The sequence below is a fragment of the Ascaphus truei genome, chromosome 4 (genome assembly GCF_040206685.1).
Source record: "Ascaphus truei isolate aAscTru1 chromosome 4, aAscTru1.hap1, whole genome shotgun sequence".
In the NCBI taxonomy this organism is placed as follows: Eukaryota; Metazoa; Chordata; class Amphibia; order Anura; family Ascaphidae; genus Ascaphus; species Ascaphus truei.
This window is the reverse complement of record NC_134486.1, coordinates 404,647,004-404,716,406: the sequence shown is the minus strand read 5'-3', so window position 1 is coordinate 404,716,406 and position 69,403 is coordinate 404,647,004. Positions and strand designations below refer to the sequence as shown.

The following is a 69,403-nucleotide window of genomic DNA, read 5'->3' as shown; positions in this document are numbered from 1 at the left end:
TTCTTTCAGCGCCTCCACCTATGTAGGATTCTATGGAAGTGTAGAATGGCCCTACATAGGAACCCACTCAGAAACCACACACACAGTGATTATATAACTAATGACTTTACTAACAAATAATAATAACCTGTGTCCCTCTCACGAAGAGACACTAACAGCGACGTCTCGCAGGACGATTCCCCAACACTAGGTGATCCCACCCATTGTCCCAAGAACCCCACCCAATGTCCCGTACTCCTACAGATATAGTCAATGGGTAACTGCGCAGTCACTAAGAACCTCTAGGCCTGTTGGTGCACATATGATGGTATAATACCTGCCGAGCACTCCGCAACAATCTTCTCAAAGGGTCAGACGTGTGATGAATCCGTCTGATCCTCCAACCGAACTCCTTGCACGTGCGCAGACCGCCAGGGCGGTCTCCCTCTGGAATAGTCTCTGCGGACCCCCACGTGGGTCCGAACTGCTTTACAGGAACCGCAGCGTCCGCTGAGTCCCTAAGTAACACTTGGTACTAACGTGACAGGAACCCTAACCTAGGGCCTGTCCCTGTAGTACAGCAACCTGTAGTGGCTTGGGGAACTCCTATGGCCGGTAGGGGGTAATGACCTGTCCCACTCCCCTAACTACCCAAGTCCCTTCAGCCTCACTACTCTCTAACTAGTCCCAGCGCCTACAGCAGCAAGCTGTAGCTCACTGGAGGCTGCAGCCAACGTGCTGCGCAACAAGGTGCCTGCCTGTCAGACCTCACAGCACTGCCCGCTGTGACTCTGACAAGGCAGCACTCCAAACTAGGGGCCGCGTCCCTCTCTAGGACCTTCCTAAGCAGTTACCCACCCAACTAGTGGGGAGTTGGGGCCTACCTGGAGTGTAGGTACCTATATGGGGCAGAAGCTGCACTCGCTCCCCGCACCCTTCCTTCCCTACAGCTCCCTGACTCCAACTCTCTTAACTGCAGACTTCCAACTACTGGAGTGACAGGGTCCCTTACTCTAAGGCAGTCCCTGGCAACACTCCTATCATAGGGTAACTCAGAGCTATCTTGGACCAAGGGGGTTCTGGCCTAATACAGGGGAGTCCCTCTCTCCCGCACCCTACCTCCTTCCCTTGTCTGCTCCTTCCTCTGACTTTGCTCTGACTGACTACGCAGCTCTCTGCCCGCGAAATGTATCCAATCTATCCAGGGCAGTCCTATTGGCTCCTATGAGGCACCTGGTGCCTCCCTCGCTAAGCACTATGGGAATTGTAGTCCCGGGGCACTTACAATAACATTGGGGCCGCGTGCGTGCCTTCCCTCTGCCTACACTAACCCCTAATGGCCGCCACAACCTCTCACTAGCTATCCCTATTCTCGCGCGACTCTCCTGCTCCTTCCCTGCCCTCACGCAACTGTTCCCTGCCCTCGCGCGATCTTCTGCGCATGCGCGACAATCTCGGGCCGCCGGGGACTCACTGCGCATGCGCGACCCGGCGCAACATGGCGGCGCCCTATCCTCCCGGCTCCGAGAGCGCTGGGAGCCCTGAGACGCGCGTGCGGCCTTGGCAACCGGCCACATGCGTCCCCGGCAACCCCCGAGCCGGGACCTGACCGCCCTCACCCGCGCGATTGTCTTGCGGGGCCGCCTTGTGACTCGGCGGTACCCGCGATCGCGCACCAGGGGAGGGGGGTGCTGGAGTGCTGAAGTGCTGGGGAGACCTGGCTACACATATAATACGCCCCATAGTTACATAGTTACATAGTAGATGAGGTTGAAAAAAGACATACGTCCATCAAGTTCAACCTATGCTAAATTTAGACAACAGATACTTTTTCCTATATCTATACTTATTGATCCAGAGGAAGGCAAACAAAAAACCCCATTAAGGGGAAAAATTAATTCCTTCCTGACTCCAAGAATTGGCAATTGGATTAATCCCTGGATCAACATCCTTCCCATGTATACTTATTTGGTATATCCCTGTATACCTTTCCCATCTAAAAAGATGTCCAACCTTTTTTTGAACAAATGTATTGTATCTGCCATCACAGTCTCCACGGGTAATGAATCCCCATTTTAACTATCCTTACTGTAAAGAACCCTTTCCTTTGTTGCTGGTGAAATCTCCTTTCCTCCAACCTAAAGGGATGGCCCCGAGTCCTTTGTACTGCCCGTGGGATGAATAGTTCTTTTGAAAGCTCCTTGTACTGTCCCCAAATATATTTGTATATAGTTATCATATCCCCTCTTAGACGCCTCTTTTCTAATGTAAATAAATCTAATTTAGCTAGCCTCTCCTCATAAGTTAGATTGTCCATCACCTTTATTAATTTGGTGGCTCTTCTCTGCACTCTCTCTAGTTCCATAATGTATTTTCTTAGGATTGGTGCCCCAAATTGTACTCCATATTCAAGGTGTGGTCTTACTAATGCTTTATAAAGGGGCATAATTATGTTTACTTCCCTTCCATCCATTGCCCGTTTGATGCAAGATAAGTTCTTGTTTGCCTTTGCAGATACTGCATGACATTGGGCACTATTGCTAAGCCTGCTGTCTACAAGCACTCCTAAATCCTTCTCCATCAAGGATTCCCCCAATTTATCCCCATTTAATGTGTAAGTCGCCAGTTTATTCTTGCATCCCAAAAGCATAACCTTACATTTATCTGTATTAAACCTCACCTGCCATTTACCTGCCCAAGTTTCCAGTCTAACCAAGTCCTTCTGAAGAGAAATTACATCCTGCTCTGATTCTATTACCTTACACAATTTAGTATCATCAGCAAAGATGGAGACTTTGCTCTCGATCCCAACCTCAAGGTCATTAATAAAGAAGTTAAAAAGCAGGGGTCCCAGTACCCATCCCTGAGGTACTCCACTCACGACTTTAGCCCAACCTGAAAAAGTTCAATTTATGACATCCTTCTGTTTTCTATCCTTCAACCAGTTTTCAATCCAGGTGCATACATTATTATTGAGTCCAATTTGTTTTATTTTGCACACCAACCTCTTGTGTGGAACCATATCAAAAGCCTTTGCAAAATCTAAGTAGACCACATCAACTGCATTACCCTGTTCTAAATTCCTACTTACCTCCTCAAATAAACAAATAAGGTTAGTTTGGCATGATCTATCCTTCATAAATCCATGCTGACTATTACTAATAATTTTATTTTCCATTAGGTATTCCTGAATATTATTATTATTTTCCCTGCAAAAACATCATCCCAATGTATTACTTGTAGATTAGCCCTCATTTTATTAAAATCTGCTTTTCTAAAGTTCTATTTTCTATTACACACACACACACACACACACACACACACACACACACACACACACACACACACACACACACACCAGTCACTTATTGTAGAAACCTATTGCTTGACACATACTGTATACCTAATCTTTTCTCTCTACTGTCTCATTCTATTACTACAGCCATTACCAGCCTCAGAAAATAAAGGGATGCTTATTATTCTGACAATAGTTTCATCTTCATGTAGTCAGGGCTGGTTTCTGACTACCAGTCTGCCCGTCTATTGGCAGTAAGCCCTGGTAAACACAGGCATGCCAGGACTAATCCTGGGTTTTCCCTACCTCCAGTAGCTTCAGTGAGTCACAGGGGAGGCAGTGCAACTAGGCTTATGTGTCCAATCAGGGACTCAGCCCTGGTTCCTGTTTTTCCTGTACTTAAGGGACTGCACTACCAAATTAAGCAGTTTTGCCTCTACCCTTGAGAGAGGCTGGTCTACCCGAATAACTGTGCAGGCCTCTGCTAGTTTGTACTCCCTGCCTTAGGGGAGTGGAGTGGGAGGCTGTTCCTCTTGCTTCACCAGGGAGTAAGGGAAGAGATAGGACTGCTCCAGGCACCCTTGTCTTGGAGTGAAGGTCCAGGGTACATCCTGAGGATGAAGGCCCTAAGAACTTCCAGCTGCTGTGAATGCTGTAAGAACTGCAGTATGCTAATAAAGTGTGTTCCTGTTTTACTATACCTTCCTGCCTGAGACTGCAATCTATCAGGGAAAGGTAAAGAAGTTCTCCTGCCAGGATTGTCCCTCACATCCCTGGGGCCTGCAAGAGATGGAGGCGCTGTCACCATCAGTACAAATCAGTTATTACCCCAGAAGCCTGTTCTGACATCCCCTACCACCATGCGGGAAACCCAAATCTACTGTGAGCCAGCAGGTATACACCACACTCCAGGTAGCAGCAAATTCTCCCCGAGGGGGGGGGGGGGAATATGTGTTACCTTTATAAACACTACTACTAATGGGGAGATTTACTGTCAATAATTGTAAAAGCTATGGGCATTAAAATAAGTTTGTCACATAAGGTAGTAGTCTGTTTCTACAAACACACATACATACATTGGGCTCTCCATTCATTTTTATTCACACTGATACACATACACACTCTTTCTTCACTTGCTTTCAGTTACCCTTTGACACCTCTAGCCGTTAAACACATCCACACGGGGGAAGGAACAGCACAGATAACATTCCAAGAGACACTGTTTTTAAGTTATCCTTGCTTCATTCATTGTAACATCGCCGGAAGAAGAGATCAGTGTATCTCGAAAGCTCGCACAAATAAAAGCATTTCGTTAGCCACAGAACGGTATCATCTATTTATTTTTTGATTATATATATATATATATATATATATATAATCAAAAAATAAATAGATGATACCGTTCTGTGGCTAACGAAATGCTTTTATTTGATGAGGTACACGACATTGCTGGAAGAACAGGTGAACCTTCCTCTGATTTTGTATTCCCGATTCCTGTGTGGTATTTGTATTGTGTCCGCTGTGTAGAGCATTGCGCAGGTTTTGCATCTTGGGTCCTGGCATGGTTTTGTCCCGCATTCAGTTGTACTGCTGAATACTTTACTCCTCACCATAATATTCTTGAAATTATGGGGTTGTCTGTATGATAATAAGGGTGCTTCAGGGAAGACCTGTTGCAGTCTTGTATCTTCCTGGAGGATGGGTTGTAGTTTCCTGGCGATCTTGCGTAGGGCTCCTAGGTGTGGGTTATATGTGACCACCAAAGGTACCCTGTCGCTTGTCTCCTTCTGTTTGTATTCAAGGAGATCACTTCTTGGTATTCTGGTAACCTGTTCTTCCAGCAATGTCGTGTACCTCATCATGTGCATGAAATGCCCAGGGGGCTGCTACTACATAGGTGAGACAGGGCAGGGGCTAAACAAGAGAATGAACCTGCATCGCCACAGCATCACACGCGGTACAAGAGACAGTCCTGTTGGCGAACATTTCTCTGACTCTGGCCATAAGATGAACGATCTGAGGGTTGCCATACTCAAAGGTAATCTTAAAACCCCGAAAGAGAGACGGTTGCATGAATACAAATTTATGCAACTGTTCGGGACACTTAGCAGTGGCCTAAACAGAGATTGAAATTTTCTGAGTCATTACCGACACTAGTGAACTCTCGTCCCATGAGCGCTAAAGGCCATGTCTGTACATACTGTGCTATATGTATGCACACACAGCTGTCTCTCACACATACTAATACTCCTTGTTTTTCCACCCCTATACACCAATAGGGACCACTTAGTATCCACACACACTTTTAGTTGTGCTACAGACTCTCACATTTCCACACCCACCCACACCATTTATATCCACTCCCACTCCACACACACCTTGTGTAAAGCACTGTATATACTGTGGGCTCTCTATTCATTTTTATTCACACTGATACACATACACACTCTTTCTTCACTTGCTTTCAGTAACCTTTTGACACCTCTAGCCATAAAACACATCCACACCGGGGGAAGGAACAGCACAGATAACATTCCAAAAGACACTGTTTTTAAGTATACCTTTTGCTTCATTCATTGTAACATCGCCGGAAGAAGAGATCAGTGTCTCGAAAGCTTGCACAAATAAAAGCATTTCGTTAGCCACAGAACGGTATCATCTATTTATTTTTTGATTATTGAAGCTCGGCTAACACGGTACTGATACCTCTACATGTATATATATATATGAAAAAAAACAAAAAACAACATGCGCACTGATAGTGTAATATATTGAAAAATGTATATGGGACTGGTAAAGGTAAATTGCGCACTCACAAACGTAACAAGAACATGAGCAAGTATGAGTAATACTCAATCGGCAACAGTAGCAGGATATCAGCAAGGCAACCGTCTTGGGGCTCCACCATGGTATCACCGTTCGCATCGCCTCTGTATGCTGAGTACTTCCTCACTCCAGCCGAAGCCTCGCGAGAGTTGTGACGTCAGTGGGAGCTTTTAGATAGTCTCTGACTCCTCTCCGCTGGGAAGCTCTGTATCCATTGGACTCGATACACAATTATGCTCAGGATGTAATCCAAATGCCAGTACGCTTGTATATACGCACATAGGAACATATAAAAATCAATATGTGATATCAAAAATGATCTGAAACACACCCTACGCGTTTCGTCCTTAAGACTTCGTCAGGGGGTATATAAAAACATGGAACTGCAAACATATTATATACTTGTGATAACCAATCATAGCTAGACAAGACTAATTGCGTAATTGACAACATAAGAGTAGTTTCAGGTAATAACTACTTTCACTGCTGGTATTGAAATAAATAAATCAGAATAGAAATGATAATAATATACATAGATTCGGTAGTAGTCTGTTTCTACACACACACACACACACACACACACACACACACACACACACACACACACACACACACACACACACACACACACACACACACACACACACACACACACACACACACACACACACACACACACACACACACACACACAAAAGCACAAGCTCCATAGCACGTAACTGAGTAAAAAATAAGGTACATTTATTTAAAAAATCAGCAACCCATAAGAATGTGCACTTACAGGATTTTAAACAGAACCATTCGTGGGAGAGAAATCTCTATTGTGGTCATCTGCGGTGGTAGGGTGAGTCCAAGGTTTGCAGAGTGGATGCCTTTTTATCTTGCTGCCAATTTGGGATAGGAGTACATGGTGAACCTGGGCGGTTTACATCGACTCTGCAAACCTGGGACTCACCCTACCACCGCAGATGACCACAATAGAGATTTCTCTCCCACTAATGGTTCTGTTTAAAATCCTGTAAGTGCACATTCTTATGGGTTGCTGATTTTTTAAATAAATGTACCTTATTTTTTACTCAGTTACGATCTATGGAGCTTGCGCTTTTGTTTGTTTTTTGTTCATAGATTCCAAAAGTGGTTGGCTATACCACTCCCCTTAAAGCTGCAAAGACGCTCCCTGGATCTTCTATTGGGACTATATTTCTCTCTGGATTTTTTGGTTGAGTGGAACATTCATTTGGGATTTTTCCTTTTTTTTTTCACTATCACGTTATGGTTTGTAGATATTATTAGGTTAAATTGTGGTAATTTTAATTTATTTTAATATTTTAAATATGTTATTATAATTTATAATTTATTAGGGTTATTTCACATCCTCTTTAGCGCTACTTAATTTTTGTGTTGTCTTTATATATATATATATATATATATATATATATATATATATATATATATATATATATATTTACTACGTTGCCATTATACTTTACATAAGGACCAGGATCTCCACCATTGTGCCATTATAAGTTACAAAGGACCATGGTATTTACCACTGTGCTATTACATAAGGACCATGGCCTTTACCACTGTGCCATTATAGTTTACATTGAAATGAGAGCCCTCTAGGGGCTGAATAGGGCAGCTATAGGACTTTTGCTGCACATACTGTACAGTTAAATCTTCCCTAGAGAAAAGTAGCAGCTAAAGCTAATCAGCCTGCTCTGAATGAACTGAAAAAGGAAGTGGTTTCAAAGTCAGACTGAAGCTGCTATGCAGGGAGACTGTTTTCCCCAGAGAAGGGGGGAGATAGGAGTGCTCCCCAGCTGCGGTAGCTGGTTACAGAGGGACCTACAGAGGAGTTTCTGTGGGCTCAAGTGGGACCGAGTTCCCCTAAGAAGGAAAGGACGCAAGGCCTGTGCTGAAGCAGGGACGTCTGCTCCGGAGGACTTACAAACAGATAAGCAAACACCCTTTGTTATTGCCATGTGCAAAGACTGTGTAGAGTGTTGCATTTGCCAGGGCATGTTTTAGCTGGGAACCAGTATAGCTGGCCAGTGGTGTTTAGAGATGGCTGAAGAAAAGTCAGTTAGTTTCCCTAACGGGAATAGGATTTGATTTTATTATTTGGTTTTCTTAAAGGGACGGTGGGCGTGTTGTATGATTTAATCCCTGTGAATAAACCCCTGCATAGAAAATACAGTGTTTCCAGCCTTAAATTGGGACAAAAGAGACTGCAACGTGGTGTGGGCATCACTATATATATATATATATATATATATATATATATATATATATATATATATATATATATATATATATATATATATATATATATATATATATATATATATATATATATATATATATATATATATATATATATATGGTGATTGCTAATAAAATGAGAAAGGTTTCTCTCTTCAATTGCAGATTTCACTTTTGGAGAGTTATCCGTGGAAATTCGCGGATCAAAGGAACTGCCGGATTCGAGGCGGGTCCAAATTCACTGAAAAAAAATTGCCCATCTCTAGTCTTTACCACTATGCCATTATAACTTACATAAGGACCATGGTCTTTACCACTATGCCATTATAACTTACACAAGGACCATGGTCTTTACCACTATGCCATTATAACTTGCATAAGGACCATGGTCTTTACCACTATGCCATTATAACTTCCACAAGGACCATGGCTTTTAGCACTATTCCATTATAACTTCCATAAGGACCATGGTCTTTAGCACTATTCCATTATAACTTCCATAAGGACCATGGTCTTTAGCACTATTCCATTATAACGTCCATAAGGACCATGGTCTTTAGCACTATTCCATTATAACTTCCATAAGGACCATGGTCTTTAGCACTATTCCATTATAACTTCCATAAGGACCATGGTCTTTAGCACTATGCCAAAGAATTTGAGCATATGTCTGGAGCTGTAAAAGCACCTTTAAAGAAAGCCCATACCCGTAATATTTACCTGTAATATTTATGACAGCCCTATTGAAATGTGTCTGAGGGCAGCAAGAAAACGGTCTTACTAACCCTATTAGTTAATTATCTCTAGTGCAGATGGCTCCCCACTTTAATCCTCTTTGTGGTCATCCTAATCCATTTCAAAGTGACCATTTAGAAAAGATCAGATTCCTTTTTCATATGGATCAGCAAACGTACCCAACCAAGACATGGAAGCTTTGAATATTGACTGAATATGGAGAATATCCAGACGGAGATGAAATTCCGGTGAGCCTGGCTATGATTCCTGTCCCATTTCCATGCAGCCAACTGAAAGAAACAGATTTCTCTTCTTCAGTGAAACAAAAAAGTTAAGCAACTTTATGGAAGAAATCTCGCTTGGGTCTGGAATTCCTAATTCAGGACAACAACGCAAAGTATTTTGGTGGATTATTGGCTATATTAATATTTTACTTCTGCTACTATAAAACAGGTATGTATAATTCAATACATAGCACTATAAACTGCTGAATGCTACAGAATAATCCCTGGTTATACCCACTTAGTTACAGTATATTGTGTTTTTTAACCCTTGATCATGCTTTTGTCATAGGAAGAATATGTTTAACCTCTCTGCTGCCAGGGGCGCCTTCAATGCAATTCTAGTTTCTATCAACCTGGAACAGCTAAATAAATCTATTAACGCATCGTAGACCCTCCAGCAGTGAAGGGGCATAGAATAACTATTGTAACAGTTCTCCATGACACACAGCTCCTTAAAGGGAAAAGTGCTGTACAGTTTCAGTACGGGCTGTCGCTTCAAACACATGTAAACAACAGGGGATACAAATGAATGTCTCTCCTCTTATGAGCAACTCTGCCTGAACTTCAGTGCAAAAGAATATGAGGATAAACAGCTACAGTAGCGACGTGTATCAGATCTGATATACTAAAGTGTCATTCAAAGAGCTCTTATGAGTATCCCTGCACATATTCCTATATGTGTGTGCGTATATATATATATATATATATATATATATATATAGACCATACGATATCGGTTGCAACACGACATCAAGGCACAGCACGCAGGTAAGTAAATCATGAATTTTCTATATTTGATAGAAGACACAAAAATGTATATATATATATATATATATATATATATATATATATATATATATATATATATATATATATATGTATATATATATGTATGTATGTATATATGAATCTGTGTAAATGTGTGGTATGCAATTAGAGCATTAAAAGGAATTAAATCCTGGATTAGGATTTATTGACATTGCTTGCATATCTCTATCCTTTTATTCTGCATAGCAGGGTCAATCAGACTGAGAAAGGGGTTGAGTAATGACCCATCACACCCTAGTTACGTATTCCTGATGTGATTCAGACCCCATCCAACTTTGTATCACAAATGATGTCACCACTTGTCTGTGAGTTCACGTGTGACAGACTACACTGTATAATTGGCAGGATGATGATGATGATGATGATGATGATGATGATGATGATGATGATGATGATGATGATGATGATGATGATGATGAAGTCCAATACTTGAAATAGAAGTCAATTCCTAAATGTATAGGTTCTCAAGCCAATGAGCATTATCCTGTTACATAGCGTAAGGGACAAGGACGGGGGCCATGGGAATGCATTTCTAGGATCTCATTAAAGAAATCAACAGGCAATTCAGGCCATATAAAGGAGTGGATAGAAACAGCAGATTTAACAAGAACCACAGTGTTACTATTAGTAACTACATACTCTGGGATTCAGTTAAATGCCATTGACTTGTATAGCTGTTCCGCTTATCGGAGTTTAGTAAATTTCCCCCCTATGCAATATGCTGCGAAACCGTCTTCCTTGTGCTGGAGACCAATTCAGCTCCTTTCAAACGAATGGGCCAAAAATGCTCTCTAGCACAAAGAAAAGAACTCCACAGCATACTGAATAAGGGCTATAGTATATTCGGCTGAATAAAGTATTTGAAGGGGTAAGTAAAATAAAAACATGGGCAGTATCCCATGAATAACGACCTAAACATTCATTTCCATAGCCATCATTGAACAAACTGGCAGAATGAAACAATGCTGCTATTTCCCTGGAAGTCATGTCATTCTGTCAGAGAGATGTAAAATAACCTTGGAATATCTAACATTAGCTTTCAGTTTTCGCCTCAGTGAATTCTGCATTTCTGCTTTAACATTTTATGTGTTTTGGCTAAAGTCTTTTATTGTGGAAGTTAAACCAAGAAAAGGCTTTTGGACACAAAATGTGTTATGTCAAGACATCGTCATGATGCAAGGATTAAATAAAGCAGCAATGTGCACAGTTCCATTGCTGAGACAATTGTCCCTAATCTCTACCAGCAGTTGACCTGATTAACATGACAGTCTCCCACGGAGAGGGATAAAGACTAAAAGCATGACTCAATAGGATACTGCATCTACATGTAAGTTATTTCATAATGACCAGTAGTACTTAATACTGTAATAACTTTATTTCATATAGCGCTTTTATCCCAATGGGACTCAAAGCGCGTCACAATTACAGTACAGTGCACAGTACACAGCACACAGGAATGTTACAGACACCGTCCCTGCCCCGTAGAGCTTACAATCTATGCTTCTGGTGCCTGAAGCACAGGGAGGTAAAGTGCTTTGCCCAACTTCACAAGGTTCCGACACCGGGATTTGAACCATTTGGACTCACTGAGCCGCTCTTTCATTGGTAACCAAAGATATTTGGAGTGCACTGTGGCCTAGATACATTAAACGCTGTTAAACAGAAGTTATTATTTCAGCCGGTAATAATACAAATAAAATAAAGACCGTGCATTACCAAACGATGACTTTATTTATCAACATTTCCAACGGCAGAATAGCCGCGTGATATTATGGACAAATCCTGTTAAATGCGGCAGTAAAAATGGCGCTACGGTTAAATTGGCGATAAAATGTTGCGCGAGTTTCCCATGTGCTCACCTACAGATGTACTAAGGCTCGCTGTCTCCGGTGCTGCATTGAAAAAAGCCAAAGCCTGCGATGCCGGAGACAGTGTCTGCCACGATCGCGCTGCAGGGGGTTCAAACTTCCATATGAAACTCCCCCCAGTGTTAATCACCTGGTGCCGGGTCCGCCGCGGACGCGTGACCGCAGCTTGCCCAGCTGCCGTAGACAGTCTCCCTGGGTACAGCTGTACATAAACCCCCCATGTTTCCATCACACGCTGGCAGTGCTGTTGGGAGGGAGACCGGACACAATAGGACATAAGGAGTTGAAGGATTTATGAATCATTTTTTAGTGCTTTTTGCGTTAGCTGCTTGGGTTGCGTATTGTGCCTCGAATGAGCCACTTGTGCTGAAGCAGGGATATCCTGAAAACCAGCCCTTGAGGACTGGAGTTGGCCACCCCTGCCCTGTGCTCTTACCACCTCATCAAGGGGTGCGCAGATTAGGAGGACAAAGGGGAAGTGTGGGGGAAACCCCAGCCCCTGTAAGAGCGGAAGACGTTAATTTTTAACTATCATATTTCGGTTTATATAATGTTTTATATTTCTATATGTTGTGCTCAATAAGATTTTTTTAGAAGCACTTGATTGTTTTTATTTTTTTTGTAATTTATCATATATATTTATTTGAAATATAGGCATATAGCCCAATTAGCCATTTTAGGCTAATAGGGCGCTTAGCCATTCCTCAAGAGCAGGGGTCGGCAACCTGCAGCTCCCGAGTCGCATGCCGCTCTCCTACGTCCGCTCCCCAGCTGCTGCTTCTATCCCTGACTGCTGCCGGTAGCTGCGGTGCGGGGGAGGGGGGGGGGCGGCCGGTGCTGGTCGGGCCTCTTGTTGCCACCGGGCATCTCCACAGCTGCTGGCCCGCCACCTGCACTGTCCCACACCGGGCCTCTCTGATGCCGGCGCGCACCTACTTCCGGCGTGTGCTGACGTCACAGAGCGGCCTGACGTGGGACAGTGCAGGAGGCAGGCCAGCAGCTGGGGAGATGCCCGGCGGCAACAAGAGGCCCGACCAGAGCCGGCCAGGCCCGCTGCAGCCAAGAGCAGCACAGTGAGGGAGAGAGGCAGCAGCTAGGGAGCAGCAATTCAGGACATTGAGAAGAGAGGCAGGCCCAATGTAAGTGTGTATGTATGTGTGCGTGTGTATATTTGGGTGGGGGTAGTGTGTGTGTATTGGGGGGGGGGGGTAATGTACAGTATGTGTGTATTTGGAGGGCTATGGTGTGTGTGTATTTGGGGGGGTTGTGTGTGTGCGTATTGGGGGGTTGTGTTGGCATGTATTTGGGGGAGGTAGTATGTATGTATGGTGTATTTGAAAATTACACTGTTTTGCACGAAAAAACAATGAAAAAAAAACTAAATAAAGGGACTTATTATTGTGAGATGCATTTTATTCACCCGCATTTTATTCACCCACATTTTTTCTTTTCCCTAATTCTGATTAAAATAAGTGTGTATGTTAATGCTTATACAGTATATACCTATTAGTGTGTATAGTACAGTGTATGTATGTGTAGCCAGTTTCCCCCTGCCTGCCAAGCCCCCCCTCAACTTCCTGGCGATCGCGGGTGCCGCCGAGCCCAATGGCGGTCCCGTCGGCCGATCGGAAGTGTGGGGGCGGTCAGAGTCCTGCTCGGGGGTTGTCAGGGCCGCGATCGCGTCGTTAGGGCTCCCGGCGCTCCCGAAGCAGGGCGGCGAGGGCACCGCCAGCTTCTAAGTGTTTGCGCATGCGCAGTGCGGATCTTGGTGCGGTGGCCAGCCAGGGACATTGCGCATGCGCAGTGATAGCACGCGAACCCTAGCCTACCAGGGACAGGCTCTTGGAAGGGACTACAAGTCTCATGAGCCTCAGCTGCGCCCCACGTGATGCCAGGGAGCCAATAGGGCTGAAGTATTGCCCTGCAGGCAAGAAAAAGATACATTTTGCTGGTTTTGCAGCTACGCAGTCAGTCAAGACCAGGACAAGCTAGGGGAAGGAGGTGAGTGCAGGGGTGAGTGACCCACTGCATTAGGCCAGCAGCCCCCTAGGTCCCAGTTAGATCCTGAGACACTGTTTAGCTTGTGGTACTATAGAGACAGGCCCTAGATAGGGACACTGCCCCATTAGCTATTTGGATAGTCAGGGACACAGCGCTGAAGCCGTGCAGCCCTGCGAGGTGGGTTCTGGGCTCAGAACGCCACCAAAGACCCTGAGACTAAGGTGATATTATCCACGCTGGAATTCACCCAACGCGGTGTGGAGGACGACGTCGGATTGGGCGGAATCCCTGACGTAGTCTGCGGAACCCGGGGTGGGAGCCCCGGGCAGGTATCAATCTTCAAGTGCACCAACAATCCTACATTATACTCACACTGTACCGGTGGCTGCGCAGTCACACATATCATCTCACCTAAAGAGTGCGGGACATATTGTGTGGGGTTATTGGACATGGGGTGGGATCACCCGGTGTAGGTGGGAGCGTCCTGCGAGATGCAGTAGTTAGTGTCTCTTCCAGAGGGGGACACCTGTTATACATGAATACGTATTGCAACAGTAAAGTCATTGGTTATTTTACATACAGTGTGTTGAGTGAGATATATATTTGTTCTGCGAGGAACCACTCCTCCTCTGGCGGGAGCCATCGCAGGTGGAGGCATTGCACCACGAGATTGTGTTATATGTATGTACCCCAGGTTCCCCGTGGCTGAAGCTCAGCCCTCTTGTGAGCCAACAGGTAATGCACCACACCTATAGTAACACCGTATGTTTCTCAGCACCCACAGTATAATCTGCGATTGGGGGGGGGGGGGAAACCCGTTACATTTGGAGGCGCTGCTGAGATAAGTCCTGGGGTGCCCTACGCAGTAGTTAACGTAGTATCCTATCAGTCAGCATGTCTGAGCTCACGCCCAAACAAGTGGCTGACTGGGCCGAAAAACTGGGAGAGCTCCTGCGACACGTAGTCGCCGTAGACGGGGTACCTGACAATGTATCCATGTTTACTGTCTGCAGCACAATAAGCACATTACCTGGTCTGGCGGGCGCCTGCCTCATCAGCAAGCACTACAATATTGATCGGCAAGAGTACACTCTATTGCTGCCCACCGAACAAGCTATACCCCCTGATAGAGGCCCACGAGTAGTGTATCTACCAGAGACTTTACCGCAAGGGTGCCCTCTAATTTACCCTGGAACTGTTTCCAGTCACGTAACTTCCCTTACCAGACATGCAGGTTGGGAAGATAAAGAAATGGCCGCCAGTACTCCTATCAGATCAGACATATCTCTACCCCGAGTGACCTTCTCTTGCTAGGCAAGGGGCCACCAGCTGGGCCGGTAGCCCGCCAACATCACTGGTCCCTAACCGGTTAGTGAACAGCTTCACCCCAACCCCTAACAGTCAGGGAGCGGGGATCGCAAGTTCCTCAGATAGTGGCGGCTCCATGCTAGGAGTGACATTCCCGCAGCTTGTGGAAGCGATAACTACATCCGCCCAAGCTCAAAATTACAGGAAGTTGAAGGCGTTCTCAGGAATGGTTCCTGTACCCGCCGGTGAGGAAAGCATTGAGTCTTGGAAGGAACACACCCTCAAGGTGATCGATGAATGGCCCTGCTCTGAAACGGTCAGACGTCAGAGAATCCTGGAAAGCCTCCGACCCCCAGCAGCCACCATGGTCAGTGCACAGCGCGACCAAGATCCTGATCTCTCTGCTCATCAGATGGTAGACTTGTTAGTCCGGATCTATGGCAAAGATGAAGAGGAGAGTGAGCTGTGGTTCAAATATTACGGTCTGCGACAGAAGGAGAAGGAAGATCTGTCAGACTTCCTTCAATGAATCCAGCTGGTCCTGTGGAAATTGCGAACTTGCGGCCTCATCCTAGCTTCAGAGATGGATGAATACCGGCGCAAGCAGTTCCTCCGAGGGGCCATTCCCACTCATCACATAGTGATCATGACCAGGTGCTCACTAATGGAGGGGCCTCCCCCTACCTTTATGGACATTTTGGGGATCGTCAAAGGGCATGAAGCCTATACCAAGCTGCATACAGGCACCAAGGTCAAAGATCCCCCTGTGAGTGATAACCCGGGAGTCTCCACTCGCCGGATCAAGAAACCTGTCAAAGAGGAAGAGGAGTCACCCAAGTCGCCCTCAGCGAAAGGCTGGACTTCGGGGAGATCCTCTCCCACTTACCCAAGACGACGAGATCCTACAGATATCGTCTGCTATGGCTGTGGACAGAAAGGCCATTTCTCCAGAGAGGCCCTGATGGAGTCACCCAAGAAAAGAAACCGCCCAGTAAAGGAAGCCCGGCTAGGTCCATGATCTGTCGGATACAGACCACAGAAGCCAAGACATCCGAGGCCACCCCTGCGCCACCCGAAGCTCCTACTGACCTAAGCCCAGACGATGGAATTCCGTCCGGAGATGGGTACTGTCAGGTAGGCCCCTCTGCAATCATGCGTGTGGTAGTAGAAGGAGTCTATGCTTCTGCGTTACTGGACACCGGGTCCCAAGTGACCATAATCTACCGACCATTCTACGATCAACACCTTAAGCACTGTCCCCTGCGGTCGGCGGAACATATGAAGGTGAGGGGGTTGAGCAATGAAGATTACCCCATCGATGGGGTTGTGAGAATTCAACTGGAGATACTTCAATTGAATACCGGCAAGAAACATCCCATGCATGTGGAGGCAATGGTATGCCCGAAGCCTCAAGGATAGTGTCAGTACCCGGTCATCTTGGGAACGAATACGGATATAGTGCGAGCCGTAATCAGAGCCTACCTGAAGGAGACCAATGAATTACCACTGGCCAATCCACTCCTTGACCCTGAACTGAGAGAGGAGTGCAACAGAGTATATGTTTTAGAGCGTCACGGGGACCTCTACAATCGTCAACGCGGACTGAAGACCATTTTACCCGGGGGAGTGCAACGCATGGCCGTCTGGTGCTGTTATCCGAATCGAGATGAGACCGATCATCTGTTCTCTCTGGAGAGTTCCCCTGAGGAAGAAACCCAGAGAGGGTATAGGGTAATACCCGAAGTGAGAGAGTGGACGACCAGAATTCCTCGACGAACCTACGTGTATGTTCAAAATATCTCTCCATTTCCGATGGACATTGATGTAGGACAAAATCTGGGCAGCATATATCCCGTCAGCCCGGTAGAAATAGTGCCCCAGGTGAACACCGCTGCAGTGGGTGAGCAGTTAGTCGATCTGGACTTCAACTTCGGAGACTCGACGCTGCCAACTGAGTGGAAGGATCGACTGACGGTCAAGCTGAATGAGAGAAGGACGGTATTTTCCACCAGCGAGATGGATGTGGGCCGCAGTCGCAGTCGCAGCGCCCAACACACCATTAGGTTGAGTGACGCCACTCCGTTCCGTGAACGCTCTCGTCGCATCACTCCCAGGGATGTGGACGATGTAAGGAACGTCCTGAAGGAAATGGAGACCGCTGGGATATTGACGGAGTCTCGGAGTCCTTATGCATCACCCATAGTGGTGGTAAGGAAGAAGAATGGATCTGTAAGATTGTGCGTCGATTATCGAACTCTGAATAATCGTACGGTGCCCGATCAATACAACCTTCCTCGCATTGAAGAAATCCTGAATGCTCTAACCGGGAGCCAATGGTTTAGTGTGCTCGACTTGCGATCTGGGTACTACCAGGTACCTATGAGTGAAGAGGACCAGGAAAAGACAGCCTTCGTCTGCACCCTTGGCTTCTACCAATTTAATCGTATGCCCCAAGGTATATGTGGAGCTCCTGCTACCTTCCAGCGACTGATGGAGAAGACAATCGGGGACATGAACCCTCGGGAGTGTCTTGTCTACCTGGACGACATCATTGTCTTTGGGAAGACCCTGGAGGAGCACGAAGAGAGGCTGTTGAAGGTGATAGACCGTCTTGGAAAAGAAGGATTGAAGTTATCCCTCGACAAGTGTCGGTTTTGTCACACCTCGGTGACCTACGTGGGACACATCGTGTCTGCTCAAGGAATTGCTACTGATCCAGCCAAGGTGGAAGCGGTAGTGAACTGTCCGCGTCCCGAGAATGTCACGGAACTGCGATCATTCCTGGGGTTCTGTGGGTATTACCGTCGCTTCGTGGAAGGGTACTCTAGTCGAGCTAAACCCCTGAACAATCTGCTGAAGATATACTCCGAAGATACCGGAAGGAAGGCCACGTCGGCCCGTCAACCGTTTGGCGATAAATGGACGCCCGAGTGTGAACGGGCCTTCCTGAACTTGAAGAAAAGCCTGACTGAAGCACCAGTGCTTGCGTATGCTGATCCAGAACAACCATACGTTCTGCATGTGGATGCCAGTCTCAATGGACTGGGCGCTGTCCTGCATCAAAAGTACCCCGAGGGTCTTTGGCCTGTAGCCTACATCAGCCGCAGTCTGACACCCAGTGAACAGAAATACCCTGTACACAAGCTAGAGTTCCTGGCTCTCAAATGGGCGATCACAGAGAAACTTCATGATTACCTCTATGGTGTTACGTTTGAGGTAAGGACGGATAACAATCCCTTCACGTACATAAATACTTCCGCCAAGTTGGATGCAGCAGGGCACCGATGGCTGGCAACCCTATGTAACTACAGATTCTCTCTGAAGTACAAGCCGGGGCCTTTGAACATTGGAGCTGACGCTCTATCACGACGACCAGGATTAAGTGCTACTCCCGATGATGATGAATGGGAAGAGATCCCTGGGCCTGAGATGCGAGCAATGTGTAGCCTAGCCGCCGTCATCAATGATCAAGTGGCCTTCTCCGAATTAAGAGTTGCAGATTCGTTAGGATGCCAGTCGCAGGCTATTCCCGCCGCTTACTGCGATCCCAAGGGAATGAACATCACCCATGACAAAGTCATAAGATGGAAAGACTTAGTGGACTATCAAATAAGAGATCCGGTAATCGGCATCATTCGGCGAGCTGTGCAAAGAAAGAATCCAGCTCTACTGAAGAGTGCCCCCAGAGACCTGATCGCGTTGCTAATGCATGAGATGGACACGTTCGAGATAGACAATTGTTTGCTCTATAGGGTTGTCCCATATCACAATCACCCTGATAGGCGACAACTGGTTCTACCCCAAAACTTGAGATATATGGTGTTAAAGTCTCTACATGATGAACATGGGCACCTCGGTGTAGAGAAGACTTTTGGTTTAGTCCGAGACCGGTTCTTCTGGCCCAAGATGCGGGAAGCAGTGGAACAGCACTGCCGCCGTTGTTCATGGTGCGTCCAATGCAAGACGTTGCCTACCAGAGCAGCACCCATGGCCCATCTCAAGAGTTCTGGTCCAATGGACCTGGTGTGTATGGACTTTTTGTGTATTGAACCCGATACCCGCGGAATCTGTAACGTACTGGTCATCACGGACCATTACACCCGGTATGCTCAGGCCTTCCCCACAAAAGACCAGAAGGCCATCACAGTCGCAAAAATACTATGGGAGAAGTTCTTCGTTCATTACGGTCTTCCAAACCGACTACACTCCAACCAAGGGCGAGATTTTGAGAGCATCCGAAAATTACTCAAAATGCTGAACATCGCCAAATCCCGGACGACTCCGTACCACCCCGAAGGAGATGCTTTGCCTGAACGATTCAACAGAACCTTGTTGAACATACTCGGAACCCTGAAGGGTGCGCAGAAAACGGAATGGAGTCGACATGTAGAAGCGTTGGTACATGCGTACAATTGTACTCGCCATGAATCTACTGGATTCTCCCCATACTTCCTCATGTTTGGGCGGGAAGCAAGACTCCCAGTAGATGTGCGTCTTCGAGTATCAACGGATGGGATACACAATGCTACCCATTTCAAGTATGTGCAAAGGCTAAAGGACAGTTTGCAGCAAGCATATCAACAGGCTGAGGAGTCTACAGCTAAACTGAATGCTGGCAATAAGAGACGCTATGACAATAAAGTCAAGTATCGGGAGCTACGTCCTGGGGACGCTGTGTTGCTTCGTAATCTGGGAGTCCCCGGAAAACATAAACTGGTGGACCGGTGGAGAGACGGTGTATATGAAGTAGAGTCACAGATGCCCGGCCTCCCGGTCTATCGCATCAAAGACACTGACGGCCGGATAAAGATTTGGCATCGTAACCACCTTCTCCCCATTCCACAAGTAGGAGACGAAGAAGCAGAGATACTGGCCACACCGCTCAACGGTGAGTCCGACTTAGCAGAGATGGGTCAAGAGACAGTAAATAACGAAACCCGCTCTGAAACTCCTGAAGACCTTATGGAAGGACCCTCTCAAAGGGACTATTCCACAGAAGGGGCATCTCTCGGAGAAGCTACGGGTAAAGGGCCCTGTAGGCCAACGCCTACTAAGGTGGCACCAACAGGCCAGCCTTTGGATCCACAGAGCCCGTGCTTTGTGCCTAACAGAGACTGTTCAGAGACATTTCTCCCCTCAAGGGAAGAGGCTGAGCCTCAGGACTGTACTTAGTACTCCCCAGAGGGAGTTGCTGAAGAACAGCTCCGTAGGAGCCAAAGAGTCAGGTACCCTCCAAATCGGGTAACCTATGATCAAATTGGGGCACCCCATTATGAGGCTCAGCAGTGGTCTCGCAGCAGAATACAGTCTGTCATTGTGATGTTCACTGAGATGTGCAATCTGATCTAGAGATGATAAGTTTAGAGCGCATTGATTGTTACATTTTTATTATATAACGATGTTGTGCCATTTTCATTATATAACTTTTGTACATAGTTATAATGAGTTGTGTCCCAAGCGAGGACGTTGTTTTTTTTTTACCCGGGGGAGGATGTAGCCAGGTTCCCCCTGCCTGCCTAGCCCCCCCTCACCTTCCTGGCGATCGCGGGTGCCGCCGAGCCAAATGGCGGTCCCGTCGGCCGATCGGAAGTGTGGGGGCGGTCAGAGTCCTGCTCGGGGGTTGCCGGGGACGCGTGCGGCCGGTTGTCAGGGCCGCGATCGCGTCGTTAGGGCTCCCGGCGCTCCCGAAGCAGGGCGGCGAGGGCGCCGCCAGCTTCTAAGTGTTTTCGCATGCGCAGTGCGGATCTTGGTGCAGTGGCCAGCCAGGGACATTGCGCATGCGCAGTGATAGCGCGCGAACCCTAGCCTACCAGGGACAGGCTCTTGGAAGGGACTACAAGTCCCATGAGCCTCAGCTGCGCCCCACGTGATGCCAGGGAGCCAATAGGGCTGAAGTATTGCCCTGCAGGCAAGAAAAAGCTAAATTTTGCGGGTTTTGCAGCTACGCAGTCAGTCAGGACCAGGACAAGCTAGGGGAAGGAGGTGAGTGCAGGGGTGAGTGACCCACTGTATTAGGCCAGCAGCCCCCTAGATCCCAGTTAGATCCTGAAACACTGTTTAGCTTGTGGTGCTATAGGGACAGGCCCTAGATAGGGACACTGCCCCATTAGCTATTTGGATAGTCAGGGACACAGCGCTGATGCCGTGCAGCCCTGCGAGGTGGGTTCTGGGCTCAGAACGCCACCAAAGACCCTGAGACTAAGGTGATATTATCCACGCTGGAATTCACCCAACGCGGTGTGGAGGACGACGTCGGATCGGGCGGAATCCCTGATGTAGTCTGCGGAACCCGGGGTGGGAGCCCCGGGCAGGTATCAATCTTCAAGTGCACCAACAATCCTACATTATACTCACACGGTACCGGTGGCTGCGCAGTCACACATATCATCTCACCTCGGGACATATTATGTGGGGTTATTGGACATGGGGTGGGATCACCCGGTGTAGGTGGGAGCGTCCTGCGAGACGCAGTAGTTAGTGTCTCCTCCAGAGGGGGACATCTGTTATACATGAATACGTATTGCAACAGTAAAGTCATTGGTTATTTTACATACAGTGTGTTGAGTGAGATATATATTTGTTCTGCGAGGAACCACTCCTCCTCTGGCGGGAGCCATCGCAGGTGGAGGCGTTGCACCATGAGATTGTGTTATATGTATGTACCACAGGTACTCCGTGGCGGAAGCTCAGCCCTCCTGTGAGCCAACAGGTAATGCACCACACCTATAGTAACACCGTATGTTTCTCCGCACCCACTGTATAATCTGCGATTGGGGGGGGGGGGAAACCCGTTACATATGTGTTTGGGGGGTGTAATATTCATGCATGTGTTGCGTCCCTCAGGATATTTTGGACGAATACATTGTTTAGAAAATGGCTCTTCTTCCTTGAAAGGATGCAGACCCCTCCTCTAGAGAAGGGGTGCACAAACTTTTGCTCCTGCGCCCCCTGCCTCTTGTCCTCCGGTGCTCGCGCCCCCCCCCTTCACCCCACAGGGCGCGCTCCCCAGTTTGCATACCCCTGCTCTAGAGGGTGCAAGGGGAGGAGGATAGGGGGATGGGTAATTGAGGTGGGGGCATTGTAAGGAATCCCAACCCTCTCTATTAGCGCGTCTGAGATCAAATGCATTGTAAGGAATCCCAACCCTCTCTATTAGCGCGTCTGAGATCAGGTGCATTGTAAGGAATCCCAACCCTCTCTATTAGCGCTTCTGAGATCAGATGCATTGTAAGGAATCCCAACCCTCTCTATTAGCGTACCTGAGATCAGATGCATTGTAAATTCTTCTGCCCGTGGCAGCTGTTAAAGTCCTCACAATGCTCTCTATAGGTTACTTCTTGCGATATTTTTAATGCAGCATATGAAAATGAGAAATTAACGCTACATTAATTGTTCCCCTGTTATTTACTAAACTAGACACCTGCCGATATTTGGCTATCACTAGAAAGTTTTAGATTTTTAGAACCAAACCCATGTTGGCATTAGCCCTACCTTGTATATCTGTCATATATAATGGCCACTATATGCACTACATAGGACAGATAAGACTAGCTAACAGAATATGTGATAAAAATACATCATTTTAACAATGTATGATATAAGATATTAACCCCTTAAAAGCCGAGTCATTGTCAACCCATGACTTGCTGGCCTCTTGGCTACTGAGGAGTTAATATTTGCACATATGGATGTAATGGGGCAAACACAGGACCACATTTATCAAAGAGAAGTTATCCCATTCGAAGCAACTGGGTTTTTCTTTTTGATTAAACTGGTGCAATTTTCTTGCTCCAATTTTTTCCTGGTTTCGAAGCTCTGAGACTCTGATAGACGGACCTATTAATGACTGAATATAGTGATATGTTTAACGTACATTTTGCTGCTAAGCTGATTAATGTATCAAGGTAATTTGCATGAATTGTTGCTGCATTAACATGTTGTTCCCTAGCCTGGGATTGAAGGAGTGTCTATATTTATTTATAAAAATGTTTTACCGGGAAGTGATACATGGAATTACCTCTCGTTTTTAAGTATGTCCTGGGCACAGAGTTATGATAAACAATACATGGTTACATTAAATGAACAGGGTTATACGTTATTTTTAAAGACATTTTATGGGCAGTAAGAGATAATATATATTATAGGCGTATGTAACAGTTACAGACAAGATTAAAATGTGAGACAGCTGAAGCCTTGAAAGAACTTGGTGGATGTGAGAGTCTCCGGTAGACTGTTCCAGTTGTGGGGTGCACGGTAAGAGAAGGAGGAGCGACAATTCCTTGTTGAACCTTGGGACCCTGAACAGTCTTTTGGAGTCAGATCTCAGGTGATAAGTGCTGCGTGTGGTAGGGGCGAGGAGCTTGTTCAGATAGGGAGGAGCTTGCCCAGAAAGTATTTGAAGGTAAAACAGGGAAAATGAACTTTGCACCTGGACTCAAGTGATGGCCCATCTAGTTCTTGGTGCATTTCACAGTGATGTGTGTTGTAATTACATTGTAGGACAAAGCACCATATTATGTTGTAGAGGGCGTTTAGTTTGCCAAGGTGTGTTTGGGGTCCTGTACAGTGGCGTAGCTATCAAATGAAGGAGGCAAGGCACTGCGGATTTCTATTTAAGCTATTTATTGCCAGAGGATGGACGTTTCGACCTTAGAGGGTCTTTTTCAAAATGAATGGCATGCCCCCCCCCCCAACACTCAATCCAGCTCCCTCAATCCTCCCTTCCTTACATTAATTTCCCCTTCCGCCACACACATACAATTTCCTCACACACACATACAATTCCCACTCTACAATACAGTAACCCCCCCCTCCCCAATACACAAATTAGAATAACCACCTACACCCACACTACAATAACCTCCCCCCCCTCCCACCCCACACACAAGTGTGAAAAACACTGGTGTACAGTAAACTGCACAGTAACATATTCTCTTAATACAGATAACTATAGACAGCTGTGTAAAGAATGAAACAAACTATTTTTAAAATGCTGTAATAAAAAGATTATCATGCGTTACCTCGATTGCTTGCACTGAGGCACACACAGCACACTGACAGACACTGAGGCACACACAGCACACTGACAGACACTGAGGCACACACAGCACACTGACAGACACTGAGGCACACACAGCACACTGACAGACACTGAGGCACACACAGCACACTGACAGACACGGAGGCACACACAGCACACTGACAGACACTGAGGCCCACACAGCACACTGACAGACACTAAGGCACACACACAGCACACTGACAGACACCGAAGCACACACACAGCACACTGCCAGACACTGAAGCACACACACAGCACACTGACAGACACTGAGGCACACACAGCACACTGACAGACACTGAGGCACAGACAGCACACTGACAGACACTGAGGTACAGACAGCACACTGACAGACACTGAGGCCCACACAGCACACTGACAGACACTAAGGCACACACACAGCACACTGACAGACACCAAAGCACACACACAGCACACTGCCAGACACTGAAGCACACACACAGCACACTGACAGACACTGAGGCACACACACAGCACACATACAGGCACTGAGGAAATTAACACACAAATACACACAGCATACCTTCCCACAGCAGCACATGGTAAATTATTTCCCTGATGTCACGGAGATCAGGGGTGGGCAGAGTTCTGCATCTCTCCGCCTCAGTTCTGCTGCCTGCTCTCTCCCACCCCTCCTTGCCACTCACAGCTCTTGATCCAGCTTTGATGTTGTGCTGTGAGCACAGGAGTAGGCCTGCCGGCAAGCGGCTATTATGGGGACCGGAGGAGGAATGGGCCCTGACTTCTGTGGTGGTCGGCTAGATGGCTTGGCCAAATGCCCCGGCTCTTCCCCATGTCGACGGCCTTGAGCAGGCCCCCCCAAGAGCATGGGCCCCGGGCTTTGCCCAGGCTATAACTATGCCTCTGGTCCTGTACCATATACTATGTCCCCATAGTCTATAATTGGCATCTGTTGTGCAATGCGCTTTCTGACCAGCGGACTTAGGCAGGATTTGTTCTTATAAAGCACACCTAGTTTGGCATAGATTTTGCATGTCAGGGTATCAATGTGCAACCCAAATGTTAAATGGGAGCCAAACCATACACCCAGATATTTAAAACTAGTGACAGGAGCTAGGATGGTATTAGAGCTGGTTCTGATCTGTAGCTCTGTCATTGGCAGCTTTAGAAATGTAACCTTAGTCCCAAAATACCACTGTTACCGTCTTGTCAGTGTTAAAAAAAACAATTTTGGGGGAAAAATCCATTTTTCAAGTCTTGAAAAATCAGATTGCAGTACGTGTCCAAGGTCAGAGAGGCCAGGATTAGGGTGTGCATAATGTAATAGCATGTACAAAATTCTGTATCTCTGTCAATCCCTTTTTTTTACTGTTGTGTGCATAAAAAATCTTTCAGACCAGATATGCGTGGTAGTGGAAAACCAAAAATACGGATTGTCCAAATCTTAGTAGAATAAAATAAGTAATGATTGCTTTATTACAATTAACTGCATGGAAACCAAAGTGCTAAAATCTCACAGGCTTGGTCTGAACACTCAAAATAAAACAATAACACCTTTTATGTATCAGGCATAAGATATAGCAAAATAAGATAAATACATTGTGTTTGTGTTGAATATGACAAGATTGTTAATCAACTTCCATATTTAGCCTAAATGTTTTACTTCGCCGCAGATCTTTTTGAGCCCTAGAAAGTGGCAAAGAGTTTTATGGGTGGGGGAGCTTCTGATGTGTTGGGGAACATGCACTTAACTCTGTGTTTATGGATAATTTAATTATATAACGCCAGCAGTTTATGCAACGCTTGATAAAATGACAATAAAGAAAAAATTAAGTACAAACAAGGATAAAAGCAGTACTGTATACAACTGGGAACGGAAGGAAAAGTGAGGCCCTGTCCAGGGGTGGATTGCATGCAGACATCGTCCTGTGCGATTTCTTCGGCAGTTGCTCTCCTCGTCCTACGACACGGTGTCATGACATTGTGGTGTCATGTGATGTCCCGTTGTCATGGCGACGCATCGCCATGTGATGTTGTGGCGTCATTTCACATCGAGTCACCATAACAACATGACGCTGCAGGAGGACATGCCGCTCTGGAGAAGGTAAGAGTCACTTACAGCGGCCCTGTGCTGTCCCCCAGCAGCAGTGTAATGTTGTGGGGAAGAGCGATGGGCCTCTGTAATCGAGCCCCCCTTACACTGCCCCATTACTTCCCCAACCCCCCTCTCTCACACCCCCCCCCCCCCTCCCCAACAATCTTACCTTAGTGTGAGGAGGTCTCCTCAATGTTGCTCCGGTCCTTCGCCGGTCTAGAAACTCCTCAGCTACCTCCCCCGGACAAGCAGAAGCTGGACCCAACTTCCTGCGCCGACAGGGGTAGGGAGAGGATTGGTGACAGTGACCGACGGGCTGTTGAGTGAGCTGTTGGGGAGCAACCAGCTGCCGCCGCTGCTGGGGAGCTGCAGCACCGGCCCACCGGGGCAAGCCTTATAGGACAATCCACCCCTGGCCCTGTCCCAAAAGCTTACAATCTAATGGGTATATTGGGAGATCAACAGTATAGACACAGTAGCAGGGCCGCCGACAGGGGGGGAACGAAGGTAGAGGTGTCCCGGGGGGGAGGGGGGCCCAGCGGCGCAACTTGGGCCCACACTATGACCAGGCCCGGTTTCCGGTCCTGTCCTGGCCGGGTCTTGGCTCTCTCTTAGATGCAGGCCTCTATCACTGGCCCACGCCGACGGGACTCTGTGACATCAGCACGCTGGAAGTAGGCTTGGCCCAGCATCCGGCGCGCGACGGCATGGAGAGAGAACCAGCACACGCCAGATCTGATGTGGGACAGAGGCCTGCAGTGAGTGAGAGCTGGGGCCCGGTCGCTAGAGGACTGGCAACCGGGCTTGGCCAGAGGTCGGGCCCAACTTGCAGTGCTGGCCGGCCCGGCCCTCTGCAGACCATTCACTAGGTAAGTCTGTTTTTTAAAATATGTATTGGGGGAGTGGGGATCTTATTTATATGTATTGGGGGTTCTTGATAATATGTATTGGGGGTGCGGGGCTTTTTAAAATGTATTGGGTGAGTGGGGGGCTTTTTATAATGTATTGGGGTATTGGGGGGCTTTTTTAATATGTATTGGGGGAGTGGGGTTATATGTATTTTGTGGGGGGGGGATTGAGTGAGAGGAGAGAGGGAGAGGGAGGGAGTGAGGAATAAAGGGAGTAAGAGTGAGATGCAGGGGAGAGAAATACATGCGAGGCGGGAGGGGGGGTGATGGAGGAAGAGGGAGTGAGACAGAGGGGGAGAAATACATGGGAAGAGGGGGGGAAATAGAGGGCACTCGTGAGGTGTGAAATAGGGGGGGGGGGTCTCGCAATACCGCTGCGGCGGGGGCTGAGGGGGGACATAACTCTAGTCCTGGGCACCGGGAAATCTGTCTGCGGCCCTGCACTGTAGGGTGTTCAGTGGAATGGAGTGCAAGAGCCCAGGAAGCATGTCTGCAGGTGTATCCCGGGATCTTGGATAGAACCCAAGAGTGTCGGCATACAGAAGGTAAATGAACATGTCGTACCAGAAAGGACGTTCTGGGAGCTTCACAGCCTCAGTCTCAGCTCCATATCCTTAGTTATGGAATGAGCGCATATAATCGTACAAACACCATATTTCCAATCCTACAGCTTTATCTACAGTATAATTAAGTCATAAAGTCATAATTAAGTCATAAAGACCCATTTTTACTAAGCGCTATGACTTGAAAGGCCCATAAGGGGTCATCAGCAACAACAAGTGTTTAATGGAATAACTGCTTAGTTAATAGTAAAATTAGTTATTTGAAATCGAGCTTATTAAAAAACAAAACAAAGAAACTTTGGATATTGTTGAAGAACCGTCTCCTATTTGTTGGGATTTTGGTCTCCTTAATTCAAACACATTATCATTACTTGTACTAAAACTTTTGTAATGACAAAGTTAAAAAAACACATACACAAACTCCGTGCCCCACCCAAATTGGCTTGCAATTTTTTAGTTAAATTCTACATTTTTATCTTGTCTACTAACAAAGGAGTTATTTAGTCGAATCTTTTAATCAAAAAATTATTCAAGCCTGCTAACCCGTCAAGGTATAATACTTCTTTTAAGCAGGTACCTACACTAAATGCCTAATATTTCTTATTGTCCTGTGGACTGAAAGTAGTGAAATATGTGAAAGTGCCTACAGGGTTAAATTAATGAAGCATGATGCTATCTGTGATTCAATTAAAAACTGGCAAATGCCAAAAAACGAGGTTCCTGCAGCATTATGAAGGGTGCACAAGTTCCTTAGGGAAAAGTGATAATATACACACAGACAATTCTCTTGTTTACAGTACATCAGTCCTGGACACGCGTCACCTCTTTGGTAGAGAGTTTTATACTTATTTGATCATTGGATAATTGGCCAGGAGCTCAGAACCTGAAAGGAGGGGCCAGACACCTCCCACGAAACGATGTAACAAAACAGAATTAGGTGAGCTGAGACCTACCCCAATAACGGAATGTATCAGCCACACTATATCATTCGCTACCTTTCTGGAGTATGCAGCTAGGAATAGAATTGGCCTCACATTGGCCTGCTTGAGAAGAGCAGAAGCGTTCTCTGACTGTACCATGATGCTTTTCTTTGAGCCAACTGATCAGCTCATCTTCTTTTTATAGATGGGCCGCACTCTTAATGCACAGCCATAAGATATGAAGCTGTGATCTCATTAAGGATACAGCCAAGGAGCTCACAGACTTTATGCTCAAATGTATCGGGTGAAGCTGCACGAGAATCGAGGACGGTGCTTTGTAGGTGGAGATGCCTTTGCCAGGGCTCACATGAGAAGGATTCATTGTTTTTGTTGCGCATGAGCTGTCAGTACTATGGGTTCTAATTGCTAAGCATTGCTATGCCATAAAACACATTTAAATGAATGGGCCATCCCGGTGCAAGAAGGTGTTTCATGGCTTAGCATAGCTTAGTAAACATGGGCCTGTATCTAGAGGTAGTAAGCTCTAGGGCAGGGGTGCACACACTTCCCTGTGCGCGCCTCTGCCTTCTCTCCTCCGCTGCTCGCGCCCCCCTCCTTACCTTGTCTTTAGCATCAAATGATGCAGTGGGGTCACGTGACACCACATTGCCATGGCAACATGACATCACGTGACCCCGCGGCGTCAAACGACAACGCCATGGCTACGTGTTGCCAAAGGTAAGGGAAGTTGCAGAGGCCTCGCGCGATTCCCCGGCATTTCATTTAAATGCCCTGGTGAAGAGCGCGTGGCCCCTGCAACCGCCGCGTCCCCCCGTGGAAAATCTTGCGCCCCACAGTTTGCACCTCCCTGCCCTAGGGGATGAGACTGAAGGCTTGCAAATACAGGTGTAGTAAAGCTTTGTGCGTTCTTTACCACAGCCGCTCACAGTCATGTGACCGCGACGGTCGCAGCCCGGACGGATTGACACTGCGAGGGTTACATTCAGGAACCTGGAACCCCGACGCTGTCCCAGGCGCCTTGGACATTTGCTTTTTCGTCCGCACGCTGGGGACAATAAGTCTTGCTACATCTGTGCTATGGCTTCAAATTTGGGTTCATGCTGCATCCCTTTTCAATGTATCAATGTTCTTTTAGTTGGCAATTCCCTGTGTGCATCAGTGAGCAATGGAGGGGGCAGTTAGGAGGAGTTATTCTGTGTAATATTACAGTATAACGGGATGTATTAAAGTTCCCATATGTAGCTACCACCGTTTTCTTTCACTCTTACCTGGATTGGAAGAGGTTGGGAGAGATTGGCAGAGGTTGGGAGAGATTGGCAGAGGTTGGGAGAGATTGTAAGAGGTTGGGAGAGATTGTAAGAGGTTGGGAGAGATTGGCAGAGGTTGGGAGAGATTGGCAGAGGTTGGGAGAGATTGGAAGAGGTTGGGAGAGATTGGAAGAGGTTGGGAGAGATTGGCAGAGGTTGGGAGAGGTTGGCAGAGGTGGGGAGAGGTGGGGAGAGTTGGGGAGAGGTTGGGAGAGGTTGACTCACTTGGAACATGGCTTTTTCATTGGTTGGCCCCATGGCTATCTTTTTCAAACGTACCAGCCCTTGTAAATGTGAATTTCTCTGACATTGGGGATCTCCGGAGCTCGGGATACTAAGGCTCCGTTTCTTACATTTATGGGGGGAGTGGGTCGGTGCGTCAGCTTTAAATGTTCTTGCTCTGAGGTGGCAGTGTTAACCTCTTTGCCCAAGAAATCAGCGTCAAATTTAGGACACCAAGTGGCAGGTTTTATACATTCAACACGAGTACGAAGGGATTCAAGAAGACATTCTTGTAGCATGGAACATACAGTATTGCTTCATCTTGAGACATATCCCGAGGAAGTCAAATAATAATATAATATTAAATATATTTTGGGGGGGAAACATTATTGAGGTGATGGATCAACGTAGAGAATGTCGAAGAAGTCAGGACATGGAGTGATTTATAAGAGGAGAATTTGCAGTCTCTGCAAAAACATATGCGCAATAAATACTATTCTCCCCAGATGGTGTCTTGCGCACTGCTTAGATAATAAGGGCCTGAATGAAACATAATGATGTTGTTTAAGAAATAATTTTTGTCTGCCACTTCAACCGGGTGTAATGTAGTAAGGCAGTAAGTACACAACACCCTTATTTCTTAGGCTGCGGCCACGCTGCCGCTGAGCGCGCTCATGCTTGAGAGTGGTGACATCACCAACTCTCCAAGCATGAGCGCAGGGTGTCCTGCATAATTTTGCAAGCGGGAGGCGTGGATCGGGGCTATTTCTGTGCGTAATGGGTTCTGTGTGCATTTACAGCTGCTGAGCACGCTTCAAATTCAAATTTCGTTGTCTCCCCAAGCGCCGAGCTTGGGAGAGCGTACATGCCCGTGCACGAGCACGTGCGCACCACGTGAGCGTGGCCGTGCAGATTCACATTCACTGAAGTAAACGCGCCAAGCGCGCTCGGCGGCAGCGTGGACGCAGCGTTACTGTTAGGCAGCACGCCGATTTTATGAACTTACTCCACTTATTAAAAAATCTAGGGTTGGACCTGCGCACAATTAAATATATGTAAATCAGTATAAACGGGGAAAAAAGAGCTTGACAAAGAGGCCGGGCCCTGAAACGCTGGTTTCTGACTATAGCAATGTGTGTTCTTTGTATTCCTCTGGATGTGGAGACTTAACCAAACTATTTTTTGTCTGTAGCACTAACGAACACATCATTAAGCCGACGCAATGCGTAAGCAGCACATCTGAGTGTGTCCCCTGCTTTTATTTGTCACTTTCTTTCTGTTTCTGAATATGTGCTGGTTTTTTTCATTGATACGAATTAATTTACATATAGTTAATGGTGAGTGCAGGTCCAACCCTGCCGCGTTTGTATACATTGGTACCAGTGCCATGTCGGTACTGGACCTTGGCACTTATGAAATAATTGTAGGTGAGTGCAAGTTCTAAAATCTTTCTCACGCCACTTATTAGCCTTGATTGCTTCAATGGATTGAAAAAAAAAAATACATAGTTAAAAACCGAGAAACCCCCCTAAAAAGAGTAAACTAGACCTCTACTCTCTTGTAGAAAAAAAAATGCTAATTTATTTCAGGGACTGTGGGGAATACCTTTCAAGTCCAACATGGACCTTTCATCAAAGGAAAGGGGGTTTCCCTGTTTTTTCCTTTGTAATTGTGCTTATTGTGCTGGTCACACATACAGGTTGTTTACCTTCTGTGAGACTTCCCCCTGCTTCCCCCCCCCCAATTTTTTTCTTGTTCAAATTTATTGAAGCAGCCCCCTATAATGAAATATAAATAAACTGATGCTACGAAAAAAATAAAAAGTCTATGGGCAGACAGGTCTTATTTACTATGGGGTTTATTCTATATGCTCCAAATGCAGCAGATCACGCATCACGTTGGCTGGACACGGCTATCCGAGTTAATGGGACAGCTGGGCGATCGCCCGCTTCAGAGCGCTCTAATCAGTGTGCACCAAGCTGTGAAAGGCCTTCAAGTGGGGGCCATCAGCACTCAATAATGTCTACCTGTAGAGTGCTCGCTTGGAGCACCTAGTACAGCGCGGGTCCTGGCATCGACATTGCTGAGCCCTTCCACTTCTGTTTCCAGCGCCCGGGCGTCAGTTGCGTCATGTTATGTTGATCCAATGACACGGAAGGGCCGGCGGTTCGATGAAAATATTATCACAATAGGGCAGGCCTGCTGTAGGGCCTTCTGTGCTTATTGCATGGACCAGTCTTTTTTTTATAACACATTATATGAATCTTTACCCAGACGCTAAAGCATTAAATCCTACTCCTGTTGAATTTACACACACTCCATGATAGTTTAACTGCAAATACAGATGTAGTGCGTGACATTGTTCCCCAGTTAACATACTCAGCTTCAGCATACTATGTAATTCACAATTTTCGCATCATTTAATGGGATATACTGTATCGAATCCTATACCGGGGCCCATCAATAAAATGTTCTTACATGTGGAGCAGATGCAAACCTATAAAGACTGTTTTGCTGTCACTTTTATTGAGATTATTATATATGACAAGAACATATCCTGGGCTGCAGCGGTCGGCGCTTCGCCTCCGTTTCACTGCTTTCCGTTTTAAAACAGCGTTTTAGTTATAACGTACAGGAGTGCCGAGGTAACCGTATTTTTAAATGAACCCAACGCTAGGATGGCTCACCTTGCTATGCAAACTAATGCTGCCCTGAGTCACGGTAATCCTTGCTAAGCCGCGCATTTCTCTCTCTTTAAGGACACGAGCTACAAGGGTAGAAGAGGTGTTATTGCTGTAATGAACAGGGAGGTGTAATTAAAACAGGGTAACACATTCCAAATTACTCTATTAAAGGAGTAATCCAGCTGACATTTTTTTTTTTTTTTAAATATAGCATTGAAGCAGGGGGTCCCCGGAGCTGAACCCCATTAATTTCAGCTTCGGGGAACCCCTACTTCTGGAGATGCTTACCTCAGAAGTAGGTGCCGGCAGCTGGTCCGGCTCAGCAAGCAGGGCTTTAAAGTTTAACGTTCCTGCGTCACCTGGGCCAATAGGAAGCCGCACCGATGCATAATAATAATAATAATAATAGCATGTTCTTGTATAGCGCTGCTAGTTGTACGTAGCGCTGTACAGAGACATTTTGCAGGCACAGGCCCCTGCCCCGTGGAGCTTACAATCTATGTTTTTGATGTCTGAAGCACAGGGAGATAAAGTGACTTGCCCAAGGTCACAAGGAGGAGACACCGGGAATTGAACCAGCCTCCCCTGCTTCAGTGCCAGAGCCATTACTCATTGAGCCGCTCCTTCTCACATCACAGCTTCCTATTGGTCCGCAGGCCGGGAAGTATCTGAAGAGCGGACATATTGTGAATGGTAGCAGAGGAGATTCGGCTACCGGCACCTAATTAACAGGTAAGTATCTCCGGAAGCAGGGGGTCACCGGAGCTGAATTTAACGGGGTTCAGCTCCAGTGACCTGCATATATATATACCAGCGCGGGTCCCCGGCTATGGTACGCTTCCCCGCACTCCCCCTGGTTTAAGGGCAGATGCCGCGCGGTTAGCTAAGGCGGTGCGGCGAGACAGCTGGCAGCAGGAGGTGCAGGGAAACTCCGGTGGCTCTCCACTGGCTGGCGCCACCATTCGGGCGGGCACCGCCATGTTGGAGTTGACGCGCATGTGCGGACAAGTGCGGCGGCCATCTTGTGTGTGGCGAAATGGTCGCGCATGCGCAGCAGAGTGCCGGTAGTTGCGGCGGCCATCTTAGAGGTGGCAGACAAAGCGCAGGAGAAGGTAGAGAGGCAGGAAGGTCCTCTAGATGTTGCGCATGCTCAGGAAAGTGGCGCGGCGGCTATTAGGATAGCGCAGGCGCAGACAGGAAAAGGTAGGCAGCCATTAGAGAGGCGCCCATGCGGTCTCCATTGGCAAGAGCCTCCTTGGGAAGTACAGTTCGCAGGAGGCATAGCTACAGGCAGTCAGGTGCTTTAGCTTAGCCAATAGGGCTGAGGAATCCTCCTGTTTAGGGGAGGATCTAGTTAGATAGCCCTGAGTCACCAGTGAGTTGCTGCAGCTAGGGACAGACCCCAGATAGGGAGGCTGCCACCTTAGCTGAGCAGGATAGCTAAGTTGCAACAGTGTTGCTTTGCAGTGCAGCCAGAGAAGTTAGCTTTGGCTGTTTCAAGGAAGGCCCCTCAGTGTAAGAGGGGGGGGGGGGGGTTGCTTTCTATAGTATTCACAGTGTTATGTGAAATCACCGGTGCCAGTTGCACGCGGTGATCGTGGCCTGCGTCTGGACTCAGACAGGCTATACAGCAAAGAGACATTCTGTGGGTGAGACGCTCCACGAGGGAGACACCTCACACGGAGGTGGGACACCGCGGAGGCGGATTCCTGTTCCTGCGTCAGACCCGTTTAGAAGATCTTCACACCCGGGCGCGGACGTATGCCCGGGCAGGTATCTATAAGTGCACCAACCATACACACGTGGGCAGCGCTGCCACACATTTGGGGTGGGAACGGGCCAGGACACTGGGACGCTGGTGCCGAGCACCCAATTATTGTGGGCACTGTGTGGTGAGGTTACTTTGGGGGCGGAAAGGCCAAGGGCCTGTACAAGGGGATATCGGTGCTCCTTGCACCCAATGTATGTTATGTTATGTATAGAGCTGTTAGTAATCTGTATTGTGTTACTGTGATGTATTGGGCGACCTGCCCATTATATGGATGAGTGTTATAGACACCAACTATTACCCTTAGTAAATACCGTTGCATATACTTGGTGTGAGTGTTTACTTATGGTGTATTCCTGGGAGGGGCTATCCTACAAACTGTGTGGATCCCTTCTGGGTGGAGGCGCTGTTGCATCATCTACACACCCCAGGCTCCCAGTGGCGGAGGTTCAGGCCTCCTTTTTGCCAACAGGTAAAGAAGCAATACCGGTAGTTACAGAGTATACTCCGACCTCATTTAGGGGGGGGTGTGATAAAAGGGCCACACACACACACACACACACACACACATACAGTACACACACACACACACACACACACACATACAGTACACACACACACAGCAAAATTGCCAAAAAAAATCCGCCGCCTCTTTAAGTCTTATTCTGTAAGCTCCTTACACGGGAGCTTTTCCTCCGGAGGGCTGCACAATGAGTGATACCTGGGAAACAACACACAATGCGCTCATAGAATATATCAAATGTAAGAATATATTGCAAAATGACATTGAACGGAAGAAAAAAAGAGGACAGAGTAACATCTTACCAATCGAGCAGCGGCGGGCGGCCTGACACTTCTGTTTATCAATCCTTTTATCAGATACCACCCAGGAGGGGAGGGGGGGGGGGGTAGGCTGGCACCTCATTTTTTCATTACATTATTTTATCATCTATATTCTCTTTTTGTGGACGTTCCTCTCTGTACACACACCGGTAGTTCTTATTCTTTGAAACATGCAAATAAAACATATCAAAATTATTCCAAGGCTTTTATTTAATTCGTTTTGTCACTTGGCGCCGGTGGCGGATACTGTAGCGCAGGGGGCGGCCAATTCCGGTCCTCAAGGGCCACCAAAAGGTTAGGTTTAGAGGGTAGCCCTGCTTCAGCACAGGTGGTGTAGTCTTTGTCTGAGTCACTGATTGAGCCGCCTGTGCAGGGATATCCTGAAAACCTGACCTGTTGGCAGCCCTTGAGGACTGGAGTGGGCCACCCCTGCTGCAGGTTAAGCTGTTTAGGGGTAGACAAGCAAATGGCCCCACTCCTAAATTAGTCTTCCTCTTTCCTCCTCGCTCTCACCCTCTTCCACCTCTCTAACCAAAGCCCAAATCCGCCTTCCTCAGGGAGGGGAGATTTCTGGCTGGGACTTTCCGGGTAATCTGGCATTGTAATGAATAGCCTGGGAATATGTTATTTGGGGAGTTTGTCTCCCTTGCACACACCATTTGCATATCTCACACAATTGCACAGTTGGGGGTAGAAGAGGTAGGTAGAAGGGTTGTTGTGTGTATTTTTATTTATTGTGGGTAGAGGGACTGGGTGAAGGGGGTAGTAGCCCCAAGGATAGATGTTTAGGCCAACCGGGGTGTAGCAGGGGGTAGAGGGGTTAATCCGCTAAGGTAATGAAGGGGTTAATCCACCCGCAAAATGTATTTTTTTTTAATAGGTCTTCTCTCGCCGCCTTATCGGCAGCTTTTCACCACCTTGGCGCCAACTTTTCCTGGCGGGAGGATTTTGAGAGGAAATCGCCATTCTGGAGCCTCGATTAGCACGGATAACCTACTCGAGGCTCCTAGAATTGCAATAGTGTGAGAACCTGCCGATAATTGGCTTATCGCGGCTCGCCTGGCGATTTTTTTTTTTGGAGGCTTACTGAATAGCAGTAGGCCTTTTTGGCAAAAAGGCCTCGATAAGTGGCTTATCAAAGCTTGTAGCGTAGGCCCCGTTGTATTAAGTGTAAGGATGGAAACATGGAGGCAATGGTCATGGAGGCATGTCACAGTTTTGCTACTCGATGTTCCTATTGCAGCACTGGGCGGTTCGGCGGGATACCGTTCTACTGCTGGAGCGATGTTTTTTTTACAAATACTAAGAGTATGATGAGATTTACACAGCTATATACTAGATTTATAAGACATTAGCTATTATCTGGGGAACACATACAATGTACCAGACAATATCCTGGACTCTAATTTCTATATATGGACTATGTACTGTAACCATCTTTCTAAGGTGACAGGAGAGCTAAATTGTGCATTAACAAGACATGTTAAAAATACTGAAGAGCTACTTTATAGCCGCTGGCTGTACACTCTATTCACGACAAATGGAACTATATTAACTACAGTTAATGATATAATCACAGACAAATGATACATACACTGGATACAAGTGTTAGAAAAGTATCTAATGTTGCACTTAGAGAACTCTCTTTTCCAGTGAAAATTATACGTGATTACAATCTTTACTATACTATACTTTACTATAGGCTACAAGCCCAAAGTTCCCCTTTTTTGCCTAATTAAACTCCTCTAGCTGAGGGGTGACTTTTTTTCGCTATAGATCTATAGGGTCCAATGCTACTGCTAATGTTGATGCCAAATGCTAATGCTGCACTTTGAGAACTGCCTCCTTGTCAGTATCCTCTGTGCGTGTGACTGTTGCACGTTAAATAGAGGTTGTGAGGCTCTATTGTTGCAACCCAGCAAACGCCAACAGCTCAACAATGTCTCTCCGTCTACAGACTAACTTTTTCCAGTAAAATAACTTAGATACGATTTACTGTCCTCTCAGATATAGGTTATGAGAACAAGCATCCATCAACCACTAAATATAATATCTGTGGAAGGGTGGTGCAATTAGGCTAACTGATATAATCAGAGAATACCATCAACACCCTGATTATTAGCCAAGGTATTACTTCTTATAATAGAATCTTCTATATCTTGATCAGAGGCGATAGCCCGAAGAACTTCTATATGATATGCGTGGTAATTTCATATACCAGAGCAGCAATGGACATTATTACCCTGAGAACAACCCCCCCTGTAACGCTTTCGCTCACCACGAACAAGGCGGGACCCCGGTACTGAGGTGGGAAAGTATATGCTGAGCCACCCACAGCAGCGGAGGCACATCTGGAGAGTGGATAGTCAAGGTCGCCGGGTCGGGATTGGAGAAGATAGATAAGTCTTGATACTTGCTGGGGTCGGAGCCAGGAGGGTAGTCAGTGTCCGGGGTACCGTGGTCGAAGGTATGAGCCAGGAGGATAGTAGTTTGTTCGAGTGCCGTGGTCAGGGATAGAGATGTACGTAAGGTCAGAGGCAAGCCGGGGTCCGTATCCAGAGAAGGGTCCGCAGTCAAGCCGGGTCGGTATCCAGAGAAGGGTCCGCAGTCAAGCCGGGTCGGTATCCAGAGAGGACCCATGTACTTGTTTTTAAACCAATACATGTTGTTCTTCAAGTCCTGTCTCCACCCGTTCGTTTGGGAAGCTGTGCTCCGGTTTCTTCTCTATGGGACCCTCTCTATAAGCCGGGTCAGTACACAGGAGATCAGACGGCAAGACAAGGCAAGGCAAGGTACAACACAAACGGAGCAGGAACAGAGACGTGGAAACACAATGATCACACCATGAAGTATGCTCAGCCAAAGAATGAAGGGAACAGCTGAGCATAAGTAAAGGGATGTGACAATGAGACAGGGTGGTGGAGCGGAGGAGCGGCCTCTGCGGAGGCTGGGAGGCGCAGGAGACAGGTGGGAGTGATAATGAAGGTTGCCCCGTAGCTGGGGAGCGGTGCACGTGTTCGCGACGAGCGTGGCGGACGCCCGTCGCGAGCGGGGTGAGCTGCGTAGAAACATTGAAAGTTATCCGTGGGCGCGCGTGTCCTGTAAGAAGTGCGGAGGTTTGTGGAGCAGCAGGTAAGGAGGGAACAAACCGCGGAGGACGTGCTCCCCGATACCTTACACCCCCCCTTACCTTTAATTGTTTTCATCTAGTTGATATTATCACATTTATTTGATATATTTCTGCATTAAAGTAATTTGAATTTATACATCAACTTCACTGTCACTAACGGGCATCTAAGTGTGCAGCACACAAGATCATAGCCTAACTCCTCTTAGTGACATTAGCCTTGTGACTTTATACTGCAGCCTTAGTCAATAGAAGCAGACTCAATAAGTTGAGCAGAGGGTTACTTCTTCTGCTGCTTCCACTGTTTAAACTCACTAGTATCCCGACTGTTTCCATCGGGTGTCTCCCCAATCACCACCTTTCAGCCACCTTGCAGGCAAGTAAAGGGAGCTGCCAGTTTAACATGGTCTACTGCACATCAGTTCTGCCCTCTGCTCTGCCTGCCCTGCTACAGCTGTGAGAGCTCATTTGCATGTCATTACCCAGAATTCTTGGCTGCAGTGGAAGCATGGTTTGCTAAGCGATAATGGAGATACACAGGGTTGCAGATCTGTTTGAGACATGCAAATGTACAAATATGTGGTATTTGTATATACCGTACACTGTACAATGGAGAGTGTTTGTCACTTTTTTTTTACCCAACATACTGTTTTTAACATCTATATATAATGTATATGTTTGTATATATTCTTCTTCTTTGAAAACACTGGTTGGATACAGTAGGTTTAAGTATTTTAAACCCACTGGGGTCTATTCATTAAACTGCGAAAATTGCATATATTTGAAAGGAAACACAACTTGCAGTGTGTCCAGACCATGTGGAAATGGAATGTCAGGTTGCAATTTGGTTCCAGGCAGGTGCACAAATCAATGTGGTATGAAAGTGAAGCAATCTTGCAGAGTTTGGTGTTCACATGCTATTAAGCTACAAAACTGTATTTTAGAAATATTCAACCAGAGATTGATGGGGAGAGGCGAGAGGGAATACTTAACCAATTCAACTCAGTACAGGCATACCCCACATTAACGTACGCAATGGGACCGGAGCATGTATGTAAAGCGAAAATGTACTTAAAGTGAAGCACTCCCCTTTTCCCCACTTATCGATGCATGTACTGCTGCGGCCAAGTTTATTCGAGCATTTGCCCGTTCTTGGCCGCAGCAGTAGCCTGGCGCGCGCCCGAGTGTGACGGGCGCGCGCCGAAGCAGCGGAAGAGCGCCCTCCGATCGGGGCGCTCTCCCTACCGCTACCGGGTCCGCCGGGTCCCCCGGAACCCCCTGCCGCCGTCCCGCAGATCGCGGGACACCAGGGCTCCCTCGGGGAGCCCTGGACGCGCGTGCAGGGGGCGCAGGCTCCCGAAGACGCGTGACCGCGCGTCTATGACGCGCGGCACGCCGAGGGGCAGCCACAAGCAAGCCGGGAAATATCCCGGCTTGCGGTACCGACCACACTGCAATAAAGTGTGTCGGTACTGTACTGTATTGCAATCCTCCTATACGTGCATAACTCATGTAAATAATGCATGTGTAACAGGCTCTATAGTCTCCCCGCTTGCGCACAGCTTCGGTACAGATAGGGAGCCGGTATTGCTGTTCAGGACGTGCTGACAGGCGCATGCGTGAGCTGCCGTTTGCCTATTGAGCGAGATGTACTTACTCGCGAGTGTACTTAAAGTGAGTGTCCTTAAACCGGGGTATGCCTGTATGAGAATCAAATAGTTGCATTTCTATATATATTTCTGCATAAATAAGACATACTTTTGCATATATGTTTATTTATTTTTTTAAACATCGAATCAAACGTTAACTGGGTTAAGTATATTTGTGTTATATCGGGATAATATGTACCAAAGTACTCAAAGTTGTATCTTGGTTGACAAGTGTCTAGTAGCTTTTTTTTACCTCTGAAAGCTGCAGTTCAGGCTCCTGTTTTTTTTTTTTTTTTAGTTTTTTTTTTAACTTCAATAGTTTCATGTGGGCAATCTCTACTTACCTAAAGAACTGCATAGCTGCCGGGCAATTCGTTCTCCGTCTATTGATCGGCAAAGTTTGGCGACATCTTTAAATATGGGGAATGTAAATCGTTGCTATAGGAACAAGCATGCTTGTTAAAATAGAATACAAGAAAATTGGTCTTTCAAAGTTGTTTTTTTTTTTAAACAGAAAATGCTAAAAGTATTTTTTCTTACTACAGAACTGATTTATTAAAAAAAAAACACATGCAGGATATTGCCCGAACTGCAGCTTGAAGCGGATCTGATGCTAACCCTGGAGACTCCATTTAGGGGACATAAAAGGATCATTGGGGTCTATAGGCCGCTTCATGTAAATGTTCATGTCATTCATGAATGAGATCATTGCATTACTTATTTCAATCCACGCTTCAATCCCTGAGTAAATTGTTCTTAGATTACTTTTACGTCTATTAAAAGGTATGTGAAGAAGAGGCCAAAATTCTATTCTAATTAATCATTTCATTCTCTTTATTGGTTGAAAATTAAACGCAATAACCCGCACACTTTCTCTGCTCTGATTCCAGTCCCGTCTAAACGCGCAGAATGAATCCCGCTCCCGTAGAGGGCTATGCTGCTGCTCCCGCCAGTCCCGAGCATCCTCTTCTTCCTGTCGCTCGATCCCATGCAGTCACTCACGCGTCCCCGGCCAAGAAGATCACTTTCTTTAAGAGCGGAGATCCTCAGTTCAGCGGAGTCAAGATGGCCATCAACCGGCGTAGTTTTAAGAGTTTCAGCGCTCTCATGGATGACCTTTCCCACCGGGTCCCGTTACCGTTTGGGGTTAGGACAATCACCACGCCTCGGGGGACGCACGGTATTAACCGACTGGAACAGCTGGAAGATGGAGGGCATTACGTTTGTTCGGATAAGAAATATGCGCACCCCATTGGCGTCGGTGGAACTGGGCGCAAGGTGGGCCAACCGAGGGCGAGCCACCCAGTCGGTGCTAGAAAACCAAGCCAGCAGGAGGAGGCGTATCCCGCCGCTCACTTCCAACAGGTTCCAAAGACGCGGAAGAAAATCACTCTTGTGAAAAACGGAGACCCGACTCTTAGGCGTCCGGTTATTCTAAACCGGAGGAACGCACGCAACTTTAAGACGTTTCTTGAGGATGCATCAGATCTCTTGCAGTTTACGGTGAAGAGACTGTATACTGTAGATGGGAGGAGGGTAAGTGTGCAATGTCTGATGTATCTTGTACCTCTCACACATTCTGTCCTCCTGGCTGTTTTGGGAAAAATAAGCTACATTCTTCTAATTTTAACCCATTTTTCTGCCACAAGGGCATCTGGCAGTCACGGGGTTAAGAGTTTGGATTTACCAATGGATAACAAGCTACTCCAATTACAAAGTGATTAATGAAGAAGCTTTAATTGGGTTGTTGTTTCTCACATTAAGTTTAAAGGCAGGCTACACCCAAAATAAGATAATCTGTAATCTGAATGTTATCATGAAAGGTAATAACTACGTGTACTTTTAAAGTCAAGACAGGTTTAAGTATAAAAAAAATACCAAAGTTAAATCATATTGTGTAATAGACTGCAGGGGGGTTAACGCTGCTAAATCTGGGCTGCTAACGTAGGAGTGGCTCAGTGAGACACTGACTGGCACTGAGTTTGAACCTGGAGGAACCTGATTCAATTCCCGGTGTCTCCTCCTTGTGACCTTGGGCAAGTCACTTTATCTCCCTGTGCCTCAGGCACCAAAAACATAGATTGTAAGCTCCACGGGGCAGGGACCTGTGCCTGCAAAATGTCTCTGTAAAGCGCCACGTAAAACTAGCAGCGCTATACAAGAACATGCTATTATTATAATTATGTTACCTAAATAGGTAACGCCCGTTAGTTTTCCTCAGTTTAATGGGTATAAACAAAGCTAAATATATGCAAAAACAATGGCTGTTAGTGATCTCGTTAACATAGGCTTAACGCCATGTTAAGTTAGCAATGCCTTGGGTTCGCTTCAAATAACATGGTGTTAAGCCTGGCTTACCAAAATTTGGCGTTACTTCCACACAGGCCTCAAATAGGTGTTAAGGGGATAAAAAAAAAGCGAAGCCAAGAGAGGAAAAGAATCCGGTAAATAACAATATGATAGTTAAATCAGACCGAGCTGTGGTCTTACACTTACCCGGACCCCGTTAAAGACTTATTTCAGGGTCTGGGTGTGAGTAACGCCACCTTTAGCTCTGACCTAACTAACATAACGTTAAATCCCTAAATCCCTAAATTAGCACTAGCATTCGTTATAATAACGCAAGGGCTCGTTACTCCTGAAAACAGTACTTAACGCATCGTTAGTGGGCTTTGAAGATTCCCATTAGCACTTAAGTCACTAGCGGAGCTCTGTGGATCTACCCCACAGTGTGCTGCCATGTTCCGTGTTCTGCATCTCTCTGCCGTACAACTGTCACCCACCTAGTCACTCACTCGCCCACCCACCCAGGCACTCACTCACCCACTCACCCACCCAGTCAGTCACTCACCCACCCAGGCAGTCATTCACCCAGGCAGTCAAGGGCACCCAACCAGGCAGTCACCCACTCAGGCAGTCACCCACCCAGGCAGTCACTCACACACACTCACCCACCCATGACTGACTGCCTGTCTGGGTGACTGACTGACTGAGTGGGTGCCTTGTGGGAAGGTGGGTGGGTGACTGACTGACTGGGTGGGTGACTGACTCTCTTGACTAACTGCCTGGGTGGGTGGGTGACTGACTGCCTGGGTGGGTGACTGACTGCCTGGGTATGTGACTGAGTGGGTGGGTGACTGAGTGGGTGGGTTACTGAGTGGGTGGGTGACTGAGTGTGTGAGGGACTGGGTGGGTGAGTGACTGGGTGGGTGAGTGACTGAGTAACTGGGTGAATGAGTGACTAAGTGAGTGGGTGAGTGAGTGACTGGGTGGGTGACTAGTGACTGGGTGGGTGACTGACTGGGTGGGTGGTTGGGTGACTGAGTGACTGAGGGGGTGACTGCCTGGGTGGGGGACTGAGTGACTGAGTAGGTGGGTGATTGAGTGGGTGAGTGTGTGGGTGACTGGTTGGGTGGATGACACTTGACTGAGTGGGTGAGTGACTGGGTGGGTGAGTGACTGAATGACTGGGTGGGTGAGTGACTGAGTAACTGGGTCAATGAGTGACTAAGTGACTGGGTGGGTGGGTGAGTGAGTGACTGGTTGGGTGACTTGGTGGGTGGGTGACTAATGACTGGGTGGGTGGGTGACTGAGTGACTGGGTGGGTGACTGAGTGACTTGATGGGTGGGTGACTGAGTGGCTGGGTGGGTGACTGGGTGGGTGGGTGACTGAGTGACTGGGTGGGTGACTGAGTGACTGGGTGGGTGACTGAGTGACTGGGTGGCTGACTGAGTGACTGGGTGGGTGGGTGACAGAGTGGGCAAGTGACTGAGTTTGAGTGAGTGACTTTGACTGAGTGACTGGGAGGGTGATTGAGTGACTGGTTGGGTGGCTAGACTGATTGACTAGGTGGGTGGGTGACTGAGTGTCTGGGTGGTGGGTGACTGACTGAGTGACTGTGTGGGTGACTGAGTGACTGGGTGAATGACTGGGTAGTTGGGTGACTGAGTGGGTGAATGAGTGGGTGGGTGACTGAGAGGGTGAGTGTGTTGGTGACTGAGTGATTGTGTGGGTGACTGAGTGGGTGAGTGACTGGGTGGGTGAGTGACTGAGTAACTGGGTGTATGGGTGACTAAGTGACTGGGTGTGTGAGTGAGTGGGTGGGTGGGTGATTAGAGACTGGGTGGGTGGGTGACTGAGTGACTTTGACTGAGTGACTGGGTGGTTGGGTGACTGAGTGACTGGGTTGGTGACTGAGTGACTGGGTTGGTGAGTGGGTGGGTGACTGAGTGACTGGGTGGGTGGGTGACTGAGTGACTGGGTGGTTGATTGAGTGAGTGGGTGAGTGGCTGACTGAGTGACTGGGTGGGTGACTGGGTGAGTGGCTGACTGAGTGACTGAGTTGGGTGACAGAGTGACAAGGTGGTTGGGTGACTGAGTGGGTGGGTGACTGAGTGGGTGGGTGACTGAATGGGTGGGTGACTGACACTTGACTGAGTGAGTGGGTGGGTGACTGAGTGGGTGAGTGAGTGACTGGTTGGGTGGGTGACTGAGTGACTTGACTGAGTGACTAGGTGGTTAATTGAGTGACTGGGTGGGTGACTGAGTGACTGGGTGGGTGACTGAGTGACTGGGTGGGTGGGTGACTGGGTGGGTGTGACTGGGCCCTCATGAGTGACTCACGGGGCCCGGGATGCCAACACCAGCAGACCCCCCCTGTTGGGGGCCCCACACCCACCCCCTGTACCCCCAACAACCCACAAATATTGAGAGATATTATACACCAATAAACTTATCACTGCTTTGTGAATAGCTGTTACTGGCAAAAATAGACGCTTTTGCCTTTGTTTGTGGAGGGGGGTTGGATGTTAGAGGTATATCGAGCAGGCTTCCTTGAATAGGTCAGTTTTCCGGGAGTTTTTAAACATCTGAAAGCTGGGGGAGAGTCTGATGGTGCTGTACATGAAGGGGAATTCCAGAGAGAGATAGGGCAGCAGGGGAGAAGTCTGGCAGGCAGGAGTGAGAGGAGGTAATAAGATGGGAGGAAAGGTGGGTGTCATGGGCAGAATGTAGGAGGCGTTTATGTATTTGTGGATAAGGGCTCAGATGTAAGGGGGGGGGAGAGGGCAGTGTTATTGGGATCTTTGTAAATCATTACTAAAGTTGTATATTTTATTCTAGAGGTTGTGTGAAGCCAGTGTAGGGATATGCGTGGAACAGTGGAAGTGGAGCAGTGAGTGAGGTAGATGAGTCTAGCTGCAGCATTTGGCTGGATTAGAGTTGAGAGAGGATGGACAAGGGGAATGCCGGCTAAAAGAAGGTTGCAATAATCGAGACGGGGTATGATGTGTGATATTAGGATATTAGTTGCTTCGTGTCTGAGAAAAGGATGTATCTTGGCGATATTTCGGAGGTGGAAATGGCAGGACTTCGTGAGGAACTGAATGTGAGGAATGAAGGTGAGATCAGAGTCAAAGATGACCCCTAGACAGCGGGATTGAGGTGTTCAGGAGATTGTGGTGTTATTGATAGTGAGGGAGAGTGTTGGTGTATCGGTGGCAGTGGAAGGGGGAAAGCATATTCATTCTGTTTTGCGCATGTTTAGCTTCAGGTAGCGGTGAGACATCCGGGAGGAGATTGCAGAGAGATAGTTGGTGACATGGGACAGGAGAAAGGGGGAGAGGTCAGGGGGGGAGAGATAGATTTTGGTGTTGTCAGCATAAAGATGATACAATGGTAAAGATGAGACAATACCAAAAGATTGTATTAGTTCACCAAGAGAAGAGGTGTAGAGCGAGAAGAGCAGAGGGCCAAGGATAGAATCTTGTGTGTGGGACTCTAACAGAAGAGGGAGTGAAGAGGAGGAGACACCAGAGACGGAAACACTGAAGGAGCAGTTGGATAGGTAGGATGGGAGCCAGGAGAAGGCTGCATCACGGAGGCAAATGGATTGGGGACGTAGAGGAATTTGTGTTGGTATCATTAACTTTTGCTCTTGTAGCCAAAGTAACAACCCAACAGCACTTCTGCAGAAACTATAAGCTTTGCTGTTAATGCATTTGGTGAGCTTTCTAAATGGGGGATTTTGGGCAATGGTACTGGGTGCATTGTATGCCACTGCCATCACTGAAAAACCTTTCTATATAGTACTAAGCATGTGACCTGGCTTCCCTTTCCCTGTTGTTGCCTTCACATCTAAAGTCCACAACGTCCTGTTAGTAATCCTGGTACAAAAAATAGAAAGTCAAGTTTGTGTCAAATTTTGGACATGTTGCTGTCCCATCCCACTTTGGTTAGGATTTCTGCTGTAATCTTTTAGTGTCAGAAGGGCAAAGCAATGCATTGTTGGTCCTTCTGCAGTGAGAAGGGGGTTAACACCACATACTTATATATTTAAAGAGAGATAATCATATGATTGGACGGGGAACTCACACAATCTCTACTTGACAGATTGAGAATATACAGGCAGTGTTGCAGTCTCCCAGCGTCCTCATCTGTGTGGGCCGGGAACTCTTTAAGCCGATCCAAACTGACAATGTCAGAAAAAGCATTGCTGAAAAACTGCCGGGCCTCCGATCCAATCCCAGCATCGCCAGCGAGGCTATGGAAAGCAAAAAAAATGGTAAGTTACAACGGATTACACTCTGAATAACAAAACTGTATTCTTAAGGAGAACCATTGTACCATTGTAGACTAATAAAAGCCCAATGAAAACCTGACCTTAGAGTTGACAATGCATGATTTGGTACCTGAGCACTGGAAGATCCAGTTCCCGGAGTTTAGTACTTGCAGCCACGGTCCTAAGACATTCTGTGGCTTCTATCTCTTGAAGGAAAGCACCACAGGTTCTGTCTGTCGGAGCCTTTCCCTTTTGTAGGGTGACTCCGGGAACACAGGGTTTTCTTTAGTCACATCATTTATCTCCGTTGACTCAAGTTGCCTCCTCTTCCCATTTCTAGTCTTCCCTTTTTGTGGTATCAAAACGTATAGCTTGCTACCCATAATGATTTAATTTCACTAAATGTCACTATGTTCTATACATATATATATGATTGTACAGAGTTTAGGACTTAACCCCTTCATTACGTGTCTTACAAAGATATATATTATGCATGATATACAGTCAGTGTCTGAAACACACCAAGGGATCCATCTAATAATGTGTCATGAAGTTCCTGTGAGAAACTATACTATAATAGGTATAGAAGATGCTCTTATACGGAGGATAATAGCTATCCTTCTGATATTGCCCTTGATATGTTCAACATGGGTTTGCAATATGTTCTGGAAAGGGCTGAAAGATTCGTGGGGGCACCGAGACAAATTTAAGGGGTCAAGTGACCTCGACTGTGGCGGTGGTTGGACATGTTGGGCTCCCACACCCCCCCTGGGATTAATGACTGGTTGTCCCAATGGTGGTTGAGTGGTGGGGTGCGGTCTCAGGTGAGGACAGAGAGAGGACACCTTTATACAACTCATGAAGAGACACCCGTGTACAAAAAGGAACATGTGTGAAATAGATGCTATATTGGATATGCAAATTATATTTATAAAAAAATATTTTTTATTTGTAAATAAATATGTTGAGTGTTACCTCTCGTTTTCGTGTATATCCTGGGCACAAAATAAAGTTAACATTACAAGTTACAGTAAAAAACATGTTTAAAGTAGGAAGCAAATGAGTCTGTCCCCCTCTCCCTCCCCCTCTCACCCCCTCTCTCAAACCCCATATTTCAGGGACTGAATGGAAGTAACACTATTTTAAGGTATGACCTAAATAACGCCAGGTTAAATCCTTATGCTAACCTGAACGCCCTTTAATGGATGTGCGATGTTAGAGGGAACACCTCTTCTGCATTATCATTAGCGCTAATGGCCGGAAACATGTAACCATATGTTATTTCAAGGAATAACGCTGGGTTAACGGTAGGCTATTTTCTTTGGTGGATAGTCGTTACGAATAACCTGACGTTAACGTTAGGTTAAGTAGCCTCATGGAGCTCAGTGCATCTGGCCTCTGTTCCCTGAGTTAACATAGTATATCCTCAAAGCTAATTGTATGCAAAAACAACTTCTCAACTACATATCATTGGCATAGTCTGAATGTCACGTTATTGACGCCTAACATTGCGTTATCTTCCACTACCGTGATGTTATGCCAGATGCTCCAATCCGGACCCCGAAACAGGGCCTGAAGAGGAGAGAGAGGGGATGCTATGTTATTTACACTATGCCCAACCGTGGCGTTACACCCACCCAGACACTGCTAATGCCCTATTACAGTGTCTGGATAGGAGTAACACCATGTCAGCTCTAAACACGAGCAAAAATAACGTGACGTCCTGTATAAGTCAAAAGGGCCATCAGTGTCCCAGCCCTTGTGACGTGTACTGTACAACATGCGGGCACTAATGTCACTAAAGCTGCTTTAGTAAAGCAGTAAGTTCCCTTAATGTCACCGTCACTAGTTTCTAGTAAAAGTGTTCATATGGAATATCTCTCTAACAAGGTGTGATGCACGGAGAGTCCCGGATTTATAATAATGGGGCAATGTATTGAGCCATCTCATAGTTAAGGTCAAATATTGGTTCTGATATATTGTCTCCAATTCATTTGTATTTTTACAGGCTACATAGAGAGCAGAAGAGGGATACAATATATGTACAGATCCCTTACAACATGCACAATGTATTAGAGAAAAGTACAAAGCCCCACCTAATGTACAAAAAAGAAATAAAAATCAACAGTTCTGAAAACTGTTTCTACCCATCCCTGGTAAACCGTAGAGATGCAACTCATCAAAGTGCTATGTTCCTAACAACCTGCAATTTTCGTGCTAATATTACCTAGTAAAAACGGTGTATTATGTAAACAATTCTAAAACTGAATGACACCTTTTCATTTCTCACTTGTGAGCTCTGATTTGGATTTAATCTTAGAAAGTTTTACGCAGTAGTACCATCCTTTGCTGGTTATCCCTGTGGCTTTACCGTCTTCAGATAATCCACAGGTCCGTAAAACACTGTTTGATCTCGGGCAGGCTGCCGCTCGTCACTTCTCACTTCAAAGTTAACACAGCCCAAGTGAAAGGTGGAGAGTGTCGTGAGAACTCAGGAAGCAGAGCAAGGCCATGGAATTACTGGAGCAACTTAAAGCCTTCCACGCCAGAGGCTGCACGCTGAACACCTCACTTTGGCTTTTACTTCATTAATATACTTGAGATGTTTATATTGAAGGGAATACTACTACAAAGATATCAGGCTGACGTTAAACACCACATAAAGGACGGACACTCTGGGGCCGGCTCACTGAAGCGCGATAGCAGTTGTTGGAAAATGGCAATTTAAGTGAATGATCCTTAATGAGCAATTAGGGCTGCTGCCCGTTATGGGAACCTGTTAGAGCTACATTGTGACCCTAAAATGAAATTACCTGGAAATGGTATTCAGTTTTTTTCCTCTCAATGAATATGATTACAGGCATACCCCGCATTAACGTACGCAATGGGACCAGAGCATGTATGTAAAGCGAAAATGTACTTAAGTGAAGCACTACCTTTTTCCCACTTATCGATGCATGTACTGTACTGCAATCGTCATATACGTGCATAACTGATGTAAATAACGCATTTGTAACAGGCTCTATAGTCTCCCCACTTGCGCACAGCTTCGGTACAGGTAGGGAACCGGTATTGCTGTTCAGGACGTTCTGACAGGCGCATGCGCGAGCTGCCGTTTGCCTATTGGGCGATATGTCCTTACTCGCGAGTGTACTTAAAGTGAGTGTACTTAAAGCGGGGTATGCCTGTATTAGGCTGAAGTCAAGATATTCAGTACTTCCTGTGCATGTCCCATGCCTGCCTGCCGTGCGATATTAAAGGCACCTGCCCACCACTTCCTCCTCCAGCACTTTCTCTTGGATTTCTAATCTGTATATAGGTTCTCAGCAAGAAGTAAGGGCTCGTCCTAAAGTTCCTAGGTTGAGGCCAGTTGTGTTGCCTTTTCTCATTACAAGCAAATACATTAATGAACTCAATATTACTGCGATGTTTGCTCAGAACAACAATATGTATTTATTTATTTCATGTATGGCCAATAAATCTTTGCACTTAACAGATTTACGTCCATATATATTAAGCAGGGCTATGCCAAAAAACACCTTGCGGTGCTGGAAGATGTATAATGGCATAGCACCACTTAGTAAAAATGGGCCGTAGGGTCTGAAACTATATAGCAACATAAAACAACCAGTGACTAGGAACAACTTTCCTTCTGCAAGCCAGGTATACAGAATGATTAGAAGATCAAATAGTCTTTCCTCTCACTTATTATAAGTAGACACAAAACTGGCTTCCCAAAAAGAAATAAACACAATTTGGCCCCCAGACTGACCATACATTGGTTTAACCTCTTCAGTGCTTGCACTTTTAGAGGTAGTCCCAAAACCAAAATACTGGGTCACGTGAGCATGTGTAGTTTTCATACCGTAGCATAAAATCATACAGCTAATTTCATAAGATGCAATCAGGAGTTGAGGTAAATAATTACCCCGCAGAGCCAATAGGATGCTATTTCATGTTGGTAACCTACCTCCTGAGTATCCTTTAGTACTAAGAATTAGATATTAATAGCATTGGATTAGGATGTATTAACAAATATGGATCCTACATATTCAAATATGAGGCAACAATGTTGTATTATATTGGAAGATTATGAAATTCAGTCTTCAATTGTTTAGCTTCTGGCATTTTGGGTGTAATAGTTTTGCACCTACATTAATGTGTTATGAAATACAGAAGTTTATATAGATGCAGCGGCCGTTATTCGAACATATCACGGAGCCGTTTTCGTGTGCGCTGCTGTACTCCACGCGGCCAATCACGCGGTTGCTTTGTTTGAATTTCATGGGCCCCGATTTCTTCGGGTGCAATTCTTCGCGTTTCCGTGGCAGAAATGAATGAATTGTAATGTGTACAGTACAGTACAGTACTGTGTCAATTTGCAGGTGTTTAAAAACCAGAACACTAAAATGCCATTTTCTGCACTCGATAAAAACGAGTCAACACGCGTCATGACATGGGTATTCCGAGGTATACAACGCGTGATGTGTTCGAATAACGGCCGCTGCATCTGTATGTATATATACATACAGATGCAGCCACCAGTATTAGATCACTTGCCTTGGAAAATCTGGGGCAGTCTCACTGTAAATGCCTCAACATTTCTGTGAGATTCCTGACGGCCCATCGGATTAACACAGCGGGCAGTCCTTGCAGTCCCCTGATGTGTTAATCCGATGGGCCACTTGGAATCTCACAGAAATGTTGAGGCATGTGGAGGCATTTACTGTGAGATGCCTTGGTTTTTATCCAGGTAAGTGATTGGATACTGATGGCTGCATCTGTATATGCAAATAGCAATCGATAATGATCTCTAATTCTTTTTTTTTGTGTCTGTCTTATTTCTTCTTTTTGGCATGTTGACGCAATGAAGCAAACTTTGGTCTGAAAGCTAAAAAGAGTGTGATCCATCCTCGGTCTGCATCCAGCAACAAGACAAGGTTCTCACTGTCATCCGAGAAGTCCTACCCAAATGATCTTAACATATCCCCAGTGAACAGTGGGTATGCATCTTTTACAAACGCATGTCCAAAATCAGAAGATACTGCCCACTCTTTAGTAAATGATGATATTGAAAAGAGAGTTCATGTGAATAAGGATGGCAGTCTATCAGTGGAGATGAAGGTCCGTTTTCACCTTTTAAATGAAGAAACGCTTCAATGGTCCACACAGATAAAAAAATCTAGCACCTTAGGCAAGACAAAATGTGATCAACTTGGCGTATTTGAAGAAGATGGCATGGAGACCAAGAAAGAGATGAACCCCGAAAGTCTTTCAGAAACAGATGATTCATTTTACCCCTGTGATGCCGACTCGTACAGCTCGAAGCTTAATGATGGAGACTTAGAAGATATGTACTGCACCCAATGTGGTATGGAATGCAAGGACTATGATATTTGGAAAAACCCCATGCATGCCAACCAGCAGGAAGATTATGTCACAAGGAGCACTTGGCAGACTCGATCATCTGCTTCCAGCACATCCTCACACCGAACGTTAATGTGCAATCAAAAAACGTCGATAGATAGCCTTCACACCACGTCTTCTGAAGAGTACACAGAGCGCATTGTGCATAAGTCTTCATGTTATTCAGAAACTAGAGATAATGTGGAGACTAAGGTTAGGTACTCTGCTGTAAGTCAGTGCACCAGTCAGAGTGGTGTGTCGGCAGCTGCTTCAAACATAGGTGTGAAATCAAAAAACGTCTGTAAAAAGGCAGGTGAAAGCCGAAACAAGTCAGATTCCAGTTTAAAGAGTCGGTGTTCTCTGCAAAGTCAGGACTCCGTTACTGAGCATTTCAATGGAAAGCCTCATTTGAAAAGTGATGGCGGCAGCTTTGAAGATTGGATTGAAACGTCACCGACACTGTACTCCAACAGATCAACGAATGAAGAAAATGGTAGCCGAAGAGTAAGTATAATTTCTCAGTCATCAGCGCAGTCTAGAAAAAGTCACAGGAGAATGCATAAAAGGGGTAGCGCTGATACAAAAAGCATTCAGTCGAATATAAGCTTTAAGGCGGAAGAAGAACAAGGCGGTGCTGATTTCTCCCATAATAATATTCGGAGCACATCCAAAGAAAATAGTTACTATGATGAACAGTGCAATAGTGAATGTGGGGAACAACTCACAGCATGCAGAGCTAACAATGATATCATTGCTGGTGACCAAGATAATGATGTACTCAACTCAGCTGCCTCGAGAACAGTGCTCAGTGATTGCGAAAGGTGTTCTACATCTTCCCATTCCAAAAATCATAATAAAAAAAAAGCACATAAAAGCAATGGCAGCAAGAGCCATGAACAAGGTCCATCTCACTGCTCTTCCTCTATTTTGAAACAGAATAGTGAAATGATATTGCAGGATGATGGTAGCCTGGGACAATGTGAGAGGTCTGTCAATCTGGAAAAGTTCCATTCTTCTCCTAACTCAAGTAAACACTTGGGTGCAAATGCAGAGAAACATAGAAGGGATCTTCAAACTAACCATTCACTTCAGTCTGTGTCATCTGTCAGTGATTGGACTTCGTGTCAAGGCCCAACACACACAGACAGTCCTGATAGTTGTGATGAGGCCACAAAAAGCCACTTAGAGTATAAACCTGAAGATGACATAAGGACAATGGCTTCTTGCCTTTCAAAGTCAAATATGGCAGATGCAGAGGAAGAAGATGAAAAGGTCAAGCTCCCTAATTCACGCCCATCAAGTACATCCCAATCATTCAGCTCCAAGTACAATTGTGTCAGCTGTCCGGAAAATGAAATGCTTTCTAGTACTAGTTCTAGAGCTTCCTCCAATACGGAAATAGAGAGTAAACATGCCGAGTCCAATGAAATGAATGAAGATGATTCACCCAAGAGCAGTGTAAGAGAAACTTCACAAAGGAATGAGAAACAAAATAGCCAGAATAAAAAAGAAAACATATCTAGCAAAGCATTGGACCCTAAGACTGAATGTGTTTACAGTCCTTCTCCACCAAAAGAAAAACCAACCAATAGACAACTAAGATCAGCAAAAATAAAATATTCCAGTAGCAGTGTGTGCAGTGACCCAGTGAAGACCATGAATGGACAAATTGATAGTTCAAGGTCTTCTACCCCAAGCTCAAAGATCATTTTGGCATCAAATTCAAGAGCTAGCACAGAGACATGTAAAAAAATAAAGAACACTGTGAATAATCGTAACAGCACGGAGGAAATGCCAAACACCAAAAACCGGAAAAATAGCTCGAGTTCTTCAAAGAGGACGCTCAAGGGGGAAGCTGCAGATACAGTCACTAAAATAAGAAGTAGTGAGCTCATTCCATCTGCATTACCAAATGTAACTTCTGAGGAAGTTGTTCATGAGTGGCTGAGGAAAATTCCCTCGGAAACAATGGTCGTGGAGTATGAAGTGGAAGAATATCAGACAAAAGCCTGCACGGGGGCCTACCATGAAGCTGTAGACCCTGAAATGGATACAAAAGTAGAAGAGCGAGATTTGAGCAAATATTATTTTGCGGATATGCAAAATAACAATCAAGTCCAGAAGGAAACAACTAATGGGTTAATATGTATTAATGGTGTTAATAATACCCCAGATACTGTTGCATGTTGCAATGAAGAAAATGATGGCCATGTGTTATTAGATGGAATGCAGACAAATAATGTTAAACACAATGCAGTAAGTGTTGCACCAGTTTGGGATAAAAACTCCTTGCCAAGTAGTATACATACATCTGTGCAAATAATGAAAGCATTGCTAAGCCATTCACAAGAATCAAGATTTGATAGGTCAAACAGTTTGCCCGAAGTATCACCCACAATGGGAAGAAAGCTCAGTAATTCTGCAAAGGTTTTAATCTCTTGTCTTGCTGGTCTTCAGCTTCTGGATGAATGTCCACCAGATCGCAAGGAGGAGACAAAGGATTTAAATAAACCCAAGTACACTGAGCTGCTGAACATATTTCAAGCTCTTTGGGTAGATGACCCAGCTAATAAATGTGTAACGAATACTAAATTAGATCAGGCAAAAATGTCTTCTAAGCATTACTCTAGAGAAGATGAATTAACTCCTGTTTCTTCTTCTGGAGTTGATGTCAACAGTGGTTTTGGGGGCTCTGGTGATGGTAGCATAACTGGTGGTGGGGATTGTTCTATGACAGCTGAAAAAGTAGATGAGAGTAAATTATCCACAGAAGGTAATGCTGTGGAAAATCAAAATAAAAACCCATCAAATACTGAATCAGATCCTGCTGTTTCTGGAGATTTAGAAAAAGCACAACATACTATACAGCTTACACCAACTATGATCTATAAAGGGGCTGCAAGTCTTGATGGGGCTAACCCAGGTGATGTTGATGAGAATATGAATCAGAAAAAAGTGGATGATAGCGACAGTAACACGACGGAAGTTGAATCAAAAGATGGTATGGTAGAGAGTTTAAAGAGTGATAATGTAAATAATGATCTCATAGAAACTGTGGAAAATAACCCATGCACTAATGATACCATGAAAATCCTTAGTAATATAGAAAACAAACCAGAATCAAATGAATCCAAATCACAAGAGGCAAACGCCATTAATTCTCAAAGTGACTGTCAGTCCACAGTCAACTCTAATTCAGATTCAAATGGAATAAATGAGCCCCTTAATAATAAACAATCATTTGATGCTAACCCGGTTTGGGCATTAAAACTGCTGAAAAAAATTGAGAAAGAGTTCATGACCCATTATGTGGATGCCATGAATGAATTCAAAATCAGGTGGAATTTAGAAAATAATGACAACCTTGATGACATGATTGCCGAGCTGAAGAATGAGGTAAGCCAAAGAATTCAGAGAAGTATCGAAAAGGAACTTACAAAAATAAAAAGCAGGGTGGGGCAGAAGCTGCCAAGGCCTCCAGATGAAAGTCCAAGACGCAAGTCTTCTCTACAGGCAGAGCAGAGAAGGAAACGCTTACAATCGATGCACAAGAGATCAGTTTCTTATCTAAGTGGGAAGAACAACAAGGAAGCTGGAACAAATTACACTTCGTGTGAAACTGATGAAGAAGACCTAACGTTCAGTGCATCCTTTGGAGACGATGCCAATGGTCAACCAAATGATAATGAATTCTGCCCATGCGAAACATGCATAAGAAAGCAAAGGGCTTTAAAAGTAGCAAAACCCAATCTAGTAGCAGCTGACGCCCCCATCATGAGAGCATTTGACCTGCAACAAATCCTGAAGATGAAGAGGGAGAATAATGAAGTAAATAATGAGGAAATGACAATCCCATCTCTTGGTGAACACAACAAAGAACTTGATGACCTAGGCACAGAGAATGAATGTACTGAGGAGACAGTAAATGAAATTAACCCAAGTGAAGACGACTCATTGTGCAACTCCACAATGGCAGAGAAAGTTAGAAACACAAATTCAGAACAGGCAAATGAGGACAACGAAACTGAGGATAATGATGACAGACCACCTACAGTGGATGAAAATGGGGATTGCAATACTGATGACCTTAGATGTGAAGAAGCAGATACAATGGTAAATAGTGACCAAGACATAGAATGCAAATCTAATAATGAACTGGAACCTGAAACTGATACCACCAACACAGATAACAAAGAGAAGAGGTCGGATAGCGCAAGTGCAGATGCAGAAAGGCTGAATATGGAATGCACAATGGAGGATGAAAACACATGCGTCTACGAAGAGGAGCAGCTTAATTGTCAAGAAAATGGTTCTCCTAATTTATATGAAGACCATGCTGTGGACCAAGATTCACTGTCAGCAGTTGGAAATGAAGAAAAAGAGGAGGCAAAAGAGTCTTTAGAGGATGTGTGTGAGCCAAGCACAAGTGAGGTCGCGGACGATGTATCAGAAGAAGGTTCTGAAAATGGTGACAAGGATGGAAATCATGAGATGCCTAATCCTGTAATCAACACCGAGATAAATAAATATCAAGATGGTATAGAAGTTTTAGAGCAAAATGGTGCAGTCTTCCAGATATCATGTTTGGGTCGGGAGTGTCTTATAACTCAAAATGATTCAGTTGATGATGCAGATGTAGAGTACAAGAACATGGACAATAATATAGGTGAAACATCACTAAATGGGCACGCAAACATTTCAGACAGTAAGCAACCGCAAATGTATCCTGATAGCTCCTCTGATGATGACGACCGAGCTTCAGCATGCGCCAGTCCTGCTGGCACAAATAAGAATGAAATTGTAGGCAACTTGCATGTAAACAACAAAGAAAGTTTTGATGGAAATGAAAGTAGATTGAAAAAGAGTTCAGATGATCACGTCATTGAGCAAGATGACTTTGACTTTTAGGTGGAAATCTACATGAGGTTTTGCTTCTTAAATTACTTCTCTAATATAGTGTAATGTTTCTCTAAAAATAGAGGCACAACTATACTTAAAAATATATATTCATGTATTGTACATAAGAGTAATTTTAATAGCTCTTATTAATAAGAGGCTTGTAAATATTAATCTGTCCCTCATTTGGAAGTTTTATCTTCTTTAACGAATACTTATTTGCATGCTGTAATGTTCTTCCCACGAAACATTGTAAAAGTGTTTTGATTCCTGCTATACATGATATGATGTAGATAGCTTTATTTTATCTACTGATAATGCAGAATATTGTGTTACAATGCAGAATGTCACAGAGTTTTCATGCAATTCAATAGTAGCGATAAATATGGATGGTCAAATGTTTTCTTCGAATTTGAAGCGGATTGGCCAGTTCCTTTCAGCTGCGGATCGGTCTTGGGGGGCCCGGGGGGCAAGGGTCAGTCTTAGAGGGGGGGGGGGCAGGGTAATTCCAATTTAGTAGTATCTCCAGTTGTAAATATATATCCCCTCAAACCTCCCTCCAAATAAATTAGGGAGCGGTGACTGTGCTGAAAAATGAGCACTCCTGAGGTACCCTGGGAGATATGCTAATAGCTATTCAAAGTATATTTAAATGAGTCCCATCCCACACGTCCTAAAAGGATTTCCATTAACAACTATATTGAGTTCATAACCCTAAGGCACATAGGGAATGACGGTGTACATTTGAGGTACATGAGAGGTTTGAGGGGATATATATATACAGACACAACTGGAGATACTACTAAATTGGTACTCCTCCTCCACTTCCTCGTATCTGTATTCCAAGGTATCCGCTCAGACTTTTTTCGACCCAACCCGCAGACAGATTTGTGTGTGCATCGGATTTGGTCTACAAAACCCGAGAAAATCCGAGAAGGGGATTCGGACCTGTAAGCCCATCTCTAGTGATAAAGCAGAATATAATAATTATTTATTATAATAACCCACCACAATGCCCCAGTGAGGGCAATAACCCTGGCTATGTCTGTGTCTCATGTTCTGCTTGACACATTTTGTAGGGACAGTGTTGATGGCTCTACAGAAGGAACATCATGGTGTCTACCTCACACGACTAGGTTCAATCAATCTTTATTTAGCTTGAACATCTGTAGAGCCTATTAATAAATGGGTCAACACAGACATGAAAGAAGATTTCTATTGAACAAGATACTGTAGTGTGTGCAGTAACATTGCTAGGGCCTGCAACAGGTTTACATCCCACAGTAATACCCCACATCTCCAGGTCCCTCCTCGCAATGCCATCGGACACCTTGGTTAACTAATGCCACTGACATGTTTAGGAGATCTCATCTGGATGATTGATGCTTTTTTTTTTTTTTTTTAACCAAACCTAATACCTACAGTATCTGTATTTTTTTAATATTTATTCAGACTTGGGAGGGGTTTGGTTTCCTCTGGCTGCTCCCTTCTGTGTGATGTCACTGTGTGATGTCACTGTGTGATCAGCATGTGCTTGTACAGCCAGAATCCTCCCTCCCAACCTCCCCTTATCTTTATTTTGTTCTCTGATAAGGACAGGGTGAGATGAGGGGAAAGAAATCTAGTGCTGGTGATTGACAAACACTTCCTCATTCAGGGGCCCTTAAGAAATTCAACTTGTACCTAAACCTCCCCCCCCCAATAAAAGCAGCCAAACCTTTGCTATTAGCGTTGTTACATTTGTTTAGGTAAGAGAGTTACATTATTTTACAAAAGTATGTTTTCTGGCTGGATACATGGGATTTCACATTGGAAGAGGATGCGAATGCTAAGACCGGCACAATGTAGGGTGTACACAAAGCTTCACACATACCCACAAATTGTACTGGAACTACCCTCTTAAAGAGGCAATCCAAGCTGTTTAAAAAAAAAAAAAAAAAAAAAATGTTTCCGGGTAACCCTTGCTTCCGGAGGTCTTTACCTCCGTAGTGGGTGTCGGTCGCCACTCCCGGGTTCACATTATGGCTGATTTTCATAGCTCCCGAGCCCTGCGGGCCAGTAGGAAGCTGTGACGTCATCAGGTTTGGTTTCCTATTTGTGTTCGGGGGGGGGGCAGGAAACTGCAGAGAGATACCGGCACCCCCTTCGGCGAGAAGTATCTCTGGAAGCAGGGGGTTCCGGAGCTGAAATTAAAGGGGGTTCAGTTATGGAGTCCCCCTGCTTCAATCCTGTATTTAAAAAAAAACAAAAAAACCCCCTTTGGATTGCTTCTTAAATATGTCTGGCTATCCTGTAACTAAAGGGGAAAAGCTGCACACCACATGACAATAATAAAAAGATACAACTTCCGGTGCTCCTGGTTCAGGATTCTCTGTGATGATCCAGCTTACAATGGAAAGTATAAGAAACAGGGCTCGACGGAATTTTCAAGATACATTTATTGCCAACAAATTGACTGACGTTTCGGCCACAATTGGCCTTTCTCAAAGCAGAAATGCCATTCTGCTTTGAGAAAGGCCAACTGTGGCCGGAACGTCAGTCAATTTGTTGGCAATAAATGTATCTTGAGAATTCCGTGGAGCCCTGTTTCCTATACTGCCCATGGCTATCCTGTAACACAGATCAGCACGGGGGAATCTCATAATAAATCTCTCATTGGTGAATGAAGGGCCTGGGAGTTATGGAATTCACAAAAAGTCATATATATGTGTGATACTCACAATGCAGGTGTTGGCTGTTGACACATTGAAGCTGTCAGATTGTTATCATTGTGATGAATAAAACAGAAAGCACAAAGTCGCTGCACCAAAGCCCGCAATTTAATAGCGTTTGCCATTTCTGATTTCCACATTCTTTTAAAAACAGAAACAAAGAGCCTGAAAAACAAAAAACAAACACACATGGGATCTTATAAAGGAAAAAAACATGGGATCTTATAAAGGAAAAAACATGGGATCTTATAATTACAAAAAACATGGGATCTTACCAAGAAAAAAACAATGGAATCTTATAAAGGAAAAGACATGAGATCTTATAATTACAAAAAACATGGGATCTTATAAAGGAAAAAACATGGGATCTTACCAAGAAAAAAAACGTGGGATCTTACAAAGAAAAAAACCTGTAATCTTTGTGTTATTTTTAATTGGAGGTTTGTTATTTTGGCCAAAAATGAGAACGGCTGTTGCTACCACACACGTTATACTCTATAACAATGACCAAATTAGTGACTATGTGTCCTCTACATGTCAGCTTTATTATCTAATACTAGATCTTACTGCCTCACTCCCATTTCCCTTACTGCCTCTCTATCAGCTAATCAGCGACAATCTGTCCATCTAATCTTCTTACCATCACATTTACATGATATAAGCTTCAAAAACTCATAGTTGATCTGGATGCACAACACATACAGCAGCAAAGCAAGATACAGGGGCAGACAAATGAATGATGGTAACATAAGCTCAATAGTGTACGGCGTGTGTCATGTGTCCGTAAGCAGCAGTCCAGCTTATTAGTTGCACGTGGATGCCCGCATATAATATCCAAATAATTTCTTAGCCTCGATGCTAAACAGATAGCGAGCAACTTACTTTGAAACTGCTGATAAAAACACTACATTGACCTGCTCGTACCGGGATCCGAGTTCAGCTTCAGGCTGCGATATAATTGACATCCTGTTAGAGTGGTACACTGGGAATGTGGTGGCTGCAGAAGGTGAGCCTGGTTCAAACTGCAAGGTCGCTGTGACCTTGGGCAAGTCACTTCCTCACCCTCTATTTTAGGCAACAGGAGATAGAAAATAAAACTGTACAAGGTCAAAACTTCTGCCGAAAAAAAATGATATGTACAGTACAGTACAGCGCTATATAAAATAAAATATTATCTCTCCAATGTAGGGTCTGATTTATTTACCTGCTGTTACAATTTATCTCACAGTAATACAACTAATTTCGCCTACGGTTTATTGAACAAAGGCACTGTGTGGGTTGTATGTATGTATATCTTTATATAGCGGCATCCATGCACATGGCGTGTCACAGCAGTAATACACGTGACATAATAATATAACACATAATGGGGATAAGCGCTCGAGACATAAAAGTAATATTAGGAAAAAGCGCCCCTGCTCTGAAGAGCTTACAATCAAAGTGGTAAGTAGGAAAAACGTACAGAGACAGTAGGAAGGGTGTTCTGGTAAGTGCGTCTGCAAGGGGGCAAGGTCTATGTATGAGGTGTAAAGTATGAGGTGTATAGTATGAGGCGTATAGTATGAGGTCTATGTATGAGGTGTAAAGTATGAGGTGTATAGTATGAGGTGTATCGTATGAGGTGTAAAGTATGAGGTGTATAGTATGAGGTGTATAGTACGAGGTGTATAGTATGAGGTGTATAGTATGAGGTGTAAAGTATGAGGTGTGTAGTATGAGGTGTATAGAATGAGGTGTAAAGTATGAGGTGTATAGTATGAGGTGTATAGTATGAGGTGTGTAGTATGAGGTGTGTAGTATATGATGTATAGTATGAGGTGTATAGTATGTGGTGTATAGTATGAGGTGTATAGTATGAGGTGTATAGTATCAAGTTATTTACTAAAGTCTCCTGGCTGCAAAAGAATTGCACTAGATGAATCAAATGAACCCCCCCTCCCCATTTCTTTGGATGGGATTGCTTTTCTTTGATGAATATAACTTATTTTATTCACTGTTTTTTCCTACTTTTGCAGCCAGAAGACTTTAATAAATACTGTAGACCCCATAGTCTCTGATGGTCAGAAGTTCGTCCATTCCTCCTCAATCTCTCTATTTTCCGTGCACTTCCATAGAGAAGGAGTGTACCCCGCAAGCTGGATATGTCACTCACACATACTGCATTTGGTATTTTTAATGAAAATATCCCAGGCGTCCCTTTCAGTGGGATTATTATTAATTTGTGTGAAATCAGGCACTGTTTTTTTTTTCTGTTTTAGCTTTGCAGCTGTACAACTTTCCTGTTGCAAATTGGCTTCTTCATAAAACCCGAGTACAAAAACCCCCCCTTCATTTGAGCATCTGTTACAATTTTTTTAATTGGATATAAATGACCCCCAAAGAAATCCACAAACTTGTGACATTTGCGGAGCTGGAAAAATGCTTCGACACTGGAAAGCTGAATGGAAGGTAGAAGGCCAGTTTATTTTTATTTTTTCTGATGCTGCCTTTAATATGGTGGTTAACAGTATGGTTTCTATGCAATTTATACAATCTCTATTAATCTTTCCTGAATGACAGATAGGCTGCTGCTGCTGCAATTTATAACAACCCTCCTATTTCATGTGGAGTTAAAACAGGGCGTCACAGCAACTGAAAATCCCCTTTTTAATCTCGAGCCACTGAAAAAAAATAGATGTCTCTGCAATGTAAAAAGGCTTGTATCTGTCTAAGGGAAATACTAGCAGCCCAAAAACCTGCTGGCAACTTTTATTAAATCTGTCCACTGGTATCACAGGGAATTGACTGTAAAAAGAAGGCCTTTTTTTGTTGCTGGGAGAAATAGAGGAAATCTTTATAGTAACATTATTGAACAATCAATGTCCTGTTTTGAATCCAATTACAAATCACCAACGATAACCCCTAATAACCGTGTAGACTTCATTAACTATGTCACTTCTATGAAGCGGTAGGTCTCTGTGGCTGAACCCCTTTAATTTCAGCTCTGGGGACCCCCTGCTTCATGAGATGCTTAGCTCCTTGTGGGGTGCCGGTATCTCGGTGCTGGTTAAATGTCCCGGTCATGCGGTTTACAATAGGAAGTACCAAGGGCTGACATCACGGCCCGGGTGATGTGGGAGGTTCGAAGCCACCATTGTGAGGACCCCAGCTGGAGCTGCTACCGGCACGGCCTCAAGAGGTACGTTTCTCGGGAAGCAGCGAGTCCCCGGAGCGGAAAACCCACACACAGAAATAACGCATGGCTTGCAGGGCCTCTTTACATCGCCTAAAAAAAATACAAGTGTAGTCCCCTTTCCCTATGCTTAAGGGAACCTGCGGGCGAGTACGCGTGCTGCTAGTACCTGTACGCTCACAGGAGGCCCGAGCCTCCGCTTCTGGGAGCCTGGGATGAGCTCTCTCTCTCTTAGTGCAGCGCCTCCACCTGTGAGGGATCCCAGCGTTGGCGGGATGACTCCTCATAGGAACCAGTATAATCAGTAATAACAATATCACACCAGGTAATATATAGCTTGTATTTACTAACACCACATATAACAATACTCTAACATAATGCAGTAACAATACCCAACACTCTGCGTGGTTTTACCCCAAAATACTGTGGGTGCCTTGGGCCCGGTGTCCACACACCGTCCACACAAGCAGTCCCACCCGCTCCTTGTGATGTGATGGTGCATGATGGTACCTTCCTGGTCTCAGGCCAGACCAGGGAATATTGATGGTAGGGTGATGCGGTAATAGGTCCCACGCAGCGGGGTCTCCAACAACCCCCCTCACACCTTATCCAGGGAGCGGTCCGCGGTGCACATCTCCAGCCGGATGATCCTTCTCCTGTGCTGCCACGTGCAGCCTGGTCCCAGGCCGCATCCTGCCGCTTGGACGTCCGTCCACCGGCACGGCAGTGCAGCTGTGATTCTAAAGGGAGGTTCCCTATCTAGGGCCTTCCCTACAAAACTCCTCAGAGAGGGATTGGGGCCTAACTGGGGCTTTGGGGCAAACGTTGGTTGTAGTGCCCTATCTGTTTTCAATACAGTTTTTGTCTGGATCTCAACTTGCAGTGTGCTGTCTCTTATTACTGGACGTTCATCTGGTAACTATCTCTACTTTATTCAAATGGGATAAGCATCTGTGCTCTGCCTGCGTTTTTGTGTGACAACTGCTCTTTTCTGCAATATATATATATATATATATATCAGGAAAAGATAAAGAGAGGCGAGTGCCACAAAGCGTGATTCTGTGCAGAAATTTTATTCTCAACAATATAAGGTGTAAAATAGCACACTCACAAGTGTAGCTAGGATAAGAGCATTTAGAGACAGTCAATCTCATATGAGATAATACTCATCTGGACCAGCTGGTGTCTCAGCCAGGAAACGTTGTAGCACTCCACAGGCAATAGTGAAACAGTTCTTCCACAATACAAGAGCCTCCAGGATACCATCAAAACAAGTGGGATGAGATTGCAACGATTGCTGTAATAAAGTAACCTGTTTAACCACAATAGAGGATAGATGCAGGTCACTCAATGCACAGACTGCTCGTGGTTACAGGGAGATGTGTTTCGTCACACCACGTGACTTCGTCAGGGGCTAGGGTAACGGAATAACCTGAAACCTTTTAAAGCCTTATAGGCAGCTCCCTAAATCAGCTGTATATAATGACTGAAATTGCACAACCCTACATTGAGCAAAGCATATAGAAAAAACACTGCATGTGATCTGATTAACCTAGATGAAAAACAGAGGCAAGATGCTATTGGGAATAGTAGGACAAATGTAATTAACCCTACACAACAGAAACAAAACCCTAAACCTTAAAATGCAATAAAATACATAAATAAATGCTTATGGAGCTGATTTCACATGCCTTCAAATCGTGCAAACAGATAGCAACATTATATAATTATTACTAATCTAGTACCATAAGAATGCACAATATGAGGAGGGAAACTAGGATGTTGATATATATGTGGTCCATTAAACACAATATATAATGAAATAAAAATGAAATAAAAAATGAATTAAAAAACTAGGGAAAAGGAGTAGGTATGGAGGATGAGAGGGGGGGAGGGGTCTGTTAGTGAGTCCAGGCTAGGGCCGCCAACAGAAATCATGGGACTCAGGACAAATGAAAGGAGCAGCCCCCCCCCCCCCCAAACCCACAGAAATTGTTTTTTTTAGCGCGCAACTTTTACTTAACTGTTTTCTTGTTATTGTTAATACGGAATCAGGTGACTGACTGGGTGGGTAACTGGGTGGGTGACTGACTGGCTGATTGTCTAGGTGGGTGGGTGACTGACTGCCTGGGTTGGTGGGTGGGTGACTGACTGACTGGGTGGATGACTGACTGACTGGGTGGGTGACTGACTGACCGGGTGGGTGACTGCCTGGGTGGATGGCCCCAATACATTTAAAGAATACCCCCACCACACCAATACATATAAAATTCAGACTTACCTTGGGGATGGTGTCAGGAGGGAGGTTAGTGGATCCAGAGGGAGGCTAGTGGATGCGGAGGGAGGCTAGTGGATGCGGAGGGAGGCTAGTGGATGCGGAGGGAGGCTAGTGGATGCGAAGGGAGGCTAGAGGATGCTGAGAGAGGCTAGTGGATGCGGAGGGGGCACTGGATGCGGAGGGGGGCAGTGGCACCAAGGCCATGGTACCACCGCACCCATCTCCCCCAAACATCCTCCCCCACTCAAACAGCCACCAGCGGGTGGCAGCAGTAACGGGAGGAGCCGCGAAAGAACCGCACCTGCCGAACGACCACATTGGACCCACCTCCCCAATCGAGGAGGGAAGCGCCCAAGGAGAGCGGGAAGCCCTGCTCGCCAACTGCCGGATTTTGTCTTCTCTCCCCCCACCGGTCCCATCTCCAAACCCACCAGGGCAACCAAGGGGAAACACGGGCCGAGGGGGACACGCTGGGTCCAGCACCCATCCACTAACTTTGCCTGCACCCCTGTGTGCCTACCCCCCTCCCGAGCCTACCTCGGGCAGCAGCCATGGGGATGGGGTCAGGTGGGGGGGAGCGCCAACGCGCCTGACTGAACCCCAGCAGGGCCTGGCCAGAGGTCAGGGGAAATTTGCAGCACTGGCTGGCCGGGCCCTCCCCAGCCAACGGGCCCGGGTCACCAGCCCCGGCAGACCCCCCCTGTTGGTGGCCCTGGTCAAGGCCAAGGCTGTGAGGAGGAGTAAGAACTCTGTTCAATGTCTTTTATTCAGTGCAACAGCATCTCATCATCATCAACAGGACAGGGGTTCAATGCAGGCAATGAATGAGTTACATCCTCAAGCATTCTCCGATTGGAAGACTGGGGAGGGGTTACCTCCTTTACCCTTCTACTACAGAATAACTTCTCTTGGTATGAAACTCTAGGCCCCTGCGCTAAAAGAACTAGTCCCTGTCTAGAAAATAATAAAAGAGATGCTGTTCCTTACCCCACAGGCCCTGCCTGACCCAGAGACCTCCTGATGTCAAGGAACCCCTCCTTGGGGTATGGTTTGGGGATAGATGGGTCCCCACCATTTATACCCAGGGGTGTGAACATTCTGCCCCCAGTAACTGGGCACATTTAATGTTGCAGATAGTCAGGCTGCACGTAGGGTTGCCAGGTGTCCGGTATTGAACTGGACTGTCCTGTATTTGGATACTCTGTCCAGTAAAAAATGAGAGGTACTGTAATACTGGACATGTATGTGTCCGGTATTTTCCTCCCTGGACATAGTGACCTGACTCACCTTTCACCATTGAGTCCAGTATTTTCGGAGAAGCCACCTGGCAACCCCTAGCTGCACGGCATGTGACATCTAGCAACATCAGAACCGGGCAACAAAATAGTAACAACCAGATGCCTAACTCACATACCTGAGCCTTGTAAAGGTTTTACCCTAGCACTGCCTGCAGCTACCGGGGCTGACATGCAGAGCAAGGGGAAGATTGTAGCGCGGTGCTACATAGTGTTACAAACTGGTGCACTGCTCCAAAACCAGGTGTAAATGGCCTCATTTTGATCCAGCGACACTTTGCGTCAATTTAGCTCCACTTGTGCCAGTTAGCATTCTAGGGAGAGCTTATAAGAGAGCTTATAAGAACATTTAGAGGAGAACAGTGAAATATTAGAATTAATTGTATCAAAGTCTGCACCGGTGACTGGGGCAGTTTAAGTTTTTCTCTGCGTGAAATAAATTCTCCAGGTCTCCAGCTCTACAACTTTACCTGAAGATACCTTCCCAGGTCTGTTAGTATATGTCAGTGTGTAGTAGATACTGACATCTTAGTGCAAGTACAATATGGGAGTGAATGAATAGCATAGGTGTACGCGTGATTTTAAAACTATATGTAATGTGCCCCCACCACAGCTTCCAGCATACCGGGAATCTGTCTGCACCCTCTGGCGGCAGCCTCAGCGGAGGTAAGGGGGGGGGGGGGGAGCCAATAGGGCCAAGGGGAGCCCAGGGCTATATATATATATATATATATATATATATACAGGAGTGAGCTGTGTGTAAATTGGAGACCTCCAAAGGAGTTGGAAATTCTCTGCCTCTCAACTGTACAAACCAAGACAAGAGATCAGCAACAGGAGGCTCCCACCGTAAAGGGGCAATCCAAGATGGCCATTTTTAAAATATATAATTGAAGCAGGGGGTCTTCGGAGATGAACCCCGTTAACTTCGGGACCCCCTACTTCCGGAATACTTGTCTCCGAACTAGGTGCCAGTAGCTGCTCTAGCTCAGCAAGCAGAGCTTTCAGGTTTGAAGCTCCTGCATCTCATGGGCCAATAGGAAGCCGCACCGATGATGTCACGGCTCCCTACTGGTGCCCAGGCCAGGAAATATCTGAAGAGCGGACATATTGTGAACCCTGCTAGCCGTGGAGTGCAGCTTCCAGCACCTAATTTGCAGGTAAGCAGCAGGGGGGGGGGGTCTCCAGTGTTGAAATTAATAGGCTTGAGCTATGGAGACCCCCTGCTTCAACTCTCTCTATATTAAAAATTAGCAAGGGAGAAGTAAGAGCCAAACATGAATCCTGAAGATGAGCAGGGGCAGCTGGGACCTGCAGGATGAATAAGGAATTGACAAGTGTCCTGCACGTGTGTAGAAAGCATTTTCAAGTAAACCTTCCCTACCCTTCCCCAAAAAGCTTTTCATCCCAGTATGAGCTATGTAGCTCTCACTAAAATAAGTGCATCGTGTCCATTACATACATAGCTCACTTGAAATGGTTAAATGGGTCATTTCTGACCACCATGGCCATTAGCCTTTTAATGAGGGGTGTTTTTCGTGGCTCCATGCTGGAAAAGACTATTTTATGTGTAGATAGCAGTTCCAATTATGGCGTTGATGTATGTTAATGTCTTTATTTTCTCAATTTAAAAGCAACAAATATTACAATACAATTAGAACACGCAAGCTGAAACATTTGCTCAGTAAATGATGTAGGCGCAGCAAATCTTAATATAAATTTTATGTACATCACCCAAATAAGATCAAATAATTCCCTATTGCAAGAGTCACTCAACAACAACTAATATATCACTAATAAAGCACAAATGCATTAAAACGAATGAGTCATTTATTTGCTCCATAGTTTAATGATATCAAAATAGCTATTTCACAACTCTACGATAGTTCACAAAAATAATGTATTATTTTTATTATAGGGTTTCTAGGGCCCCTAACAAGCACACGCTGTCTGTTACGGCTGGGATGGGTTAGGCTGTGTGCTGGATGGGCTGTGCAAAGTTGACTCGATGTTTGCAAGAACAAAGGCAACATTTTTCTGAAAGGTTTGCAACATCACCAACCCACCCGCCTGACCCCTGCCATCGCAAACAGATTGTCTATGTTGTTATCCCCCCCGTGTTATTCCCCTACGCCAAGCGGGTTCTTGCAAGATTTATGGAAGCCGCGGGAAAATGCTAGCCATTGCAATACTTTGATCAAATTTAGAAAGCAGACGTACATCAACGGCCGTCTCTACGGACTACTGATGGGGTCCTGCTTTGCAGGAGTAATGTCAGAGGTGTTTGTGGTCATTTTATAATGACTTTCTCTTGACATTCGCTTTGTTTCACGGCGCTGGGCTACTAGCTTTAAGTGACAGGCGCCCATAAGTGCTGCTGGTTTCTTAGTGTATCCTAAACAAAGGTCTAATTTTTGTAATGGATTCTGCCGCCCACTCTCCACCCAGAGGGAAAGCAGGACACATATGCATGATGTTGGCCGTGAGTGGGCGGACTGCAGCAGCTGGACTGGTGAAGGGACAGCACATTAATCCTTGTTTCAGT

At 45.7% G+C, this 69,403-nt stretch overlaps 1 protein-coding gene across 1 annotated transcript; it reads left to right on the top strand.

Moving 5' to 3' along the window:
• The first annotated feature begins 9,257 nt into the window (after positions 1-9,257).
• RP1L1 (RP1 like 1) lies at positions 9,258-57,884 on the top strand. The gene is made up of 4 exons (XM_075598692.1): positions 9,258-9,553; positions 41,430-42,075; positions 46,932-47,103; positions 51,974-57,884. The coding sequence occupies exons 2-4, from the start codon at positions 41,449-41,451 to the stop codon at positions 57,412-57,414; spliced, it is 6,240 nt and encodes a 2,079-aa protein (XP_075454807.1). The 5' UTR covers positions 9,258-9,553; positions 41,430-41,448; the 3' UTR covers positions 57,415-57,884.
• The last annotated feature ends 11,519 nt before the right edge of the window (positions 57,885-69,403 follow it).

What these genes read in the sequence shown, in the direction of transcription:
- RP1L1 (XM_075598692.1), top strand. Translation starts at nt 41,449, where the DNA reads ATGAATCCCGCTCCCGTAGAGGGCTATGCTGCTGCTCCCGCCAGTCCC. An exon ending in ATACTGTAGATGGGAGGAGG is followed by an intron (nt 42,076 to 46,931) that starts GTAAGTGTGCAA and finishes TCTACTTGACAG; the next exon opens with ATTGAGAATATACAGGCAGT. An exon ending in TATGGAAAGCAAAAAAAATG is followed by an intron (nt 47,104 to 51,973) that starts GTAAGTTACAAC and finishes GACGCAATGAAG; the next exon opens with CAAACTTTGGTCTGAAAGCT.